Raw genomic sequence first — 72,089 nt, 5'->3', positions numbered from 1 at the left:
ACATTACCACAAATAGAAGGTAAATTCAGGTGCAACAAGAATATTAGCATATTCTTCTCCAAAAAAAAAGTACCCATCGTTGTTCATGTAAGCACCAAAGGCTAATTCGGTAGATCACATTCGATAAACGAAAGAACGAATTTATATCTTTGAATTAGATTTCTCATTATGATGATCGTTCAAATTTCACAGGGTTGATATCAATTTCACCACCTGTGACTCTGGACTCGATAGCCAAGTGTGCTAAGAAATATATCCTCTGAAATATCGTGTACGTTCACTACTGGAATACTGAATTAAATATGTTTTCTTAATAATTTGTTTTCACCAGTCCCTTAATGTCAATTTAAAGATTTTAGTCAAACTATCAGACATATTTGACGGTTGTAGCCATGATTTAAAGTTTGATGGGACCAATGAGTAACACTATGAAGATATGTGTTTCTTTGATAAATGATGACCTGGCTCTTGTTTTAAGAATAAAATCACAATAAACCTATAGACGAGCTGCAAGAAAGATAAGGGATTCTAATTAAGAATCTGCCTAAAGATCTATAAACTATATTCTGTTTATACTTTGAACAACACAATGATCTTATATTTTCGCTTTTCGACTCCAAACGTGCGATTCTACGTCAGAGTTAATGTTAATCTAACCATGATGCTGTCAGTGTAAGGATTCGGCCCACGACCGACAATGCAAGGGCTGTTTAGCCAGTTAATGTCATTTTAAACTTCCATCGCCGTCAGTCCCAATACTAGTACTTCAAATCTTTCAATCCTTTATAGATGGATTTTACATAAATAAAATGGTATATTATATAAAGAATAAATGAATGACGCTGTTGAAATTGATGTATGCCCATGTGTTCTTCTTTGTTACATTTGTTTGTTTTATAGTGATTCAGATTGTTGCACCATGGTGACTACTATACCCCTATTGGTGACATTTTTACCTATTGTATATGAAAAAAGATGGAGTACGATTGCCAATGAAACAACTCTCCATAAGAGACATAATGACAATCAAATTCAAAACTATAGGTCACCGTACGGCCTTCAACAATGAGGAAAGACCATACCGCAGAGTCAGCTATAAAAAGCCTATAGTCACAAATGTAAAACATTACAAAAGAGGAAACTAACGGCCTAATGTATGTTAAAAAAATGAACGAAAAACAAATATGTAACACACAAAGAAACAACAACCACTGAATTGCGGGTTCCTGACTTGTGACAGGTATATACATACAGAAAATGACGGGTTAAACATGTTAACGGAATCTCAACCTCAGACAGTAGTGTAATAGTACACCATAAGAACGAACTGTAAACATCAGTTGACAAAGGATGCCAATAGAAATACTTATAACCAAACACAGAGTTGGGTACATGCATATCTCAACAACAAAAAGACACTAAGTACTGATCTTAGAGTACTTGCAGTTACTAACATTAAGTTAAAAGCCACTAACTAATAAACATGAATGCATGCATCTAAGACTAAACTATCAATCAGTATAAATCGAATTTCCAATAGATTAAGTGTAAAGACGTATCATTACTTATACATGTCATATATGTCAACATGTTTAACGTTCTGTACTACACTTAGTATCAAAATTATATAATCAATATATAAAACGCTGCCTTCTGTCGTAATAGATGCTGAATTCTGTTTAAAAGATATCAGATCTGATTCCGAAGTTTTCCTGATATTTCTGTATAAACATACCGGACTGACGTCGATTTTCAATGAGTTGTTGCAACAAATTAGGAAATATCTAATGTTTTATCACTTATTTCGATAATTAAGGATTATCGATACATTTTGTTATAATCGGGCGTTTTATAGTAGTACACTGGTCTTTTATCATGGATTGCTTTTATTTGATTCAGATATGCATCAATGAAGTTTTTGTGCATCATCAGTCAGGGGCATTACTTAAACAAGTAATTTTTAAAAGTTACTTATATAAGTAGTTTTTGTTTTTGAAAATAAAAACATTACTTAATAGATTTATTTTAAATTTTAATAAAACATAGACTAAATGTAGTTTTGATGAGTTTTTACATAATTTCATATCATAAAGTTAAGAATTTATTATATTTGAGAGGATTAAAGAGATGAAGGGTTACTTTAAAAATTATGACAAACATATTACTCGAATAAGTTATTTGATACATTTTTAATAAAATTAGTATTAAAACTTATTTAAGGAACATGTGTACTTGGTTTGGGTTACAAATTATAAATAACTTCAAGTCTTAATCAATTCACAAGTATCTATCTATTTATATCAGTCTACCTTCAAGATTTTGGAGGAAAATGAGAATTTAATTGTCCCAAGATACCAATATTTGACCAAGAAGCGTCGGTATGAAAGATAAGTGCGTCAGAAAGTTAATTAGTGTTTCAGAAGGATTAGATTTAATATGTCAGGAGAAAAATAACCAGATAACTGTGAAAAATTGTTAAACCTAGTAAAATCTGTATTATTGGACACCTATAAAATTATATTAAGAAAAGTTACTTATATAAGTAATATTTAAAATAGCCTCGTTTTCAACATTACTTGAATAGGTAATTTTAATTGTTACTTGTTTAAGTAATGCCCCTGACTGATCATTTCTTAAGTGCATGACGTAATCAGGAATGCTTCGGAATTCGGAGGGGATTTCGTTTTATTAAATAAGAAAACGTATTTGATCATCATTAGATAAACAGATGTTTTAATAGTTACTTTTGAATTTTTGGATTTAACCAATGAAGTTGACTTATTAACGTTAAGGTCATCGCCGGGGCTCGGACTTTAAAATTATTATTTCACTATCTCTTTAGGTTAAATACGGCAATTCACTGGTGCCAATGTCAGAATCTATATATTGTACTTTACAGAGTAAATCCTATCTATTTACTATAATAGTATTTTTTGAAAGAGCAATATAAACTACATTGTAGTAAAATATTAAAAAATACATTACATTTTTTGTTTTTGCTTTCTTTTTACACATAATTTCATTTTTTTTTTAAATATTATATTATTATATAAATAGCATCAAACCGTAAACATTTTATAAAGATGATTGGTTTGAGTAAGCAGCATTTGAACACTCTAATAGTTTTAATTACACATTTTTGTTTGCAGGATTAATCCTTAATTAGTTGCTCAACTCTTAAAATATGAGGTTATTAACCAACAAAGGAATAATTATTTGCAACTGTTATATAGTAGTTTTAACAGTTGTTTTAGTCAAGAAATGCAGTGAAAAGGGAAAGAAGCTGATATTCATCCAAGAAAGAAGACATCTAACCTTTTAAATTTCAAAGATGTTTGGTAAATATTTTTTTTTTAGTGTGATTGCATATTTTCTAAAAGTATTATTTTCGAAACTCACATCTTTGATAATAGCTTCTTATCAAGAAACTTAAAAGCATATGAATGAAATATTGACATAACTATTCAGGTGAACTCATATCATGACTTTGATGTGCCGCTTATGTACAAGATAATAAGAAATCTAAACTTACTGCCAAGTCCAACCATAGGCGATGACGTTGAACGAATAAGGCGAATTAGGAATGAGATAGTTCACAGAGGAAACATGAATGTCCAAGACTCTGAATAAGCCAAATATTTTACTACATTTAAAAGTATTGCCAACAGGCTTGAGTCATACTTTTCGAAGCCAGATATATAATTCGTGTCAAACAGAGATCACTGAAACTTGTTGTCTTGACACAGATACATAACAACGATATCTCAGACGATTAAACGATTAAGCTGAACACGAGACACAACTTACCATAAGCGTTGCCGAAGGCTACCGGTACCGATCAACGTTTAAACAGTATTTTGTCTTTTGATTGATTAATATACTACTTTGTAGTCGTATACATAAAGCTGGAAAACAATCGAGTACTATTACATGTATTATTCAAACACTTATTTCTCGAACCTTTAATACGTCGCTTTCATGGGTACTTGACTATTCGCGTTGCTTTATATAAAAAAAGAAGATGTGGTATGATTGCAAATGAGACAACTCTCCACTAGAGACCAAAATGACACAGAAATTAACAGCTATAGGTCACCGTACGGTCTTTAACAATGAGCAAAGTCCATACCGCATAGTCTGCTATAAAAGGCCCCGAAATGACAATGTAGTACAATTCAAACGAGAAAACTAAACGCCTTATTTATTTTGAAAAATGAACGAAAAACAAATATGTAACACATAAACAAGCGACAACCCCTGAATTACAGGCTCCTGACTTGGACAGGCACATACATAAATAATGTGGCGGAGTTAAACATGTTAGCGGGATACCAATCCTCACCCTAACCTGGGACAGTGGTATAACAGTACAACATAAGAACGAACAACTATAAAAATCAGTTGAAAAAGGCTTAACTCATCAGATGAACAAAAATACAAGTGGACGTGGCCGGTACGTGTACATCCAAACAACAAAGAGACACTGAACAGATATGAGAGTACTCGCAGTTAACTGACAGCTAGTTCAAAGTCATTAACAACTAATAAAAAAAATCATGCATCTAAGATTAATTTTGGGGTATTCATATGCCTGAGCTGACGCCATTTTGCTCTCTTTTTTCTGTGAATTTAGGGGTAGCCTCTGCATAAAATTTGCCCAGTATAATTTTTAATTCTTCGAAAGATACAGTAGCTAAGTCTATTTGACTCACCATGACTTCACTGCTCCATTCTGTAAAAAAAAAATGCAAAATAACATGTGATGATTGTCAAATTAAAATAATAACTTTATCTTGACTTCAAGATAAAGTTTATACATTTTTTTGTACATAGTTGAGGCCATTAGTTTTCTAGTTTGAATTGTAAAATATTTGTGTTTTCGAGGATTATTATACATGATTGCGGAATGGTACTTGTTCATTGTAGAAGGCCGTACAATGACCCCTAGTATTAGCTGTTAATGTCTGTGTCATTCTGTCTCTTGTGAAGTTGTCTCATTGACAATCATACCACATCTATTCATATTTTATATTATAAAGAAAGCACATGTAAATAAATTGTAAATGTATGTGGATTTACAGATTCAGATAGGTCAAAGTAGAGCATTCAATACAAAATTGAAAGGTTCCAGGTTAAATCCTGGTCTGAATATTTGTCACACATAAAATAAAATCATAACTTCATGTGTGACTATGTTGTTGAATTTGTGTTTGATAATTATACCATATTTACACCTTGCAAGATGTTAACTGTTTTTTCATTTTGTTAATTCTGCTTACGTTTAAGGCTATAATTTCTTCATCAGAGACTCTTTTTAACCTTTTTTGTGGTTTTGGATCTGGCTTTTGTACATCTTTTAAAACTGTTTCTGTACTAGATAATATTTCTGCTGGTATTTCTACGGAAGGCATTGGTGCACTTCTTCAAGTTCAATTTCATTTTCAAACAAGGCTTGCAAAAATAGAAATGGATCGCCGAGAATAAAAATATCGCATTTCTGTATATCCCATGATTACATTATGGCAGACAAAAAATTATTCACGTGAAAATTGCCGAATTCTGATTCACGCGAAAATTGCAGAAAATAGTTGTAATTTATTCCAAAACATGTCAGTAAAATTATGTACATACCAGAAATAATTTCTATTATTTTTTATTTACATTTACAGCATTAAAACTTGTTTGTTTACATTTTTTTAAATGCTGATGTCCCATTATGAAGTTTAACTTTTTAACCTCTTCATTGTTATTGTAAAGAAAAAAAAAAGAGTTCCGGTAATGTGGGTGTGTTTCCATAAAAGTAATGTCTATGGGCTGGTAGAAAAACAAAATCAACCAATTAAAATGCTTAAATCTTGTCAAATTTATTTATATAGATGGGACCGTTGTTTTTTTCTTCATTTGAATGGTTTTACACTAGTCATTTTTGGGGCCCTTTATAGCTTGCTGTTCGGTGTAAGCGAAGGCTCTGTGTTGAAGAATACACATTAACATACAACGCATTATTTTTACAAATTGTAACTTTGATGCAGAGTTGCATATTTATTTTTTATGACAAACGTATGTTTTGTGTATGCATATGTGATAATATGGAAGTTTTATGAGGAGTTATTTTATAAATGCAACAGGTTACAAGATTATTTGTAAGCCTATTTTGCCTTAAACATGTTAAGTTCCAAGTATTGCATTCAGTTTTGCTGCCACCAGCTATCTCATGGACAATATACTTGCCAATACCCTCATAACTAATAATTCTACGGGATGAGGGAGATACATATTGATCGTTTGCCTCAAGTTATATGTAATTGATTTTAGTAGTTATTTTAGCTCACTTGGCCCTTTTCTCATCACTTGGCGTCGTCGTCCGTCATCGTCGTCGTCGTCCGTCGTCGTCGTCGTCGTCGTCTTGCGTTATCGTCGTTAACTTTTACAAAAATCGTCTCTTCTGAAACTACTGGACTAAGTTTAACCAAACTTGATCACAATCATCATTGGGGTATCAAGTTTAAAAAATGTGTCCGATAACCCGGCCAACAAACAAAGACGGTCGCCATGGCTAAAAAAAAGAAAATAGGGATAACATGAAGATTTTGGCTCATATCTCTAAAATCAAAATATTTAGAGCAAATCTGAAATGAGGTAAAATTGTTTATTAGGTTAAGGCCAGTCTATAGTGAAAATTTGTGTATTTTATAAGAATGAAGAAGAAGAGAAATACCTAACAACCAATGATCCCACTTTCCGTGTTATCATAGATAATGTTTGCGAAGCGTGTGGGTTGAACATAGTAACTTCCAGAGTCAAAATCAAAGAAAAAGTTTGTTCCAAGAACGGTTTGTCTGGAACAAAATACTTGATGAGGAGGATAGAGATATAGACGAGATAATCATTATAATTCCACACGATAAATCAACGTTGTATCTAAACAGGCTTATAAAAGATTGGTCAAAAGAGAAATTAAGAAAAGTGTTTGTTGAAAGTAAGAAAACGAAGAGTGACAAATTTAGGGATGCATTACTAACAGATGTATTGCAGATATCAACAAATTAGGAAGCACAGAGATGATACCAATACATTCTTCATGATGTCATTACAATGCTATCAATGTAGGTGTAGTAAATTTATTAATGAAACATTTAGCTTGCATCAACAATCAAATGTTTAATGGTTCAACTCCGTTACTCTAAGCTTTATCTACTAATCAAAATATACAGGTATTGAAGATATTTCTTTACAGTTCTGCGAATTGTAACATTGGTCTCTATAACAGTGAGACAATAAGAAATAAGATGGAAATTGTGAAGGTTTCGACAATGGAGATTAAATTTCGAAGAAGAGATGACATTTTGGTTAAATTGGTTTACAGAGAACTGCTTACCTGTTGTTGATGAATATGTTAAACAAGAACCAGACAAAATACTCGAGATCATAGGGGGAGCTACACCATTGCACATGGCTTGTTTAAATGACATTCAATTCATTGAACTCTTATTGGACAGAAATTCCATCATCAACATGGGTAAAGATGATGGTGCGACACCTCTTTTGTTAGCTTGTCAGTTTGGTTTCGCTGATGCTGCAACATTACTTCTTGAACACGATGCCGACCGGGAAATTAGAAAAGATGGTGGGGAAAAAAGAAATAGACATGGCAAATCAAAACAATCATTTGGAGATAGTTTCTTTGTTAGGAAATCCTAGGTGGAAAATGAATATTGAACTTTTTTAATATCATATCTCCGGAATGCTGTCCTGGATTTACAAAAATGTATCTCCATCAGGAACGCTCAATCACAAACATCGAATAGAATTATAACCATCATGGACCAAAAAGGTTAAATAGGCAGAAAAAGAATTGAAAGATTGAAATAACTGCTTCGTATCAATTCACATTAGCTGTAACTGTTCACTTATAACAAAAGGGACAGGTGCTTCTTTAATCCTCGGTGGTTTGAAGGTATTATTCGTAAGCTACAATTTGTTTTGTATAGAGTTTTATATACTGTTATGTGTCTTTTTTATTGATTTGGTTTAGTAATGGTGTTGTCTATTCACTTTCGCTTTACGTTTTTTTTTAGCTCCTTGACATGTTTATATAAGAGGTATATTAAAGAACAGCTACTAGTATTCTTAACATAGTTCAGACCTACACTCTCTGTCGTATTACGTATACTGTATTATTATATATGTTTGTATTAAATGTGTATGTATATATATTCAAAATCAGTTTGACATCAGATTATTTTATTTCAATTACAATAAAACGCTGTTTGTATTTTAGTGTCATTATAATACATGTTTAGAATTAGATCATTATGACAAAATGATGTTGCCTGCAAGATTTTGCTTTCTGTTCTTTTTTAATATAAATTACATACCAATCGTATATTGTACTGTAACACAATTGTTCCAGCAAACATGTTAAACCTCTGAAGATGATTTAAGTAAAACATAGCAATATGTGAAGAAGAGATGATGCTTACTGGCTTAGATGGCTTCAGCTATAGTTTGCACAAATTATTGGATTAATTTCGTTCAAATCTCTTTTCGTTATTTAATTTACCTTCTTTTTGATTTAATTAAACCGCCACTAGTGAGATTATTCGGAAGTGCTCGCGTGGTATATTTGATGAACCCTTATTGTGCGGCTGATTGGGGCAGATATAGAGAAGAATTGCTCACTTGATGAGGAAAGCACGAAACTTACACAGCATATCTCGGTTGTATACACTTGATTTCAGCTATGGACCCACTCATGTGAACTAATTGGGGAAAGACCGAAGGCAGGGAGTTGGTTATGTATTTTTGATGTACTTGCGTTGCACTGGCTAAGGTCAAATTTTGTTTAGTTGATGTGTCTATTGCAGGAATTTTAACTTCTTTATTTCGCTTGTCTATTAATTCACTCACAACAGATGCCAATTATTGTTCAAATTGGGCAATTTTTTTCACCGATCGGCCGGACTATTACATCAATTAAGAAATAATAGATGCAAGCTATACTTTATGGTAGTTTTAATATGGGTAGGCATTATATTCGTGATTTGTTTTGTCCGAGAGATAGTGAGGGCTTAAATAACACGAATATAAAGCCTATCCATGTTAAAATTGCAATAAAGAATAGCTTGCATCAATTATTTTGATTCTTATTTCGACAATTAGGGTAATTTCTATGTCCGATGTGAATCAGTGTAGAGCGTTTGTGTAGGCTCTGCCATGAACCTCCCTTTTTTGTTTGTAAAAGACAAACGACTAGCTATGTTATTATTCAGAAAGAGGAGTTTTGAACAGCCAGCATTTGTATTTAGGTCAAATAATTAATGAATAAGTAACAACATGTGCATCATTTAAAAGATTGGAAGTATTTCAAGTGAAAAAAATATATTTAATGTATACCAATTTGATTATCTTCATTATTCTGCAGTAGTCAATAATCGCATGTGCAAACAAATTTTATCGGATTTAGATTTCATAAAGTGAAAGAAGCCCGTCACTAGGAGTTCAGCTAAATAAAATAACCAGATTTTAAAAAAATCTGAAAGCTCTGAAAATCAGAAATTATCTGTTATTCAAAATTTGTCGCAAAGAAAGTATATTTGAAACCTCTAATTATACTCTCATGCATTTAATTCGGATGCAATCAATTTGACCCAATTACTGCTTAGATATGAGTATTTCACCCTTCATTTATTCAATTTTTTTTTTTTAAATGTGCTTGGGGTAGGAGTATTAAATATATATCTCTTATAAGTTACTAAAACAATAACCCAAAAAAAACGAAAATCAATGAAATTTCAAAACGGAAAATCAAAAGCTAAAACACATCACACGAATGAAAAACAACTGTGATATTCAGAACTTGGTCCCGGCTTTTCCTTATGTAGAAGATTGTAAATACAACCTGGTTTTATACATAGCCAAACCTCTCACATGTGTGACAGTTGCATAGAAGTGATTTATAGCAGGTCATTGTTCAGTTGGATAATTAAAGATGTTCAGTATTTCAAATTCATAGTTTTCAGTTGCAATTTGTTTTGGTAGGGGTAAGGTCTCAATTTACCTAGTGTTGGTGTTTTTTTAAGAAAGTTTTAACAGTGTTCTATAAAATCAATACGAACAAAACTTGCTTCATACAGGTCACAGGCGACCAAATATATTTAGTTATTAAAATAAATACCAGAATGCATGAAAGATTCAATAAAAAAAATAAGATGATATTGTATGAGTTCCAATGAGATAACTACATATCCAAGTCACAATGTGAAAAAATAAACAATTATAGGTCAAAGTATAACCTTCAAAATGGAGCCTTGTCTCACACCGTACAGCAAGCTAAAAAGGGCCCCAACAATGTTGTCCAGGGAAAATACTGGTGCACTCGATTCCAATATTAATGGATAAGAATTGTCAGTTTTCCAATCGGAGGTCGGTATTTTTCTCTCGGCACTCCAGCTTCCCCCATCAATAAAAACTGGCCACCACAAAAGAGCATAAAAGGGGTGCTAAAAAGTTGCGTTAAACACAAAATCAAATCAAAATCAAATCAAGGAAATAAATGTATCATATAACAAATTTTGTAACTAGTTATGTAAATACATTTTCCTTGTTTTATTTTAACATGTTTAAGTAATGTATTTGAATAGGATCAAGGAAAAAGATCTCTTACACAAGGTAGTTTGTAAAATTTCATATGTTAAATATCTTATTTTGAAATTAAATCGTTTAGTGGAATGGCAAATAAAGACACCTTTTATATTACTCATTTTGTTGACGCAATTAGCATAAAAAATTGTAAATTAGACTAAAAATGAGTCAATCATAATTTTAAATGACTGTATACAAATTTTGTTTTGAACAACACATTTACTGATAAACGTAAAATGGAGATTTATATTATATTTCCTTCTTTTTCTATTCAAAGTGTGTCGTAAAGAGGGTCGTGAACGAACGGGACAAATTGAAAACAACACGTTTAATAATTGCAAGCGTCCAAAGCGCTTTTCTAGATTTACCTTCAGCAGGAACGCTCAAAGACAAACATTAAAAATAGAGGATGTATAAGTACCGAAACCGTTGAAGAGCGCTATAACAAAAATACCTTAAAAAGATAGTCAAATTCATCTAAAGTCAACTTTGCCTGAGGGAGTTGAAACCTTAATTTCAAAATTTATAAACGGACAATTTGGGAAATGGTAAATCATGTCAGTACCGAAGTACGGACTATTGAGCTGATGATACCCTCGGGGACTGATAGTCCATCAACACAGGTATCGACCCAGTGATGTGAAAAATCGAAAACAACACGTTTAATAATTGCATGCGTCTGAAGCGTTTTTCTTGATTTACCTTCATCAGGAACGCTCAAAGCTAAACATTAGAAATCCGAGGATGCATAAGTACCGAAACCGTTGAGGAGCTCTATGTCAAAAATACCTAAAATAAATAGCCAAATTTATCGAAAGTCAACTTTGACTCGACTCCAATATATAATGATTAGGATTGTCAGTTTCCCAATCGGAGATCTGTAGTTTTTCTTTCGGCACTCTGGCTTCCCCAATCAATAAAAACTGGCCGCCACGAAATAGCACAAAAGCGGTGCTAAAAAGTTGCGAAAAAACACACACACTCAAAATCAAAATCAAATTAAGGAAAATGAATCATGTGACGAATTGTTTAACTAGTTATGAAGATTCATTTTCCTTGTTTTATATTTACATGTTTAAGTTATGTAGTTGAAAAGGATCGAGGAAACACATCTCTTACACAAGGTAGTTTATAAAGTTTCATATGTTAAATTTCTTATCTTGAAATTACTTGTGTAGCCAAAATAGATAAATACTGATCTCATTACCAAAATGTACATACATAAAAATCGTTTAGTTGAATGGCAAATGGAAAGACAACTTTTATATCAATTATTGTAATGACGCAATTAGCATAGACAATTATAAATTAAACTAAAAATGAGTCAATCATAATTTCAAATTACTTTATACAACTTTTATTTTGACATAAACATAAAATGGAGATTTTGATTATTTCCTTCTTGTTCTATTCAAAGCGTGTCGTAAAGAGGGTCGTGTACGAACGGGAAACAAATGTATGCTTTCACACAATAAACAAAAATTATTTTTTCAACTTAGAGATTTTGAATGATATATTAGTATATATTTTTTATTATATGATCAGCTAGTTTGACAGTTAACCTTTCCCGCACTTTTTTGAAAGATTAAGAGCAGGATGATAAGATTAAAATAAGATTCAGTACATGAATATTGAAAATGCAAACAAATCACAAAGCATCTATAATTTGTAAATGATTCGATTGATTTATTGGTTCGTAATAAACGGTCATTATCTCTTGCATATATAGGAAGCAATAATATCAAAAATTAAGTATGCAAAGTAGGACGGAATATTTTGACTGCCCTAGGAACTGAGACTATGCGTGATAAGCATGATAAGAAAGAAATATTGTCTTTCACCAACCTACTTATGGACCTCTCAGTAAGTTGTTTCACGGATTCTTACAGGTGAAGAGAGAGTGACAATTTTGTACGGACTATACAGCGGAAAAAAAATTACAAAAAGAGAAGATTTATTACCTGTAGAATATCATTAGAAAAAAATCAGTCACAAAACTTCGTTTCCTGTTTGAAAATAATATAGACGAAATCTTGTAGATTCTTTAATAAAATGTGTTAATTCTGAGTAACCTCCCCTTGATACCCTCGGTTAAAATTGAGACATAACAAAATGGTCATCATTTGCGAAAATCTCTATAATTGTGAAATGAAATCACATAAATGTGTTCATTTTAATTGTAATTCTGATTTATGTTAATTGCATTTGTACAACAAAATGTGCTCATTTGATTAAAAATCTAGACCTATTGTTTACTGCCATTTTATAATCTAAGTTGGCGGATGATACCCATACAATCTTATATTATGCAAAAGCAGAACCCTCATGTTAACATATTTTGTTTTATAAAAAGAGAGCTTTCACGAGGTTAATAGATATAGGAAATTGTAGTATGAGTGCCAATGAGACAACTCTCCATCCAAAAAAAAAAACCGATTTATAAAAGTACACTATTATAGGTCAAATGAATCCTGCAGACGGACATGTACACCTTACATTATTCAATGTTCTACTAAAGTAAATTATTTCTTTTATATTTGGTACAGATGGGTGCAGTCCTAACCTGTACAGCAAGTTAACTTGATAACCAGTCAATTGGACTGTTCAAAGTTAACCTGTGAAAGGAATTAGGACTACTCTGACCAGCCCTAGGACCAAAATCTAGTTAATTTGAAAAGCAGACATGTCCTAGGACTGTTTTTTTGTCTGCCAAAAAGTAAACTTGGAAGCAGGTCCGCTATTGATATAAGTTAACTTCGAATCCGTCCTGCCATATGTTAACCATGTTAACATAAGTTAACTTCGAAACCAGTCCTGCCATAAGTTAACATAAGTTAACTTTGATTTGAAAATTCCGATCGAAAACAGACCTGTTCTCAAGTTAACTTATGACTGGTCTGTTCAACACTAAGTTATCTTGTTACCAGGACCGCCCTACGTCGATTTAAATTTTTTTTTTAATATCTTTGTTTCCTGGTATAAACATCGAAAAAATAAAGTAAAATTAATACTTCCTTGACATAAACACGATTAAATACATATATTTGTTAATAAAGTACGCATAAAACGTTGCTAGTTATACAAATTGATCCGTGATCTGCCTTTATATAAATTAAAAAACGACATTGGTTACTATGCTAACGGGCATTGAATATATATTCCAATACCTATCACATTCAACCATATTTCCACTTTATTGTGTAAATCTATATAGCCGCATAGTATATATCAGCAATATTTTAATGTCAGAATAGAATTTATAATACAAAATTATTTCTTTCATATTTGGTATCTGAGAACCAATTTCAACTTATATTGATCAAAACACAATAAACAATGATATCAACAGTAAAAGAACCATACTTAATAAACATGTTCATCATTATATGCACCTTTGTATTCGTGCAATTAAAATACTCCCAGCTTAACAATGCATCAAAACAAGATGCAAAAATTGATGAATACCAAGATATAAATCGTTAATTCTTTCAAATAACAATAAAAGATAGTGTATGGACTAAATAAAAGAATTGTTCTTAGATTCATTTACAATTTTATTGGTATAATTTTTTTAGTTTACCATGACAAATTTACATTGATCAATCAACCATCAAATTGTAATCAAGTTCAAATTAGCCCTTCTAGACAGACATGTACATCATACAACCTTTCAATAAACAGAACAACAAAATTAAACAACACAAAACGAACAAACAAATAACAAACCCAAAGACAAAAATCGACAACAATAAATGAAAACAAAATCAAATAACAATTTGAATACTGATTTTTACTAAAACCTATGTTGATTATTGAAGCAAGAATATGTGAGAAATAGAATGAACTTAATGATGTAGCGCTTGTCTGTCTTTTGGTTGCCCTCAAGTCGTCTATTGTCCTTTTTGTCGTTATGTTGATGTTTCTATGACACAAATAACCCTCTTCACATCGTATTCATGAAATTAAACTACTAACTGCGTAACAGTGCTTAAATGTACATGATGTTAGATGTACAATTTGACGAATGACAAGAAATAATTCCTCTTAAAAAACTATAAAAAATAATCATGATAGTATATAGACAAAATAAAAGAATGTTTTACTCTTCATTTTCACCATTATTGATTTTTCTTCATTGTTTTACATGACTGCAGATCGATTTAACACCTCTATTCAATTTTACTTAGAGAGAAATAAATTCTAGTATAACAAGTTTGTCTTGTTTGTACTTGCACACTTGGTAGAGTATGTCAAAAGTGTTAAAATCTGAAATCTTAAATGTATATTAAAAAAAAAAGAAAGATTGAATGAAACTTGTGTATGGAAAAACTTATGTCGAGATATATCTGAATTCTCTGCTTATGCTTTTTCTTTTAATTAAACTGCGTCACTTAAGCATTTGACTTTTTATTGTTTGACTCATGAATAGAAGAATTTTTTTCTTATGAAATACGTTTCTGATATAAATGGACACGCACTTATAACAAAACTGATATTTTACAAGTAACACGTTCTAAATACAACAACATTCTACGTTAAAAAGAGATAAGTTGAAAACATTTTCTTCCCTATGCCTTGTAAACAAGTGTTTTGTTTATTGTTATCTGTAACATCGCAACTCTTTTCAAATAGACAATACATGCAGTGTTCCTTTGTTTGTGTAAGGATTTTGTAACATGCAATGGAACACCATATTCTTTTATCGAGTTCAAAAAATAGAAATATTTTAACAGGATGTATTTGTCTCTTTAATAAATATTGTAGTTAGAAATCTTCTTTGCGTGGTTAAAAGTTAGAATAAGAGAAATACCTTAAACATAAAGAAATTGTAATACGTCAATACAGTATTTTATTTGGGATGGTTAGACAAATCAATTAGATCAGAAGGTAGGTTGTTTAAATATTAAGAAGGAATCTTGGGCTGGTAAACCTAGATAGTTCAATAACAAGGACATGTATTACATTATCATGATCCTTTTTTATTATATATTAAGTAGTTAATACAGATACACTGTACATGTTGTATGTGTAATACAATCTTAGTAAGAGTGATGTATCGCCATCCGTGAAGATATCGATATCAGCACGGTTGCAAAAGCTTTATCACACCTTTTAATCTGAAGGACGTCATGTTATCGATTGCATTCACTGTTGCAAAGGCTTCATAAAAGCCCTTATCTATATGACGTCATATCAAACCTATAATCTGTATGATGTCATCTCAAAACTCCTTATCTGTTTGATGTCATGTCACATACAAATCATCCACGGGAGGTATATGTATATAATAAAGTGTATGGGGTATGGCTTGTTTCTTAGGTCTTGCAGGCAATGTCAAAAAAATATATATATAAAGACATTCAAATTATTTCAAAACGCTTAACTTTTAAATCAATGGCAGATTTCAAAAATCATAAAATTCTGGTATTGAATAAACGGTTAAAAAATAAGAAACATAATAAAAGTGAGTTCAGTCTTTACGGTAAGCATCCTTTTCAAACAAAGCGAATTATTGTTTGTCCAAACTTCAAGAATGTAGTGCACATCAATCATTGACTTCACGTATTCTCATTTACCCACAGATTTAAATTATTCATTGATATTACCTGTTACACTTCGTGTTAGAAATTCGGCAATAGCACAGCATAAGCATGAAGGGAAATATTTTTATCGATGAAGAGGACGATAGCATACATCGATTGCGAGCCAAAAGATTTGATACATTAGATTATATAATTAACATCTGTTATGACAGAGTTTGATTAATAATGGTAATGGCTTAGAAAACAAAGATAAACATTTCTCTATCATCTGAATTATTATCTATGTGTTCCATGCCGTTGTGTTTATCAATATCAAAGCCACAATCAGTAAATTTTTTACAGCTTTTAAATCTATAAATTAATAAGAAGTTGGCAGAAAATATAGATATCGGTACCGAATGGATTATTTGTTTTCTACTTAACTATATGAATTTCTAATAAATGTATACAAAATGCACAGAGAGAATTTATTTCACTATTTATATATACAGTGGTTCAATACATCCCTTAAAAGTATCATCACATTTTAATAACAATGTTTTTTTATTTGAAATTAAATCATGTCATGAAATTATCAACTAGTTTCAGACAAGCGTAATTTATTTTGTAGTATAAACGAATTAAATATTCCATACCTAACAATGTTAAACTTTGCAAATTAAAATTAAACGTTCATCGTTCAAAAAGTTTGAAAGGTCACCAAATCAATTAATTTCTAAAAACTTTGAAAAGAAGAAACATTAAAAACTTGACATTAACAAAGTCACAGCTAATCATAAATATGACTAAAATTCCAAAGTATCAGATTCATTTTAGCGAACACATATCAGCCTTTCTGACTTGGAATATCACTAAATGTATTAACTGTTGATATTATGTTAAAATTATTTAATGCATACATGTCTCTAACCGTAGTTTCCCACTTTTGTTTGGTTTATTGTTCCCAATGCTTCTCAACTTTTGTTTAAATTTTTGACGTTCCGACTGTTTTGACTTGGCAATGGAGTTGTCTAAATGCTTTTTCGAACCGTATTTGACACAATTGTTTGAATCATCTTTAAAAATATATTCGATTCCATTTTCCATTATTTTGATTTTGTTGAAACCGATGATTTTTTAATTCAATTTAACCAAACGCACTGTTGGGTACCACATTAACAGATGGGGTTTCTTAGAGTGTACTATATCACGAACAAAACACGATATTTCCTTTAACGAGAATAAATGCAGTAACTGATATGTATTAACAATTATTTGGATAATTGATGTTTATATAAAGGATTAACTCAGTTTTATTCATATATTTTATAAGTGTTGGTGATTTAGCAATTTTTGAAGATCACATTTTATTACATTTGAAAAAATCAAAAACAGATCCTTTCAGACAAGGTGTCACTATACCCTTATACAAAAGTGGACACATTATTTGTCCTTGCTTTGCTATTAAAAATTATTTGTCTCTTCGAAAGAAAATGTCAAGTATTAGATCTGATGCCCTGTTTATCTCTGATGATGGCAATCCTTTAAGTAGACAATTTTTTATTAAACATGTCAAAATTATTTTAGACAATTTAGGTCTTGAAAGCAAAAATTATAATGGACATTCTTTCAGAATTGGAGCAGCAACAACAGCACAGGAAGTAAGATTAGAAGACCACTTGATTAAAACTTTAGGCAGGTGGTCATCAGATTGTTATACTAGGTATATTCATACCAGCCCTAAAGTAATTCAACAAGCTCAAAATCAGTTAGTTTCATCAATTTCCTTGTCTTAAACTATTGTACTGGCAATAAAAGGAGAATTCAACTTGGGGCTACAGCTGCTTCGCATCTGTATTTGGACTTTTCGATAAAATTGTATACTTTTATCATCAAATTTTATCTTATCCCCCAAGTTTTCTGTATATATTAATTTTCATTTATATGTTAAAAGGGGGATATCTCTTAATGTTTATTATGTGTATGCAGCTGTTAGTCCCCAGTTTTTCCAATGTAATTTCTATTTTCATATTATATATTAGTTTTAATAAATAGTTTTATTAGCACTGGATCTTTATTTAGTCTGAGGATAATTATATTCCACATTGAAAAACAACACATAGATAGAGTTACTTATCACAATATTGGATATCAAAGGAGATGCAAGGTATACATCAGTGAGATAGTCCTGTCTTGCAAACTTAGGACTTTTTAAGGTCAAATACAGTCTTCAACAATAATGTTATTTCCATCTCTGTCTACTTTAAGGATGAATATAAACACACTGTTAACACATTCAACGTGTTGATATTGATAGTTTTGGTGCGGAGATTATTTTGTTTTCATCAGCAAATTACTTGGTAAGCGTTTTATAAAATATAAGTTTTTTTTTTTCCTTTTATTATGTTTGTGTTATCATTCAGAACGTCCCTGTCGAACTGATGTATTGTCATCTGATTTGAAATTCGAAGTACATTTGTACATGAATATACATATTTTGTAACTAGTTCAGAAAGTCTGTTACTAGCGTAAAACATATTAATGATACCAGTACAATTTTTCATTATCAAATATGGATAAAGATTATGTATAAAGTATAAACCTGACAATAAGTTGGTGTGCTGGAACAGACATTATTTGAGATGTGTATTAGGAATACATTATACAAACTCGTCCATTACAAAAGAGGACCCAGATTCACAAATATTGAAGGTGTTTTCTTAATTAGTTGGATATTATAACTCGATATGTATATGTCTTGTAATTTTTCTTCTGACTCATTGATATTCGTAAAGGTCCCTTTCATTGTTACTTCCCCGGTTATATAGTATAATGGATAAACTAAAACAACCTTAGCAGATATATAAAAACAAAATTATACACCGATAAGTCGAAATCATCAGTGAACTAAACTGTACGAGGTTGCAGTGTTCGTACCAACAGTGAACTATATACTGTAAGAGTTGCGCTTTTGTGATATGAACTACACTACATTTTGATACTCGAGACCATGACATAAATATTTGAAAGATAAACTTTTCCTCAACATCTTAAGGGGCATAATTACCTTTCAGTACCTTCATATGAAACCATTCCCTGTAGAAAAATTAAGAAATAATAGTTATACAGAAAAATAACCTTACTTTAGATGATCATGGCTTTATTATCCATTACAATAGATATAAGTTTCACAACTCCCAAATTTAATTAGCACACATCTTAACAGCTGTATAGGTTTTTTTATCATCTTTTTTATGTCCAACATATATAAATATATGTACCCTTGTTTATGGGAGGGAAAGGATAAAGTTTCCTTTCTTTATATGGTAATGTTATATACATCTTCAACCATATATAAAGTTTATATGTATCTCTGCGGATGTATATCTAATATACAAACATTCACTATTGTATAGATAAGATAAATTTATTTTATTATAGTGTCACATATTGATTGACATAATAAAGTACACAATATACATATCATCAAATAAAACATTCAATCAATACCCAGCCATAAAATTGACTTATGAGACACTTTTAAAACTCTATGTTTACACTAAATTCTTATAAAAATCTGTATTAACACTAATTTACAAATACGTTATCTGTTAAGTAAAAACAAAATAAACTAGGCGATTAAAAAGTAATGAATAAAAATAAAGTAAAACAATGTTACTAGATCTATCACTGTTAATAATATTGCAATCCATTAATTAAAAATACTTCAGTATAAAGTTATAAATTAAAATTAAAGCAAAAATCAGGTAAAACCTTAATCTTGTTTTAACACTAGTTAAAAGTGAAAAGTTTTCGACGTAAAAAGAATTTATGCAGACTCTTACAAAAATATTGCTGTATTTCTTCGCAGTTCATAATATTAACAAATTGATCATTTAAACTCATACTGTTAAAATTTTCAATATATTTAACGCATTCAAGTAAAAAGTCATATCTCAAATCTGAATATAATGGACATGTCATTAGAAAATGTTTTTCTGTTTCTATTTCATCTAGTTCACAGTATCTACAAAGTCTATGTTCAAGCGAAGTAGGCGGCCTGGAGTAACGCCCAGTCTCCAGGGCTAGCGGCAACGAGCCAGCGCGAAACATTGTCATGCATCGTCTCTGATATTCTGGAATGTTTATTCTGGTATATGTTTCAACATTAACATTGTCTGTATAAAGTCGATAGGTACGAAGTTTGTTTCCGTTTACTTGGTTGCCTTTATCATTTAAAAGTTCATTTCGCCATTCTACATTGTCCAAGTTGATGAGTTTTTCATGGACCACTTGCATTGCATTGTTAACAGAAACGTCAATGTCCTGTACAACAATATTACTATCCACCCTGTCCACAATTTTATTCACCTCAAAGGTCCAACCTTTTCTTCTTCTGGATGACCATCTCTAAATCTTACTTAGGAGACGATTCTCATCAAGTCTATAAAGTTTACATAGTAAGCGTACACACGATTTTCTTAGTTTAGTCTTGGTCGAGGTCCAGCCCATATCTCCGCGCGTCGCTATATTCGAAGTGTGTTTTCCTACACCCAAGAAGAGTTTACATGCTTTATTCTGCACGGTCGAGATTTTGCTAAAGTTTTTATAGCCCCAAATTCCACTTCCGTAGAGGAGTATAGGCTCTACCATAGTTGAATAAAGTTTGCTAAATACACTGTGGGTCACACCACCGGCTGATATCACTTTTCCATTTACTGCTCCAAGAGCTCGACTAGGTGACTTTGCGAGCTCTTTTGCATTCTTTTGAAATGTTATATGCTCATCAAGCCACACACCTAGATATTTGTACGAGTCTGAGAACTGTATCGATTGACCACCACAAGAAAATGTACTTCGTGAGATTGTCATTGTAGAAGGTCTGAAATGAACAACTTTTGTCTTATCACCATTTATAGTTAACTTCCAATTTTCACACCATTCGGTAACCGTATCCATCATTCGCTGTAAACTAATTTCATCAGGAGCCAGCAACACTATGTCGTCTGCATATAATAAAACACTGAGCATAGAGTTGTCCATCTGTATACCACATTTTAGATCGTTGATTTTGCTGGCTAAATCGTTTATGAAAATAGAAAACAACGTGGGAGACAGTATACAGCCCTGTTTCACACCGCTAGAAACGTCAAACCACGGGGTATTGTCACTGTTGACCCGTACAGTACATTTTACATCTGTATAAAGAGATTGAACTGCACTTAAGAATTCACCACGGATGCCCAACGCTTGTAACTTATACCAGAGTAATATACGGTCTACTGTGTCGAAAGCCTTTTTCATGTCTATGACACTGCATGAAATGATACGTTTACAAAATTTATTCATAAATTAAATTTCTAGTTTTGAATTTAAGGTCTGATTTATGAAGAATTATTTTAGTAGTTTATGAAAATTTAATAATTTTTTTAAATTTCTTATTTTCTTAAGTTTAATTCCGATTTATGGGTTATTAAACTTGTTATTTATTTGAAAAATAATAGCAGTTTAAATTTGTTATTTAAAAGGTTTAAATCTAGTTTATCACCGTTAAATTTTTCGTTTAAATATACGTTTATTTTTTATCAAAACTACTAATATCAGACGATTTAACTGAAATTTAATTTAGATTAAATAACAAGTTTATACTGATCAATTTTTGTTCGGTAAATTTGAAATTTAATGCCAGTTTTGGTATACGTTTATTTTTTATCGAAACTACTAATATCAGACGATTTAACTGAAATTTAATTAAGATTAAATAACAAGTTTATACGGATCAATTTTTGTTCGGTAAATTTGAAATTTAATGCCAGTTTTGATAACGTGTTTTACATGGTTTTATCGGGGCCATTTATAGCTGACTATGCGGTATGGGCTTTGCTCATTGTTTAAGGCCGTACGGTGACCTATTAGTCCAGTCAAACTCAGATTTAACCTCAAACTAATTGCAACAGAAAATGTTTTAGTTCTTATCTATAACATTATGCCCTTTATATACACAGAAAAAAGTCCCATAAAATCTTACTTGAGGAAAACTCAAAATCAGCATTTTTAATTTCCTATGGAAATTAACATTGGAAGGGGAGATAATTCTTGCAAAAATGAGTCTTTTTTGTCAGTTTTTGGTTGTTTTTCTTCAAATTGATGTAAAATATGATACTTTGATGGTTTATAAGTTTGTATTTTACTAAATTATATAATCTTCTGTTCATGAAATGTACAAAACCGAAGTGTTATGGGTAGTTTTATTTTTTTCGTGCATTTTTCATTAAAGAAATTGCAAATTTGAAGCTTTGTAACCATTTTGAAAAAATAATGTGAAAATTTGGTATTGTTTATATCTGTATATTATATTTTTTCAGCAACTTACTTATCTAAAGAAACTTTAAACCACAAAAAGAAGAATACATTCTTAATTTCTTTTATTAAATTTGAGATTCTTTACCTTGACATGTTGAAAAATTCAATAAATGGTCAACTAATGAATTACGAAATCTAGATTATAGCTTGATAAAATATATGAAAACACCTTTAGAGGTGTTCGTTATACTCTTAAGACCGCTAAAAAATAAAAAATCAATACATTCTGATGAATAGAAGCGGTAAAGTTATAATTTGGTATCAATTTTTATTGATATTTCTGCCTTTTTTGCAAGAGTTATCTCCCTTTTCAATGCATATCTCCATAGGAATTTTAAATGGTGATTTTTTTTATTCTTCCTCAAGTTTGATTTTATGGGACTTTTTTCTGTGTATATTTGGGGTATAATGCTAAAGATTAAAACTTAAAAATCTTCTGTTGCAATTACTTTCGGGTTAAGGTCAAATTTATGCTAGATTGACTGGACTATATACTTGTTAATGTCTGTGTCATTTTGGTCTTTTATGGATAGTTGTCTCATTGGCAATCATACCACATCTTCTTTTTTATATTATGTTTCTTGTTTAATTTCAATGATGAAGTAATTCTTCTTCTTAAGGGTCAACAAGGCTTCACTACTGTCATATGAATACATGTTACATAGGCGGATCCAGGGGGCCCTACGGGGTCCGCCCCTCCCCCCCTTTCGTGGGGAAAATTTGGTTGATTATATAGGGAATCATTGAAGCATGACTGGAGCGCCCCCACCCCCCCCCCTTAGGAAAAGTTCTGGATCCGCTACTGTAGTTGTACAAAATAAATGGTGCGAAAACGTTATTAAGAAAACAAGACGACTTTACGATCGGGCTTATTATAATTGTTCAAAAGTAAGAAGAAGAAAAAAGAAACTTTCGTTGAAAAAATATTAACAACTTACGTAAATCAATATTTAAATCTTAAAAATCCCCAAACCTTTAGAGATTTTCAAGTAAGTAAAGCGCTAATAAGGTCTTCGTCAAATTTCCATGTACGTTCTAGTTATCCTTTATCCCAATAACAGAAAATAAAAAACACAACAAATAACAAGAGCTTGAATAATGGCTAAATTTCATTGATTGATTTTTATCGTCTTTTATAAGGAATAATTCAGTTATGAATAGTTTAAACAACATGTATTTATCGAAGTACATATGTACATATCAACAACACAAATAGAATATATTTTTAGAAACAAGCCGTTTTGATTATCCCCCTTATTATAAACTAAATATATTTTGACATTTTGACATTTTTCTTACATTTGATATTTATGATAATCATATGTATTCGAAATTTACTTCTATACAGTGCACTTTGTCAGATATTTCTTAAATATCGTATTACTTTTTTGATAATATTTATGATGGGATGTAACTCTTTTTGTCAACAATCATATCTGTTTCAGAGGAAAATATTTATTTTAAAAATAAGTTATCTCCCATTACATTGGAAAAGCGTAAAGATTAAGAATTTGTCTTTCTTTTTAATATATTCAACACAGTTTTACAGATGGATGGATAATTCTTTAAAAAAAATTAACCAAATGTGCCGCATACTAGTATAAAAGGGCACACTAAAAAAAACGAAAATTTTACAATATTCACGAAGTAAACGGGATTTTTTTCCCCAGTCGTCGTATTTTGCTAACGACTCTTTTGCAAATAATGATACCCGTTTGTACAACATAAATTGCTTTTCCGTAAGTGGAAGTTATGCGGACGCATTTCATTTGCGCGCATTTTGTGATTATTTTTTTTACGTTTGCGCAATTACATTGGCGCGCATTAGTTTTTCAGAAACACTATGACAAGTAAATTAAGATAATTCATTTTTAAAATGACTGTAGTTATATTGAACTTGAACATGTTCAAAAGTTGAATTTTATATTTTTCACAATTCTGTATTTTATTTGTTTCTGAAAGAAATCGAAATGATTTAAAAGCAGACCGCAATGAGGACCCCAAATTGGATGTATTTCAAATGGATATAGGAAGATGTTTTTCTACAACGGAGATCTATGAACGTGCACTGATACGCCTAGACTGGGAAAAGGATATCAAGGTTGGGGTAACCCACCTTTTTTATTCTGTGAACATTTTTTTTTTCTTTTTGTTTCTATCGTAAACACAATCTAACGTTTGGGGCAGGTTACACGTGCTTACCTTTTTCTCTTATGTCCTCTGAGACATTAAAAAAAAAGTGCAAAATGACGACCTGATTTATAAAAAAAAAGAAGGGAAACAATAAATGCAGGATCTTCTTTTGGAATCATACAGTGGATATAACTTCTGATCTCTCGTTAGAACTGTCAGAATAATCTGTCATAGAGCTGTTGTAAACTCTCCTAGAACAGTTCTACCTAGAACAGTTCTACCCCAAAACTGTTCTTAGTAGAACTGCCAGAACCAGTTTTAGATAGAACTGTATTGAACTGTTGTCTATAGGTAGAACTGTTAGATCTGTAAATTTACTCTCGCATTTTTTTTTGTTCTGCCCTATATATAAATATAACAAGAACAAAAAATTTGCGAAAGCAAATTTACAGATCTAACATTATTGGGTTGATGTTTAGACGAGTTGTATATACAGAATGTACACAGTCATGTATCACCAATAATCATCCAATAGATACATCTGTTGTAAAATTGTCACTGGTTCAGACGTACTTGTAAATATAATCATTTCTGTGACTGTATCTTACATTAATTTGTAGGATCCTTCATTATATATATAGATAATTTAGCTGATCTGTAAAAATAACATCTTCATGCCTTTTATAGCATGTACTGTAGTACGTGGTTGATTAAAACTGGCGAGGAAATGTAACACCCGGCCAGCGAAAGCTTCATTTTAATGAAGCCCATGTGTTCGTGTGATCTAGCGCGCCGGTTACAGTGCAGGCGATTTGGTGCCACGATATTTCAGTAGCATGGGTTCGCCGGGATTCGAACCCATGTAACTGACATTCGTGGCACCAAATCGCCTGCACTGTAGCCGTCCCGCTTGACAACACGACAACCTGGGTTTCACAATAATAAAGCTTTCAGCGGCCGTGTGTTAGCTTTCCTCGTCAGTTTTAATCTAGCGGCGTACTACAGTACATGGTATATATGAGGCATGGAGATGTTATTGTTACAGATCAGCTCAATTATCTATAGTAAAGGATCCAAAATAATGTACACAGCCATGTATCACCATCATTGCTGGTGATTTAATGGATAAATCTGTTGTAGAGTTGTCACTGACTCAGACGTACTTATATATCTGTAACAATAACATCTCTATGCCTTATATATCATGTACTGTAGTAGGCCGCTAGATTAAAACTGACGAGGATAGGTAACACACGGCCACCGAAAGCTTTATTATTGTGAAGCCCAGGTGGTCGTGCATGGTCTAGCGGGACGGCTGCAGTGCAGGTGATTTGGTGTCACGATATCTCAGTAGCATGGGTTCGAATCCCGGCGAGGGAAGAACTTTCGCAAATTTACAGATCTAACATTGTTAGGTTGATGTTTAGACGAGTTGTATATATGTATATATTTATATATATACCACTCGACCACCTTGGCTTCACAATATGTATATATTATTATTAATAAGACTTATTTACATTTAAGATAAAGAGTTCTTAATACTGTTCTATGTATAGAACTGACTAAATCAAATCTAGCCAATTTAGAATCGATTCTATGTGAAAGTTTGATATCAGAAGTTGATATGGAAAAAGAAATATATTAAAATATTTATAATTATACTTTAATTTATTTTATGTCAACTGCAAAGGGATTATGTTGTATTGCAATTTTAATTGTTTTGCACAGTAGCAAATATTACACACTTTTAAAAAGAGAATGACATAGGTTCAGATATTGTCAAGCATTAATGGGCAGGCTGGAAAAGAAGAAATTGATAAACACATTGTACTGTTAGAAAGGGGGATAGTCTTTTGGGGTGTAATTAATATTTTTCGTTTATCTTTTGATAAAATTGATTTTGACTAGGGCGTGCGCGACGTTGAAATGACACCAAAAGCTACAACATGTTATTTATCAAATGACATATTTACCTCAGTTTTTGTAGAAATGTAATTTGGAAATATGCCTTTATTGACTTACATAGAAAGACATATGTAATATATCTTTAGAAATGCCCCAAAAAAAGGAATTAAGGAGTCCAAATAAATGGTCAGCTGCGGAATGACACATTAATGTGTTGTTCAAACGGTTTATTCTTGAATGCCAAATCCTTTGATCTACCGACAATTTACCTGTAAAATTATGTTGGCGTTCAAGGAAGGGAGAGATCCGTTTGCGCCAAAAATGCGTCCTTTTGCGCCACAACTTTTTTGCTCCAATGCTACGTTTGCGCCACATGTTTTAAATTTACATGGTATCATTTGCGCCAAAAATAAAACATACGATTGTGCCAATTATAAGAAAAATTACTTCTCTACTCCTTTATTCGGACTTAGAACCGGCAGTTTACACGGCAAATGTTTCCTTTTCTGAAACATACTTTTCTCTAACTAGTGCTGCATGGGTACTTCCCATTTAATATATGTAGTAGCTTGTAACTTCACTTTATTGTCCAAAAACACAAACATTGAAGGATGAAATGCATAAAACAGTTCATAATAATTCCTAATAATAATAAATCCATACGCATGGTGGGAACAAAACACTGTGTCATCAACATATGTGGTTAAAACATAATCAGCAAAAGCTTCTATTTTCTTCTCTATTGGCATATCTTTATTAAATATTCAGCAAAGCAATAAGTTTTATTCTCTTTATATGTACATTGACTGTCTGATGCATTTTAAGTCAATTTTATTCAGATGCTCATCTTCATGGTGAAATATCTCCGAACATATGATACTTTTTAAGCCAAAAATATGAATAAATATATATTAATCGTTAATATTTATGATAGATATGTGTACAGGTAAATTGGCGCAAATGAGTTCCGAATATTGGCGCAATTGATACATTTGGAAAACAAAATTTGGCGCAAATGATACCCCTGAAAAACAGTAATTGGCGTAAAAGGACTGCTGCCTCAAGGAATAGGTGCAAGTAGTTATTACATCAAAAAGGAATGCTTATCAAAACAATCATACTAATTAAACAAATAGGTAAATACAGGTAGCTGAAACAAGTTCATGTTTTTCAAGTTTTTAAAATCATGTGTTGCTGTTACTGCATTTGTACTTAAATAAATATGGATTTGTTATCTTAAAATGAAACAAAGTCAACATGTGCATATTGTCATAAAATCCAGTTTGCTCAAATTCTCTTTGGACTTCAAAGTTTATTTTTCAACATTTATATAGTTGTGTGTGCTGTAATATTCTCCCATATTACTTGATGGAATTTCTTGAAATTTTGTATCTCATGTTAGTTAATTTACTATGTTTTATTTTCGTCAGTTTTTTCAGATATTTTTCTTGTTTTTAATATTTCTCCCTTTTTGTCGAGCCTGCAACTTTTGCCGCAAAAGCGATACATAGCCATCCTACATTCCGTCGTAGTTGGCTGCGGCCTCCACAAATATTCATTCTGTTGTAAAAGGTTTAAAAATGATAATAACTTTTTCAAACTGTCATTGATTTCTGCCAAACTTAGATAGAACCTTGTTTATGATCAAAAGCTAGTATCTAGTTCCGTAGAACCTTTTAGAATTTTCTATAGTAGGGTTTCATAGAATAACATTGTGAAGGTGATTCGTTATGGTCACAAATCATCAGAATTTTTGTTACCCTATTTTATGGATTTTCTTTAAACCTTGTAACGTTTCCAGCTTTGAAATTATCAAATTTACTTATAGATTAATTAATTCTGGTGATTTTTAAAGTTAAACAAATTGTTCAATTAAAATCTTCGTATAGTTTATATTAACTTATAAAATATTCAAAATGAAATGGAATTGAATAAATCTTTAAAATTCTTCTTTTTTTTAGAGAGATATCTGTATTCAACTAACATTTCTTTGATATATATAATAAGTCTTATGTAAATAAACACTTCCATTCCCAAATTATCTTTTTTTAATAGAAAGCAAGGAATTGTCAAAACGTTTTAATTTAATTTATTTATTTAAAATTCATAATGCATGTAATAATTTTAACCTTAAAATCTACCATTTTTCTTATCAAAAAGTAATAAAATGTAGCAATTTTATCAAGTTCACTAATTATGTTATACTTTTAAAAACATTTAAATAGTGCTAAAAACACCTATTGTTATTATATAAACATCTATTGAAATATTTGTGTTGGCATTCAAGGAATAGGTCACATATAAAATGTTGGCATTCGAGGAAGACACCGTTCAAACACTTGCAAAAAATGTTACAGTAGATTGCCTTTCAAATACAGGTTTCTTGTCAGCAAGTCTTCCTTTTGCACCTACATGTATTCCAGATTTTCTTGTTAAGGGTCAAGGGTGTCTATCAAAATTATAATCAGGAGAAATTGAATGCAACTTTGGACCTGAAACCTTTGCTAAAGACATCAAGGGAGAACTTTTTTCCCAAGAAAACAAAATATTCAAGAAGATGAATTACCGTAAGCCAAAAAGAAATTGTCACGCAGAACAATCCCAAGGACTCCGCAGTTTAAGTAAAATAAATGGTAGCTAAAATCTCAAAACTACTTTACTCCAAAGTATGTTTAAGTTCAATCAATATCTAAAATTTGAAGTAAATAAAAAATGAATCCATAGATCAAGGACAATATTTTTGTTTAGCCCTCCCCCTTTTCCCAAGATCTGTTAGTTTTTGTTTTCTATTAATTACAGCTGCGTATTACACTTGGAATTGATAGTGAAAGGGAATTGAAAGTTTGTTTGATCATTTAAACAAACTAGACAGGCAGGGCAATGCATACCCCGTGCCTACTTAATAGTTAATTTTTACGCAAGAAAATGATATATATATATATATATACGTCTGAGTCAGTGACAACTCTACAACAGATGTATCCATCGGATCGCCATCAATGATGGTGATACATGGCTGTGTACATAATGTATATACAACTCGTCTAAACATCAACCCAACAATGTTAGATCTGTAAATTTGCTTTCGCAAATTTTTGGTTCTTCCCTCGCCGGGATTCGAACCCATGCTACTGTGATATCGTGACACCAAATCGCCTGCACTGCAGCCGTCCCGCTAGACCACACGACCACCTGGGCTCTAAAAAAAAAGAGCTTTCGCTGGCCGTGTGTTACCTTTCCTCGTCAGTTTTAATCTAGCGGCGTACTACAGTACATAATATATAAGGCATGAAGATGTTATTGTTACAGATTAGCTAAATTATCTATAGTAAAGGATCCTACAAATTAATGTAATATACAGTCACAGAAAATAATTATATTTATAAGTACGTCTGAGTCAGTGACAACTCTACAACAGATGTATCCATCGGATCGCCATCAATGATGGTGATACATGGCTGTGTACATAATGTATATACAACTCGTCTAAACATCAACCCAACAATGTTAGATCTGTAAATTTGCTTTCGCAAATTTTTGGTTCTTCCCTCGCCGGGTATATATATACATATATATATATGGGTTAGGGTTAGTGTTAGGGTAAGCATTAACATCAGGAAATTATATTATGATATTTATTTATCAGACGTTATGTTTGAAAGTAGATTGAAAATTACCAGACGGAAATAAACACTCACAATTAGGTTGTATTTGGTACATGTGTAGGGGAGTACACTATATAGTACAAGACGACACTGTTCAAACTTCCCGGAGTTTAATGTATTTTCAAATCGTGATCTGAAGAAGGTTGTCGACATCGTCCGGGAAGACATGTAAAAACTATGTAGGAAGCTAGAGAACAAGATCAGAGGCCACTTAGATAACCGCACATAGTCTTTCTCATAAAAACGGACAAATACACTGTCATAGATGTAATTATGGTTACTGCATCATGTATATAGAAAAATTAACATGAAACCATATGATTGATTAATTTTCTCATAACTATCATGGACCTATATCCAACGGAGTCTTGTTAATGAAAGTCGGCCATCGTTTTTTTTCATAAAAAAACGGCCAAATCTTGCATTGTTTCGGAAATATAAATGATTATTTCTTTTGTCCGCTTGATCAATTACAAAACTAACAAGTTTCAATTGTGTCCTCTTTTATAATGATGGAAATTAATGCACTGTTTCTATACTTTGTAGTTTGGCTGACCTCCCTCCCTTTTCTTAATAGTTTTGTCTGCCGGTCTTTGATCTTTATTTTTTTTTTAAATTGAACCGTTATATTCCTAATAAGATCCAGTTATGGAAATATGAGAAAGACTTTAAACCCGATTAACCAGATACTGGTGGATATAATTCATAGAATTTGTCCGAGCACTTGTTATCACCCCACAAATTTGGTGGGGTTTGTGTTGCTTAGTCTTCAGTGTTCTATGTTGTGTTTTATGTACTGTTATCTGTCTGGTTGTGTTTTTTTTCTTATTTAACCACGGCGTTTTCAGTTTATTTTTGATGCATGAGTTTGAATGTCCCTCTGGTATTTTTTGAATAATTCTAAAGCTCCTGGTAGCTAAATAAACCACAGAAATTTACACACAATTTTACATTTTAAATTCGACAGCAAATGTTCACTGAAGTAAAAATCTGTTACTGTAACTTAACATTTAACAAAATGAGTTTGAATCTTCCTCTGGTATCGTTCGCCCCTATTTTATAAATATCGTGGAGTATTAATTTGTCTTGTTTATGAACTAACCTATATTAAATCTCAGACAGTTCGTCTGGTAAACACTTGTAATATTTATGATCTATTTTCTTTCATATGTCTACCAGCGAGATATCGTCAGCCTTCGTCTAATCACGATTTGTTAAAACATTGAACTCAAGAAGTTTGAACAGTTCTGTCCTCTAAGTAAAGATACAGTCATCAAATATGACACAATGTGACAGTGATCATTTACTTTTGGCAAATTATAATCAACTCTCAGATATAGTATATAAGAATATATATCATAATATAATTTCGTTTATTTGCAATAACGAATTTTGTTAAAATGATATCTTTATTGTTGTTTTGTTTGGTTATTCATATTTTTTTCTCATATTTTTATATATTTTTAGTTATTATCTTTTTGATATTTTGAGTATTTTTTGTTTTTGTTACTAAACATACTTTTATAATTCTGTATAGCTTACATATGTCATTCGACTTAAACTTTCGGTAAACTTTGATTAACAATTTCGATTTATTATTATTACATGAAGAAAGCAGTATAACATATTAATTGGTATTGATGAATCTTTTTATTTATAAAATAGACATTGTGGTTAAGCAGTTGATCAGTCCTTTCCAAAAACGTTTAAGTCTCTTAAAATGTCTTGTTCAACTGAAATAACCTCTACTCCTCTCCAAATTCTAACTACCGTTTTATTTGTATTAAACAAATAATTGGGCATTGCTTTTTTAGTTCATGAAATTTCAAAATTAGTTTTTGACGAGCATTCCTATTAGTTCCATTCTTGCTAAAAAAAAGTATATATGCAAACATTTATAAATAGAGCCCCGAGCCGTGAGAGTATCCTTTTTGTCCTTTTTCGTATATGCTGTGTTGTATTGATTGATTGATTGTTGGTTGCTTAACGTCCAGTGTTAATATTTCATGCATATTCAGGACGAGAACAAGTTCACAATAAATACAATAGGTAGGTCTTGTCACAAGAGAGGCCATCTGGGGTCTGGGAAATTTGCAATAGAAAATGAGGGTATAATGGATATGGACAGAAATTTTGCCTTGCAACAGGCCACCTACGGACCCTATACTGTGTTGTAAGAATAGTTTTTACAAAAGTTTCAAAACCAGATAGATAAGTTTTCAATTACAGACACGAAATTTGAAAAAAAAAAGTATTACAAAAAATACGGTACGTCTAAGTAAGTTCACAGATTACATTTCATCAATCAACAGAACTAATGCAACTGTACAATTTTTTTTATTTGGTGCAAGTATCACCCAATAAATGATAAATTAACCCTGTTTCACAGCTAGCTTAACCGCCTTCTTGATTGACAGTTGTAAACAATTCTGGTATATTGACATGAGCAACTTAATCAAACATAATGATTTTATGTGACATAATAGAAATCCAGCAGAATTTCTTAAAATACGAGCATGCATAGCATTTACAACATGTACAAGTTTCGCCTTAAAACCGGAATAGCTGATACACGCGCTTTGCCTAACCAAAATGGCCTTGATACATTTCTACCAAAAAATGAAATGCATCAATCAATAACAGGATGTATTTGTGTAGACTTGTAACAACATGCGATTGGTTAATACAGCCTATGGCGCTTATTTGAATATTCGTGTAACCATTCAAATACTACTTAAAAATATCAAAGTTCTCTAAGACCGTGGCATAGTCTGCATGATGACTCAGCATTACCAGGTAAGATTTCAAAGTATTCAGTAGTATGTAGTTTTTTCCTTTGTGCATGTTTTACATGTCTTTGAATAATGATGATAGTACCTAACCATTGTCATGGAACTTCTGTTTAATATGTCCTTTTAATTTATTCAAACCATTTTAGCTTCAATCCTTATGCAAATTTATTTACATGTTAAACTAATTCGAATTTAAGAAAACAAAATATGGCTTGCTAAAATACGTATATTAATGCAAACCCTACATTTTCAAATGATTTTGATTTCTTGGATACATTATTGATTTGATTATTGTAATTATTTCCAAACTTATAATGTTAGAAACTTTGAATGGAATAAATATTGCATATATACTTAAAACGAATTTTGATAGAATCATACATCTACACCACAATAACTTACTAGTAACTAATCATATGCTTGTGCATACAGTCTGAAAACTTGAAATCTTAAATCATTTGAAAATGTTTAAAATCTCCATGTTATATGGTTTCGAAAACAGTCCTCCTATCTTAATATATACGAAATAATATGTGGATGTTTGATTATACATTAAGTGTTTGAGAAAATTGCATGTTCTTTTCTTCAAAATTACTTTAACATGTTTAAATTAGTTTGAATATGCATTTAGTTTTCCTTTTCATATAACGTGTGTAAATGTAGATTCAATCATTGTACAAGAAAAAAAATATGAGATTGACACTATTGGAACAACAATAGATCCAAATTTAATTAAAAAACGTAAATCTATAATGATTTCAAGCGCATGCTTATTCACAAACATATTAATGTTTGGCTTAACAATAATAGCAAATTAATAACAAATTCGTGAAGGTTGTGTTTTGAAATAAAAATCAAATGAAGTGGTATGATGATAATTCAAATAATTGTATGAAAAGTATAATGCATTGAAATTGATAACAGTATATTTTTACAATTTTTGAACATTAATTTAATTCTACGACACAAACCTGTTTTAACATAGTGTTACATAAAATTACAATCATACAGAATTCTATGGAAAATTCAAAGCGGAAAGTCCCTAATCAAATGGCAAAATCAAAAGCTAAAACACGGCAAACAAATGGACATCGATTGTCAGATTCCTGACTTGGTACAGACATTTTTCTTATGTAGGAAATAGTTGAATGAATCTGGTTTTATAGCTAGATAAACCTCTCAAATGTTTGACAGTAACATAAAATTCGATTATATTGTCAACTATATGTGAATAAAATAAACAGACAAAAATATCAAAAGTTAAGTGTTGAGTTGACATGATCATCTGATTCTTGCTTATCATAACAATAGATATGTCAGTAATAATCATGCGAACGACTGGAATATAATTGAATTCACATAATATGTTTAACGTAATTTTATTATTTACAGATATATTTTGTTTTGTTGATTGTCATATTTCTATCAAGTAATACGTGCTATGCACAGTTCATATTAGAGGGCGACACACAAGCATTTTTCGAGGATGGAGGTAATTAAATGATAAATTTTTACATGGTTATGAACATCGAATATTACAGATTTGCATATCCATTACATATCAAAGTTGTAATAGTATGATGTTTTATACACACCTTTGATGATGATAACAGGTGGACGTCCGATCAAAGACTTCCTCACCTGTTTTATTGTCGGAATAAATATATTGTTTGTGATAAGAAGATTTTAATTGTAATCTAATACATTGGTTATGTGTGAATTTTTCTTCAAACAAACACACATGACTTCATTCATCTACACTAGCTATTTCTGATTGGATTTATTTTTGTTAAGTTTATTTAAAATATTACTCTCACTCATGATAAAACACCAAATGACGATTTTAATTTATTTTTACTAAATATATTTTTGGAGCTGGTGCTGGGACGGATATACTAGGTGGTACAGGGACTGATTTTTCCCTAGCTTCGGCTCTTTTACCACTGTTACTTCTTGGACCCTTACTATTGGCGGCAACAACACCCACTGCTACAGCAGCTCAGGCAGCTCAGGCAGCTCAGGCTGTACCTGTACCTGTAGCGCCAGCAACACCACAAACCATAACTGTTTTAGTCCCTGCTGCGACTAGTAAGTATAGTTTGACAATCCTATTATACATCGGCCAACAGCATAACAAATATGTTCAATGGAAAAACAGCTCGTAATCCAAATCTGAAAAATACAGCATTTTTCTAATAGAAGCCATGACATGAGTTCACAGTATTTTTTTGTATGCTGATGAGGACAAAGTTTTATAAAATCATCTGAAAGCTTATGGTTTTCTTTACCTTTAAAGTTCCATCCATCCGATCAACTGCACAAAATAAAAGATTTAATCAATAGCTGGTCAACAAATACATTTAAATGTAGAAACATCAACTGATGTGTATAATAAAAATGTCAATGCGTTTATTTCACACCAATTTGGTCTGTTGTGGAAACTTGTATCATTGACAATCAAACTACATTTCTTTGTCAAAAACAATGCATGTAGCTTCTGTATTTCCGATTCATTTAATCATTGTCATTAATTTGTAACGTTTCTGAAATTACGGTATTGCTTTATATTTTTTATTTTATAAATTATGTTTGTTGAAAAAATGTTAACTCATATGTTTTTTTTTCTCATTTAAATAGCGCAATGTGTTCCGGAAACTTGTCCAGCTGGATTCATTGTCTTACCAAACCAAGCAAGTAGTACAAGCTGTTATTCTGATAGTGGTGCTACTACTCAAACGTGGGATGCAGCTCTGGTGAGTGTGTTAATTATTCACTATTTGGAAGACGAGGTTGTTACTTCGAACACAATCAAGAACCAAAAAACGTTTAATATATTATATATTCTGTAGGCAGAATATAAGATTACAATACAGATATAGTTGAAGTTTTTATTAAACAAGTGACATTAGTAATTCTTAATACCTGACTAAAGTAATTTCCTACGTCATCATTACATAAGAAGTGTTATGAATGACTGTATTATCTGCTTGTATATACGACGAATGACAACTTTCAAACCCTTTTGTAAAATGTATGTGCAATGTTCTTGATCATGTCACTGAAGTTGTTCCTATATTTGACCTATAAAGTTCATTTGTTGAAAATCTGGTTAAATTACGGTAATCGAAAGAGATAATTTGTTTTATGTTTGAAGAGCATTTGTCGCTTTTTGTGATGTTGAACGCAGTCGAGATCAATTGGACATAATTTAATCTGTTCAACACAATTATAGTTTGATAATTGAGTATGATAGTAGAAACAAATACCTGAATGGTCTTTGACGTAATACTGGGACATAATTGGAGTCACGAGATGCATTATATGGGAGACATATGAAGATAAATAAGGAGTTTATAATGAAAAACAAAAACTGCTGAAACTTGAAAAGAATTGGCTGGGAATAAACATGATGAACGATAACTAGTTTTGACAATTCAAGAACACTTTTTTTTCAAATAACAACTATCTATGTATTCACATACAGATTTTGTGACATCAATGTACGAATATCATCTTACTAAATTTCAGGTGGATTGTACCAGGACACCGGGTGCCTACCTGTGGAGACCAAACACTGAACAAGAAGCCGCTGCTGTTAGAAATAAATATAGCATTGGTAAGTTGAGAATGTTATTGTATTTTCTATTAAAATAAAGTTATTCATGTATTCAGTCATCTCGAATTATGAAATAAATGTGATAACAAAGATAACAAAACATGCGATAGCAAATCTAATCCGTTAGCAAGATGTTTTAACTAATACATTAATCTGTATTACGATACAATTATCTCTTCCCGAAGACGTTCGAACACTAAAGACAGTTCACAGATTATGTAGCTGCTGGGGGAAGATGGGTGCATTATTTATTTTTTCTAAATAAAAGAACAAATGTGTAAGACAGTCATTTAAAGATCAAAATTAGTTCTGTATTTAATTGTTCAATTAGCGCAATGCAAATTTTGTAACACAAAAAGGTAAACATAGTCCCTCGACAGCGGCTCGATCTACTTTAACTGTCCCTTATCTAAACCCTAACGCAATCATTGTATAAGGTCATGTGTTGCGTTCAAAGCATTTTTCTGAATTGATCATTTTCTTAATGTTGAATTTGTGTCATCTAATTACATAGACAAATAAGGGGGATAGTTCCACTACAGCTAACTGTAACATTTCTAAACCATTAGGCAGTCATTTCATAAGGCAGTAGATTGTTATTGACGCAACCAAATAATACAGGAACATCTATTTTAACATCATTTCAACAGTTTTTATTATTTTTGCAGTAATATAGTATTTCAAATCATTGTATCACATGTTCCTCAAAACGTGGTGTACAGTACAAACAGTCTTCATTTAAACAAGAACTGACATTATAATAGAACTTGCAAAAGATAAGCCAACTAAATTAATTTAAATTGAGTTTAATATTGTTAAATGTTTGTATCTGTGTATCAGTGTAAGTCCTGGAATTATAGTACCCGAATCATAGTGTTTCCTTGTTTTCACGCTTACACAAACCACATCTTGCCGTAAACATTTCCGACGATGAACATATCGTACCTCATGGATTATTGATATGTGTGTCATTTCGTACAAAATTTCTCATATTGAAAAAATAAACCATAGTAAGTTCTTTAATTGGTTACATAAAATGCATATTCCTTTGCACACATTTTTCATTAATTGCTTTTTTCATGGAATAATATTAAATTCTTTGCATTTCACTACAAAACAGCTGTTAACAACTATAAAAGTTCAATTTATCACAGATCTTTGGAAATTTTGCTAACGCTATGATGCGTTTTTGAATTTTTGCCAGATATTCAGAATCCTCTGGTTTTATCCATGTAGTAAATTTACACCTACTCTTCTTTTCATAATTTTATTACTTATAGTTTAAAAGGTCATATTTGATTTTTTTTTTATAAAATACTTGTTATTTTTTCATTGTTTTTGAAAGAAAAAAAGTTGTCAATGTTAAATACATGAAAAATGTAGAGATAATCATTTCCCGCCAAATTTTCAATGGCTTATATACCACTTTCTACATGTAGCCTTGATAAATTCTCACTCAAAAAAGAAATAAGTTCTAATTAATTCCATAATGTAAAGATAACCTCTGATTATATTGACATTATGTCAGAAATCGTGAAAACTTAAATCTTTATTTCACGAGTGTATATAGTGCTGTCTATTATTTATGAACTACGAAGAACATATATGTTATAAATCTTCTGATTTTTCGATGAAACTCATTTAAATTTTCTTGTTTTTACAGCCGATAATGTATTTGTGTGGACCGGTGCAAATTTAAACGCGGATGGGACCTTCAGATTTGCCATAGAAAATGGTCTATTTGATTTTGCAAACCTCCCATTTGGAGTAGGTAAATTTACTTTTTTATGATAAAAGCAGCCGTTTATGTAATATGAACACACCATTCAGAAAAGCAATTTAGTTTTTACATCAATTTCTGTTGGTGTTATTAACCTTCGATTTTATTTTGACACAATTTATTCTTAAAGAGATGCAAAGTCATACTTTCGGAAAAATGGACATAAGTAGTTATGATTGATGTATGTAAATGCGACAACAAACACACACACAAGTATCATTCATATGACATCACATTGTATTGAACAATAGATACATATGCATGAAAAAGGTCGTTAACAATTTTATAGAATAACTAGGATTAGCCATCAACAATTTTTCATCCGGTCAACAAAAGGCTTAAAAATAAATATTGATTGATTGTTGTTTGCTTGGCGCATTAGCACAGAAAGGCTAAATCGCGGCGAGAACTAATTCGAATATTTTTACAATTTAAAGCATATTTTTAAAATAAGACAAAAAGACTTTCAATATACTAAAATTCTAGACTAAAGCAAATTGATTATTTACCAATAAAAATCAACAGTAAGATAACGTGATAAAAATTAAAAACGATTTAAATATAATAACATTTTTATATTCTATAATAAATTCCAATTTCTTTTAAAAATGTAACAATATTTGTAAATGGAACATTATTAAATAAATCATACATATTATTGACATTGAAATGCTTCTTACGAATATCAGCAAAGTCAATACAATTAATTAAAACATGTTTAATAGTGTACTTGCAGTTGCAAGGTACACATTGTGGTTTATCTTCATTTCTTACAAGATACTCGTGTGGTATTCTAGTATGACCAATACGACATCTAGAAATAACCCATTGATCTTTTCTGCACATAAAATTATTGAAAGGTTTACCTAAATTAGGTTTAATTTTATGTAATTTATTATCATCTTTTTTACTCCATTCATTTTTTCAATATATTAAAAACATATTCTCTAATATTAGATTTAAAATCAGTATATGGTATATCACAGTTAGATAAAGGGTCACCCAGGGCATTATTTGAAGAGGAATTTTTAAATTCCTCATTACATATAACATTTTGAGAATTGTTGGGTTTTAAATTTTAGTATTTTATATAGTTAGAAGAATGAAAGTGAATCAGAACATAAAATAAATTTGGACTTATCTGAAGAAGCAATAAATTTCAAAGCCAAAATTATTGCTTCTGCTTCAGCAGTAAAGATGGATGCACCAGATGGCAAACGGAGCGTTGTAAAAACGAATAAGAAATACTTTTGTTTTGAATTTGACATATCGATTTAGACTGACTTTGGTTGTCAGAGGCACCAGGATTATAATTTGATACCCCAGACGCAAATCAAATTGTCACTGGTATGAATTACCATTTAAAAAAATCATTAGATTGTTTTTACAAATCTGGAGATTGTTATCAGAGCAGACAATGGGGTTTATGCCACTTGAACACATATTGATGACTATTGAGGGCATAACCGGTATCTAGCTAGTTATATAAGGAATCTGAAATACAGTAGTTGTCGTCTGTTTATGTAGTTCATAAGTGTTTCTCGTTTTTATATGAATTAGATCGTCGGGTTTCCCGTTTGAATGGTTTTACACTAGTATTTTTTGGGGGCCATTTTTAGCTTGCTGTTAGGCGTGAGCCAAGCTTCGTGTTGTAGGTCGAACCAATAATGGTTTACTTTTATAAATTGTCACTTGGGTGGACAGTTGTCTCATTGCACTAATACCACATCTTCCTATATCTATTAAAAAAACACTGAAACTTTGAACAGGAGGTGTTTTTTTTCTTTTGAGGGAACATTACAATTTCAGTTTAGGGTATTCATAACATCATTTTGTTATGACTAGAATAAGTACGTTTCTGCCTAAAACAAGATGCTAAATTAGATAGAAGCTGAGCAATGTTTTCAATTTTATTTTCCAAATCATGTAAATATGGACTATTGAGTAGATTTACTAAAGGTATAAATAAAACGGTATACTATTCCATCTATTTTAAAAAACAAATATTCGAACACAAAGGTGCCTCTGGGATAATAGTTAAGAACAAGTTATTTGTGATAATATGAAATTAATATCGTATATATCTTCAACAAGACGAGGCAAAGTGTACGTTGAAGTTGGTTCATTAATTTAGTAGGACGGTTGAACAAGACTGTCTTTTATATTGGTTTGGCCCCTTTTGTGGTATTTAAGACGTAATGCGAAATAAATGGACGATTATTTATTTCAGGCGCGGCAGGCACACCTAATGCTGGAGTAGGTACTGACTGTGTGGGACTAAGGTTCACGCCCGGCCCGGGGATATGGAGTGACCAGTCGTGTACCCTTGCGCTCCGCTACATATGCGAGTATCCACGAGTAAGTATAATCATTCAATTACCAGTTGTGTGGAAATAATCTATTTACGTAAAAAAAAACATTAATATAGAACTACAATTAACACATCACGAAGATTTCTGTACATATCTCATGTAGGGCAATCACAAGACAAAGCAATAAAAGATACATGTCTTAAAAATAACACCGTGTTTTATTATGACTAGTATTCTAACACGTTTTGTGATAACTCTGTTTTAAATAATCCATTTACATTTAAAATAGTCAATGTCGAGTTTTGTATATTATTAACAGGTGTCTTACTGCTTTGGGTCACTCATTGTGAATCGTGTGCCAATTTGAAGAATATCTATCTGATCTTGTGTTGCTGTAGGATATCAGTTTCCTAAAAAAATATTGATAAGGAGTATTTTGATTTAAATCTAAGCTCTGTACTTCTGTCCAATATAATGTAAATTATTAATGTCAAGTCACAAAAGTTCATGGCAAGGTTTGCTTTACAGATATATGCTAATATAACTGATTATTTTATCCACAATGTGCATTAGATTAAATATAATAATTAGTGTCATAACATTTTAACAAATTAACATTTCGGTTAATCTTAATTATTAAATAAGGCAATTTAGGCAAATCGTCAGTTTGGACTCTCTTAAACTAACAATGGACCAGCAATTGTCTTTTTAAATTTGAAAGAATTTTGAAGCAATAAAACTGTTCAATTTAACTCTTTACCTAGGACAAATTTAAAAACGAAAACTTAAAGAGCAGAAAGTGAGATAAAAAATACTGAACTTTGAGGAAAATTTTAAATGGAAAGTCCCTAATCAAATGGTAAAATCAATATTTCAAACGCATAAAACGAATGGACAACAACTGCTTTTTCATTACTTTTCTGAAGTAGAAATGGTGGATTAAACCTTGTTTTATAGCTAGCTAAACCTAAAGCTTTTATCTTTTATCATATGATCATGTATTCTCATACAATTTTTTTCCTCAAATATTTTTTTTAAAGACATGTCAACTAATCATAATATGAATTTTGTTTATTGTTCAATACTTTTTTTTATTTCTCTGTTGATCATTAATGTAGTATATTAGATTTATTAGTTGAAAATTATGATCTCTGATACTTAAATTTGATGATATTGGACACTATCAAATTAAGGTTATATACAATTCCAATAATTAGCTCAAATGGAAGCATGTGTGTCTGACCTTCTTGTAATCGTTTGTTACCGCAAGTTACCTTATTTCAGCACGTGTATTCTGATGGACAGTAATATATATATAAGTGGCTGAATTGACGTTAATCTATTTAAAAGTATACAGAAAAATACCAGTTTTATGTGGTCACAAATTCAGCCGACAAGGGTGCCAGAGAAAAAAACTAGTAAATGTGCTTTATAATTAACAAATATTTTCTAATCTGTATATCTTTACATAAATAAGGCCGTTTAACTTAGTTTTTTCGTTTGAATTGTTTTGCATTGTCATTTCGGGGCCTTTTATAGCTGACTATGCGGTATGGGCTTTTCTTATTGTTGAAGACCGTATGGTGACGTATAGTTGTTAATTTCTGTGTCATTTTGATCTCTTGTGGAGAGTTGTCTCATTGGCAATCATACCACATCTTCTTTTTTTATATATACCTTGTGATCTTAATTTTGACTTAAATGTTAGTTATTTGTATGTGTCTCTTACTTTATAGTGTTGTATTTTTCAGAGAGTTTGTCCATAGAGAGTTTGCTGCAATCGTAGTACGTCCTGGAAACTTTATTGTTGCTGCGTGTAATAAAAACATTGAAGCAGATTTTAGTTTTCTTTAAAAAAAAAACCAGAAGGAATATATCAAGTTATCAAAGGTACCAGGATTATAATTTAGTACGCCAGACGCACGTTCCGTCTACATAAGACCAATCAGTGACGCTCATATCAAAATATTTATAAAGGTGTTATCATACACTTTTAGACGCAGAAAAGTTCGAGCAACGAGAAAACCCGACCTTTCCGAACCCTAACCACTCAAAAAGGCCAACATAAAAAAAAACTTTGCACAGTGCTAGTTGTGACGATAACACACATTTTTGGATATAGATCTTTCATTGTAATGTGTACTAGTGTTTGTCTGTTTGTCTTTGTAAGCCATGGCGTTGTCAGGTTTTTTTTCTACGCATTTGACGATCTGGTTTCTTTTGCTCCTCTTTTCTAGAAGATAGTCCCATACTTGCCGCCAAATTGAAAATAACCACCAATAGGCAATATGTCAGGTCCAATATAATGGTGAACCTAATTACTTTATAGTAACAGCATGAAATTTGCAAAGTGATAGTTATGACGCTAACAAAGGGGTATGGTTATGGAGCCATTACAAAAAATATCCCGTAAAGCCACCAAATTCAAAATGGCTACAAATAATTTCAAAAGAAGATAAACCCAATGTTGGTGTAGTTAATATCATTTATGTAACAACCAGAAACATTATACAGTGTTAGTAATGAGTTTTTTAAACACTTTTGAACATGAACAATTCAAATATGGCCACCACATTCAAAATTGCCACCAATAGTCAAGAGGCTAAGTTCAATATATTTGTCGATTGACCACTCTATAGTAAAAGCCTGAAACTTTGCATAGTGTTAGTTATATTGATAATGAACATCTTCTAAAATAAAGGTATCTTATTGAATCCATAAAAAGCATCTGTACCCCATTCATTGTTGTCTTTTGTCAGCTTGATTCAGTCTGGATCCAACATTCGGGATTGTTCTTATTTTCAGTCGAAATTAACAATAGAACAGCTGTTGATGTATAGTTGTACAAAGAAGAAGACCAGAAACCCATAGTTTGTTCTTATTTAGAAATTATGATCCACTGTTAGACTATAAAACAAGATCTAGTAGACACTTTCTCCAAGCATTGACTTCTTGTACTTGTTTTTTACGACAGAGTGATATTCATGTCTACTTCGATGGCCAAGAGTGCCTGTTGTCGTTATATCCAAGAAGGCATTGTATGCACTACCAATCTATCGCATAATGTTTTCACTTTGTCTGCTGTAGACACTTTGTCTGTTGTAGATAATTCAGTAGATCAAAAGATTCATTTCATGGAACCTGCATATTGTTTATCCAACATTTTTCATAGGATGTTCGAGGGTTTTCTTTTCAAATATTTGACCAATCTGAAACTAATTTGTAAAAATAATACTTTTAAACCGGAGAGTTGAGCAAATCACCCGTCAGCAGAAATGTGAATAATCGAACCGGATAGATCATAAGTGGAAGGCGATCTCACAATAAATAACTCTGCATTTGAAGTTGCATTAAAGGTGGAAGTGAAATAGCTTAAAGATGTTGCCGAAAATTCCAGCGGAAAGGCTGAAGTTGGAACAAATCTGGACCTACTATCATGCTTCATCGTTGCCGCTAGATGTGAATAAACTTTCAGCAATCTGCACTCCTTCCTGTATTTTACGAAGAGGTTAAACTATCAATGCTGCGATATTTATTGAATTCTAAAATTCGAATGCCCCACACCAACTTATTTAACTACCGTAAATTATGTATAAAATATAATTCTATAGAAAATCCCCTTCCCTTTTCACGAATATGTACTGCCGAATAAGACTATTTACCGGATTTTTAAAAATATAGACAACACGACGGGTGCCAAATTTGGAGCAGGATCTGCTTACCCTTCGGAGCACCTAATATCACACCCATTTTTTTATGAGGTTCGTGTTGCTTAGTCTTTAGTTTTCTATATTGTGTCTTGTAAACTATTATGTGTCTGTTAGTCTTTTGTTTTTTAGTTTTTTTTCAGTTTATTTTCAGTCAATGAATTTGGCTGTCCCTTTGGTATCATCGCCTCTCCTTTCACTGTAATGTTTATAGTAATTTCAATGACGTCCATATGCACATAGGACACAAGTTCCTTGAAGTTTAATACTCATATAACGGAGTTTCGTAGAGCTGTTAGAAAGCTAAATCCAGGTCAAACTCTTGATGATGGTTTTAAACAACCCTTTCTCACAGTATAAAACTAGAACCGGATCTATTGTGAGGAAAACTTTGTCATGATGTTCGGCGCCTATACATAGAAATGGCTACGTTCAAAGCCCGTTGTAGTTTAAAAGACGATAGTTGATTGCCAGTGTTTAAGTAAATGATCAGGTTAAATTACATAGTACAGCAGATTAGGCGTCTCATTTTACAAATACATCCAGAGCAAATAAAGTTATTTTATTTACAGCATGTAAACTTAACAATTTATTGTCAAACCCTATTATTTTATAATAAAGAGGAAAATCTAGAATGTAAAATGTGCTGGTTAGAAAGGCCAAACAATCTCCTTGTTTTGTAATCCTGCTATTTAAATTGACAGTATTGATATGTGTAAGTTATATACGTGAGACTAACGCCTTGTCGATCAAACAAAGTCAGTCTATGGTTGAATAAGGAGAAACAACCAAAGACAAAAATACTAAAAATCACTGTATTTTGCGAGTCATTCAAGAGATGGAAATATCGCTCAGTGAATTGGTACAATCTGTCTTAGAAAGTTCTGTCAAACTGTCTAGATAATTTGTCGTCTCGAACAGATGCTCAATCTGTAGGGTATTCTTTTATTTTGGTGACTCTGCACATTCTGAATATTGGACACGATGGACAAATAATAACAATTTGTTGGACATTGATAATAGCTTAACCCCGAGTTCAAGATGAATCAAATGTTCCTGGGAACTGGCGAGATTTTTGCGTGCAGAAAATAAGTTATTTTTTTCCCTGACAAAATAATACAAGCTGGTATAGTAACTGAAAAGAACAACCCCATTGCAAATACTGCAGAGCATAGCTACAGTGTATGCATTATTGATCTTATGTTCACATGAGAGGGCAGATACCAGAGTGTTGAATTTGCCTAAGATACTCCACAGACAAAATCACAACAAAATATTGATCAAAACACTTGATACAGATGTTGTATCGCCTGTGTCTTGTTTCAACAGACTGCAGATAGAACAATTGTTGAAAGGGTTTGTAACTAGTTTATTGAAATCAGAAGTATAACAATGCATTTATTTTAATATGAAGTCAAAAAATTCACCGGTTATGACAGACAGTATCGACTTTTTCTTGAAAGGATAAGATATCAGCTTGGGACAAATGGTCCGTATGGAATAACTAGCAGATTCATTTTGGCAAATTATTGATAATCCAAATGAAGTGGCAATATCATAAACAATTAAAAGTCGTAGAACGGTTAGTTACAGTCAGGATTATACTTCGTCAAAATTATGTCCCCATTACGCCAGTTCATTTTCACAATCGTAGGAATGGAAGCCATTGTAGGGATGACGCGCTGCCAATTTTGCTCTTGAAAACCGATAAATTTATCCACATAGCACCATTACGATCCTTATATGTCAGTTGTATTTTAAAAGACAAATGTATCTACTAGCTAATGAGCATCAGTTAATGATCTTGTATGCATTGATTCAACTTAAAACTATTAGTACGGCGGCTTTGTGAAAAATTGTGCGCAAGCTGCTACAAGCATGAAATTTGACATAGACCTTCCTCAACTATTACTCTTTTATTTTAGATAGGGAGGCATTTGAAAAAAATGTCGCACTTCTGGTAAAATCTAAAATGGCGGACTTCGTACTTAAATCAGCCCAATATCGAAGGCTACTATGTGAAAGGGTGTTATAATCATGCTACTATCATAATATTTGGTACACACCTTTGTTTTTTACTACTTTTGGATATTTATATAGATAAGATGTCTTCAAAAACCCTACTTCCGGTAAAATTTAATATGGCGGACATTGTACTAAAATAAGCTTATTTTTTAGGGAGGGTAATTGAAATATGTTTAAACATATTGTGCCTTTCATTACATTGTGCAGGAACCTTTCTTTGGTGCTTCTCATGGATAAGACATATTTCTTTAAAACCCTTACTTCCGGTAATATCCAAAATGGCGGACATAGAAATATCAATTTTTTATTCATATATTCAACTTTTTTCAAAATGTAAAGAAAATGTTGTTTTTTGTGCTGGTCATTAAATTTTTGGCTTTAAGTTAAACCACTTATTGTTTATGTTGTAAATGTTTAAATACAAAGTTAACACTTCTGGTAAAAAAAAAATTGGCGTAAATTTCAAAGATGAGTCCTCAATCAATATCTTCGATGTAGAGTTTTGGATAGATTGATTAAATTAGATACAATCAATAAAGTACTAAAACATTTTAAAAACTACTACTACTATTCGGCCAAAAACACATGTTTATTCACGATCACCACCACATGCACACAAGGCAGTCTACGGGAGACCCTATTTTTCCACATTAAAGGGCAATTACACTATTGTTTATACGCATCGCTCTCGGCGCCGCTATAGTGTCGTGGCCGTATTATGACGTCGCCGTTTTCGATTCCGGGTAGTGGTTGCTAATTTCTAAAATGGCGGCCCACTCGAAGGGACGTTTCACTAAAGCAGAAGAAAGCAAACCACGTTTTGATTTAAGTGCAACAATGAAAATACTACTTGAAATGGAAGGCCGTACGGTGACCTATAGTTGTTAATGTCTGTGTCATTTTGGTCTCTTGTGGACAGTTGTCTCATTGGCAATCATACCACATCTTCTTTTTTTATACAATCCCAATGTATGGCAACCAAAATAGCCGATAGTGGTCTTGATATGAATTACCGTCCGCTCAACTCATTTTTGTGTAAAAAAACAAGAATGTGTCCATAGTACACGGATGCCCCACTCGCACTTTCATTTTCTATGTTCAGTGGACCGTGAAATTGGGGTCAAAATTATAATTTGGAATTATAATTAGAAAGATCATATCATAGGGAACATGTGTACTAAGTTTCAAGTTGGTGTAACTTTAACTTCATCAAAAACTACCTTACCAAAAGCTTTAACCTGAACTTCGCACTATCATTTTCTATGTTCAGTGGACCATGAAATTGGGGTCAAAACTATAATTTGGCAATTAAATTAGAAAGATCATATCATGGGGAACATGTGTACTAAGTTTCAAGTTGGTGTAACTTTAACTTCATCAAAAACTACCTTGACCAAAAGCTTTAACCTGAACTTCGCACTATCATTTTCTATGTTCAGTGGACCATGAAATTGGGGTCAAAACTATAATTTGGCAATTAAATTAGAAAGATCATATCATGGGGAACATGTGTACTAAGTTTCAAGTTGATTGGACTTCAACTTCTTCAAAAACTACCTTGATCAAAAACTTTAACCTGAAGCGAACGGACGGACGGACGCACAGACGAACGGAGGCACAGACCAGAAAACATAATGCCCCTCTACTATCGTAGGTGGGGCATACAAACTGTTTTTACCCCTATGTTCTATTTTTAGCCATGGTGGCCATCTTGGTTGGTTGGCCGGGTCACCGGACACAATTTTAAAACTAGATACCCCAATGATGATTGTTGCCAAGTTTGGTTCAATTTGGCCCAGTAGTTTCAGAGGAGAAGATTTTTGTAAAAGATAACTAAGATTTACGGAACATGGTGAAAAATTGACTATAAAGGGCCATAACTCCTAAAGGGGTCAACTGACCATTTCGGTCATGTTGACTTATTTGTAAATCTTACTTTGCTGAACATTTTTGCTGTTTACAGTTTATCTCTATCTATAAAAGTATTCATGATAATAACCAAAAACAGCAAAGTTTCCTTAAACTTACCAATTCAGGGGCAGCAACCTAACAACGGGTTGTCCGATTCATCTGAAAATTTCAGGGCAGATAGATCTTGACCTGATACACAATTTTACACCATGTCAGATTTGCTCTAAATGCTTTGGTTTTTGAGTTATAAGCTAAAAACTGCATTTTACCCCTATGTTCTATTTTTAGCCATGGCGGCCATGTTTTTTGATGAAATGGGAATTAAAACACAAACTTTATTCTAGATACCCTAGGAATCAATCAGATGAAGTTTGGTTTGAATTGGTTCAGTAGTTTCAGAGGAGAAGATCTTTGAAATAGTTTACGACGACGACGGACGGACGACGACGACGGACGGACGACGACGACGGACGAACGAAGACGGACGACGACGACGGACGAACGACGACGGACGCCTAGTGATGGCAAAAGCTCACATTTCCTTTTGGAAAGGTGAGCTAAAAATGTCTACATTTAAGATTTGAGATATCTCCCTTTATCTGTGTATAATTTGTAAAATGCATCATTTTTGCATACAATAAAATGTGTTTATGTTTTTATATTACTGTGTTGCTTAAAATTTAAAGTATCACACTTAATCAATTATATCTTTTACAGCTAATTTCCTACTGCTTGTAAAGTAAAATTTTGGTTGTCTTGCTTGCTTTGTTTGTTACTAAAGCTTTGTTATTAAGATTGCCATCTCCAAACAACATATATAATCATAGCTGCATATATTATATTTAAAACTGATTGAGCGTTATTCCAATTACAACTGTACAATATACAAACAAAGCAAGCAAAGTCTTGCTCTACATGCATTAGGAAATTAGCTTTAAATGATTTCTATAGTGCATTCTACTTTTTTCATTTCTTTTGTATAGGACAGAGGGTCTCATAAAAACAAACTTGGGGCCCTTTATAGCTTGTTGTTCGGTGTGAGCTAAGGCTCCGTGTTGAAGGCCGTACTTTAACCTATAATGGTTTACTTTTTAAATTGTTATTGGTATGGAGAGTTGTCTCATTGGCACTCACACCACATCTTCCTATATCTATTAGATGTGTCATAGCAAATCTGTTTACACATAGATAAATAAAATGGTATACCCTGTATTTATCATACTTTTCAATAACATATTGTTAAATAAATGAAAGTCCACGTTCCTAAACTATTGAAAACAGTCGTTTTGTTTTGAAAATGATATATTGGTGTTAATTAGATACACTCTTTTGGGCTGATGCCCTTAAAGTGTATCTAATACTAACAAATGGGGTATCATATTATAAACCAAGAAGATGTGGTATGATTGCCAACTCTTTACAAAAGACCAAATGACATAGAACTTAACCACTGTAGGCCACTGTACAGACTTCTACAATGAGTAAAGACCATACCACTTGTTTACTCTTGCATATGTAAATTAAATAAATGGAGAATGAGTTCCATGGTACAGAGATGACAACCCACCTACATATTACATTATAAAGGGGCATAACTTTAGAATGATAACAATAATGTGTCCAAAGTACACGGATGCCCCATTCTAATTATCATTTTCCATGTTCAATGGACCGTGAAATTGGGTAAAAAAAATCTAATTCGGCCTTAAAAGTAAAAAGATCAACTAATAAAGTACATGTGTACTAAGTTTCAAGTTGATTGGACTTCAGCTTCATCAAAAACTACCTTGACCAAAAGCTTTAACCTGAAACTCATACTTTTAATTTCTATGTTCAGTGGACCATGAAAATGGTGTCAAAAGTCTAATTTTGTTTTAAAATAAGAAATATCATATCATAAGGAACATGTGTACTAAGTTTCAAGTTGATTTGACTTCAGCTTCATCAAAAACTACCTTGACCAAAACCTTTAACCTGAAGTGGGACGAACGGACGGACGGACGCACAGACGGACGCACGGACGAAAAGAGGCACAGACCAGAAAACATAATGCCCCTCTACTATCGTAGGTGGGGCATAAAAACCTTTAAGTTTACTGTAAAGTTTATATAATTTTAAATAAAATATTTATTGATCTCGCAGATTTCTTAGTTGTATGAAAACATATTGTATAACAAAAGAGATATGCAAACTTTTTGTCGATCAGTTCAATATAATCAACACGTAAATTGGCGAATATCAAATCCGTCCGGTCTTACTATAAAGTTTAAATTTTCATATAATATAACTATTAATCTGGCAGATTTCTTAGTGATATGAAAAAATATTGTAAATCAAAAGAGACATTAACACTTTGTGTCGATGTAAATCGTACATAAAGTGAAATCCGTCTGGTCATTTTTTTTTTGCTCAAAAATAATTTTTAAACTATTGTTGTTAGATTTTCATAAAAAATAGTTTTGTCAAATATTAAAATAATCTATCAAATAACAAGAAAGTTCCGGTGAATATCCTGTCACAATCCGGGCAATCGTCCTGTCATTAGTGTAACCCAGCTGTTGGCAGCGTATCGTCGCGATGCGGTTTGTGGGATTCAGCGTATATTTTCCGGAAAAAAATTACAATATAGTATTACCAAGAGAAACAGCATGTAAGCGTACAGCTTCCAGAACTTGTAGTTTTCTGTCCAGCATAGGGACGTAAACAAGAACAAGGAGTTTCTGTCGACTGTAAGTTTTCTCATATCACATGAAACGTCATGACTATATATTCTTCCATACTACATGTTTAAACAATTCATCAAAACTTAATTTCACATTTGTATTTATCCGGCTCAGCCGGTCGGATTATTCAAAGCAGGGTCAAAATTCATAAGTCAATATGTTCTAGTTCTGAATATGTATTTAACTTGCCACTGGCCGTTTATGTGTTTTAAATATTATTTATTTCACATGTGACGACAGAAATTATCCAAGTGTCATCCATCTTTCCTAAAACATTTCTTTGGTATCTTACGTCTCTCTTTCCCTCTTTTTTACTGTATCTTTTGTGGAGGTGGAGCACAAATACATGAACACGAGTGATTTGTAGAGTAGTCATATATTTGTTGAAATATCAAAAGCTATTAAGAATAACGCCAGTTAAAAATCACTGTAAGAAGTATTCAAAATTTTACATCGGTTGCTTGCTTTCGAAATCAATGAAAATTTAGCACCGTATTATAAAATAAATCATACCCAAACTTTCTTTAGTGCTTTGTAAAGGCTTACATTTAACTGTACGACCAGCATATTAAAACATACGTTATAGCAATATGGGAATTTCAAACACTATGTCTAGTTATTTTGGTCCTATTGATGATCACAACAACAAAAGTTCCACACTGTATATTTGGCTTTACAAGTCACCGACAAGAGAAATATTTAACACACAAATACATGTATTTATGTAGAGTAACATATCTTTCAGAGTGCTAAACTGTAACCATCACACCAGGGTCCGTTTTGTCAGAGAGTATTCAACTAATATAGAAAAATGTTTTTGTCACTGAAGTATTTGCAAAAATAAAGAAAAAGACGGGGAAAAACAAAACAAAAACTAGTAGTTCAGATGTAGGTGCGTGTTCAGATCTCTCAATGTGATCACTTGCCTTTCAAAAAACAGTGACATTTAGAGATTGTCGGAATCCGATCATGACTGAAAAGGACAACAATTTTTGTCGAGCCTTCGACTTTAGTCGAAAAAGGGAGACATAGCGATCCTACATTCTGTCGGCGTCGACGTCCACAAATATTCACTCTGTGGTTAAAAGTTTTTGAAATTTGAATAACTTTCTTAAACTATTCTGGATTTCTACCAAACTTGGACAGAAGCTTGTTTATGATCATAAGATAAGATGAGATAAGCTATTTTTATTCCAATTAAAGGGCCCATGAAGAGCAAAGCAATTTATTACAATGATTTTTATAATTGTTACAATAATGAAACAATAATGACACAAATCATAAACATGAATTTAACTATTTCTTAGATGTTAATCTACAACCAGATCAGAGCCATATAAATTAAAAAGGCATAACAATATATTGATCATAAGATAGTATCCAGAAGTAAATTTTGAAAAAAGAATATCCATTTTTTCCGTATTTTACTTATAAATAGACTTAGGTTTTCTGGAAGGATACAATACATACACTCTGTGATTAAAGTTTTTTGTAAATTTTAGTAACTTTCTTATACTATTCTGGATTTGTACCAAGCTTGGACTGAAGCTTGTTTATGATTAAAAGCTAGTATCTAGAAGGAAATTTTGTTAAAATTTTGTACCTGTTTATCCGTATTTTACTTATAAATGACCTTAGTTTTTCTTCCAGTTAATAATACATACGGTCTACAGTTAAAGTTTTAAAAACATTTATTAGATTCATAAACTAATGTTGTTCTACAGTTAAAATAGAGGTTGATTATATGGAATCATGGAACTTTTATAAAATCTAAAAGATTTGATCTGAAACATTACTAATTTAGGCTTTTTTAAAATCTAAAATATTGAATATTCCTTTTTTGTGTTACTTTGTCTATTTAAGTTTACTCTTAAGCTTCCTTGTAAGATATGTGTCTGATAATTAACTAACTTAAGTTTTTTAAGGGGGGTAAAAATTAATAGTTATTTAGACATTGCACCCGGGGTCTTTTGCCTCAGACTGCTTTGATACTGCTATCCTTTTGTGTAATAATGTTCTTCCACAATGGAGGTCATAGCATAGTTTTCTGCTTATTTTTTCTATCTCTGTTGAAATTTCTTCGTTGAGAATTGGAATATTTTCCCGTTCTTTGGTTGAGTCAATAATTACTTGTATTAATAGCTCTTTGTTTCCAGCGAAGTGTTCTTGCCAATTATTCTGGCCTATATTGCATATTATCGCTTGTTTCAGTGCAGGAAACACATTTTGACGTTTTTCATTTAATGATGGGCATCATAGTATGAAATGCTTTAAGTCTTCCTGTTCTATTTGACAAAGCAGGCATTTTTGATCATCACTATTTCCATTAAACCTTTGAGCATGTTCTTGTAATAGGTATGTTCCTGTCAGTAACCTAGCTTTAATATTCGCTTTTTTGACCTCGTATGTTACTGGAGGTAATGTTTTCCATACCAGATGGACTTCATGTATCTTAAGCATTTGGATGTTACAATGTTTCAGTGTAGATTTTTCTTCCATTTCTTTTTGTTAGAGATTTGTCCATTTCTCAGCAATGCTCCTGTTAGTATCTTTTTTCCACTGAATTTTTGAGGGCAGATGTTCTTTGAATTCTGCTATTGATGGCAGATTGTAGAAATTCAGGATTTCTTGTGCTCTTGAAAAGAAGCTGTCAGCGTTCCCTGCATTTATGGTCATCTGTCGTTCCATTACATTTTTCAGTTTTGTGTTTTCTGATGCTAATATGGAATACAAGAGACTCAACTGTCTTTTGTGTAAATCTGCCTCAATTGGAAGGGCTCCAATTAGCATGTGAACTGCTGCACTAGATGTCTTAATTGGCAATTATTGGAAGCATCTGAGAGTTTTGAGGTGGAATTGCTTCAACTCCGACATTTGGATGGCATTTAGTGATAGTACTTCTAATCCATATAGTAGTCTTGGGAGCACATAAGCTTGATATATCTTGTATGCTATTATAGGGTTTAGCCCTTCTTGTCCATGTAGTCCAACAGGAATTAGAGTATATAGTGTCCGTCTGGCTACACTGATATGTTCTTGAATATTTAGTTTTGTTTCGTTCTTACTTGCTCTGATGATGCCAAGATGGGTTGTCTGTTGGTCTTCTTTTATTGGTTTTTCTCCCAGAGTTATAGGATGTTGTTGTTTGGTTGGTTTTTATCCTCTCTGTTTTGATAAGTGTACTCTTTTCTGGATGAATATTGTAGCGATGCTGACAGGAAAATTTGTAGGCAATATTTAGCATTGCCTGGATTTTTGTTTCATCTGTCGTCATTAAAACAATGTCATGTCATAACTTTTATAAATGGGTTGATAAAACTCCACCTTGTCTTACTCCTTGCTTTATTGAAAATTGCTTGCTTAGATGGCTGTTCCACTTAATTTTTGATGACATATTGGTATATAAATCTTGAACCACTCTCCAGATTTCTGATGGTAGTTCATAGAATAGTTTTTCCATGAGAATCATGTGGTGGACCACATCAAATGCTTTCTGACTGTCAAGTGTAGCTAAGAACAGGTTCAGGTTTTGTTGCTTTGCATGGACTATGCCCTCTGAAACTATTAATGCTGCCATAATTGGAGATAGTCCTTGAGTGAATCCGAATTGTAGCTCGGATTGGTTATTGTTAAGATCTATCATTTTGTCAAGTAAGGCATATTCAAATACTTTCCCTAGGACTGATGTAAAAGTTATTCCCCTATAATTTGTTGGTAGGGTGGAGTCCTTTCCTTTTTTTGTGTACCGGTGTCAAAATTCCTGTTTTGAATCCTTTAGGTGTTTCTCCTGTAAGCATTATGTTATTAAATAGAGACATTACATTTTGGCTTATGCTTTTACCTGCATAGATGAAATGTTCTGCTGTGAGTGAGTATTTATCTGCTGTTTTTCCTGGGTTGAGCTTGCCTACAGCTTTTATTATTTCCTCCTCACTAAATGTTGTAATGTTACAGGTATCTATTTGATGTTTAATAATGTTGTTCATTAGCTCCAGCCTATGCTTCCTATCCTCTAGGTATTCTTCGTCATAGTGCTCCTCATTTGAAGGAACTGCTAGCTTTTCATAGTAATCTGCAAATATACGTGACTGTTCTTCTTGATTCATGATTTCTTCTTCATTTTCATTCTTTATCACTTTGGAGTTTGCATCTTTGGATTCATGTTTGTTTCTACTGATCAGTCTATGAAAGGCTTTTGAATCAGGTTTATTCATTAGTTTGTTATAAAAGTTTTGTTTATCCATATGATCTTCTTTTCTTATTTGTTTCCTTAGCTCTCTTTTGTGTTTTTTCATTTCTTGATATTCTGTATTTCCTTCATTCTTTGGTCTATCTTTTTGCTTCCATGCATAGAATGTTTTTTTGTTCTTTTCTATACATTCCTTTACTTTTGGTGAGGCTTTCCACTTTGGTCCTTTCAGGGCAACTATTTTCTTGACAACACTCATTTCAGTAGCTTCTTGTAAAATGTCTATGATATTAATTGCTTGTTGTTGTACATCAGTTTCGTTTTGCATTTCATTCTTCTTCCTTACTTGATTAACTTTTTGTTGGTAGTTTTCGATGTTTGTTTCTTCCCGTTTCAGAATAGTTTTCTTTTTGCTTGTTGTGCTGTTAATCTTAGTTTTTCCCTTAACAATCAGGTTGGTTTTTGCCTTTACTGGTACATGTGCTGAACTGTTAAGTTGATTTTGGTCCATAATTGTTGAATCCAAAAGATTATTGCCTCTGATATTTTCTAGGATGTAATCTATCTGCGAGGTTGAATTTCCATTATGGTGGTAAAACGTCGGTTTGTGAGCATTTCTAAGTGTATGCTTTAGCTGATGCTGACTGCAAAAGTTCTTTAGTAGTTTGTCATGGTTATTATTTTTACTTGGCATGAGTGTTCCATTCAAACCACCCATTATGACCACATTGTGTGTTTGCTCATATTTATCAATCATTGACGTAATGTTATCAAGATGTTCTCTGTACTCTTTGTCTGATCCTGTTGCCATTGTTGGCATATAGTTGTTAACTAGTATGATTTTAACTGTTTCAGATTGAATTTCAGTGACTATTATTCTTTCTTCTTTTTATAGCTTCCTGACCTTATGCGAGATTGATTGAGGCCATATGGTTATAACTCCCCCTTTCCCCCTTCTTCTTTGTATTTCCAAATTAATTTGATTATCATCAAAGCTCGAGATATGATAGTCACTGTCTGGCAGAATGTTTTTTAGTGCTACGGATTCATATCCGTGTAACCAATGTTCTTGTAGGCATAGGATTGAGTTTGTTTTTAAATGTTCTTTCAGATATACCTTGTTGCCTTTGATTCCCTCAATGTTCATTGAGACAATATCTAGCATTGTCTCAGTAGTATTTCGGTCTCCTGTCCTAGTTCTTGGATGTCTGGTGGTTCCTTTGGTTGGCCTTTTTCCCTAAAAAATGCTGTTGTTTTTGCTTTTCGTCTTCTGTTGTATGTTGAGGAAGGTTCATTGAAGGATGGTCAACATGTTGATTATTAGGAACTGTTATTTCATTGTTAGGAGTTGCAGTAATTGTTGGTGTTTCTTTTAGGTTTTGTTCTTAATTTAGCAGAGATTCTGGATTTGTAAGTTGATCAATTGCTTCGGCCATTTTAATTTCTATTTCGGCATGTCTTAGCGGACTTGAGCTAATTTCGGAGTTGGACTTCTCTTTTCTTTGCCCATTATCACTGTGTCTCCCCATTGATATTCTATTATGGTAGTAGTGATGACTATTTTGTTGATAGGGTGGTGGTGGAGCTCTCTGCATATCTTGTCGTAGTAGATCATTTTGGTGCACTGGGTTGGAGTGTTTTGGATCAGTTTGAATGACTTGGTCTCGTCTTGAATGAGATTGGAGGTGACTGTTTAAGTAAGATTGATTTTGTCCCTTAGTATAGGTATCATTTTGATGTCGACTTTTTTCAGAGTTAAACCCTATTGCCACATTTTGGTGATGTTGTTGTTCAGAGTTATACCCTCTTGGATCATTTTGGAGATGCCGATTTTGTTCGTAGTTATACCCTCTTTGGTCTTTTTGTTGTTATTGTAGATGTGGTCCAGAGTTAAATCCTTTCGGATGATTTTGGTGAGTTTGGCTTTGCCCTGAAATAAATGTATACCCTCTTGGATCATTTTGATGTTGTTTTTGGTTTTGTCCAAAGTTATACCCTTTTGGCTCTGTTTGATGTTGGATTTGTCCAGAGTTATACCCTCTTGGATCCATTTGATGTTGATTTTGTCTATAGATATACCTTCTTTGGTCATTTTGATGTAGGATTCGTCCATAGATATCCCCTCTTGGATCAGTTTGGTGTTGGATTTGTCCATAGTTATGCTCTCCTGGATCTGTTTGATGTCTAAAATGTCCAGAGTTATATTTTTGGTCATTTTGATGAAACAATTGCTCAGAGATATACCCTCTTGGATCAGTTTGATGTTGGCTGTGTCCATAGTTATACACTCTGGGATCAGTTTGATGTTGATTTTGTCTAGAGTTATACCCTTGTGGATCTGTTTGCTGTTGGTTTTGTTCAGAGTCATACCATCTTGGATCATTTTGCCCAGCGTTATACCATCTTGGGTCATTTTGACGAAATTGACTTGGCCTCAATTCTTGATATATTCTAGATTGTTCCATGGCATGATGATGTTGTAACTGGTTGTAATTATCATTATGTCTTTCTCCTCTATGTGAATGAGTGGGGTCTTTTTGAGACTGTATCATCATTTGGGTTGTGATGGATGTGTTAAGACACATGAATTGGACCATCTGACTTCCTAGCTGCTTTAGCCTCATTTCCATCATTTGACCCTGCATTTCTTGTCTTATCTGTTTTTCAAGCTCATCTCTCATTTGATCTATATTGCTTCTATTCGGATTACCTTGTTCTATATTTGGTTGCCTATTCATGTTATTAATGTTATCTGTTGGCTGTCCATTATTTTGCATGATCTCCATGTTTTTCTTAAGTAAATCTATTGTCTTGTCTTGATTCTTAATACGCTGTTCTAATGAGTTTATGTAGGCTATCTGTTCTAGTTCCAATTTTCGGTTTTTCCTGTTGCGTTATTTAACCGGTTGTTTCTGGTTCTGTTTATCTATATTTCTATTATTCTCATATGTATTTACACTAGCATTTTCTAATGGCTGTTTTACTGAGGTTTGCTCCTCTATTTGGTGCCGAGATGGTCTATTCATAATATCTGATTCTCCCTCAGGATTGTTACTATCCATTTGAGTATGTTTCTGTTCAAGGCTTGCTGTTCTCTTTTTTGTTTCTCTAATGATATTATTTCTGTCCTGTACAAGGCACTCTGAGTTTCCTCATCATTGTCTAGTTCTATAATTGGTAAATCCAGGTTGGTTGTTTGTCGAGTTTCATTGTTTTCACTCTTGTCTTCTATTACTATAGCATTTGTTGGTTGCTGTTGTAACTTTACAAATTTGGATGGTTGTTGATTAGAAGCTTGATGTTGATTGGATTCTCTGTCAGGTTTTGTGATTGTGCTCATAAAGAGAGCCTCGTCATTACATATATCACAGATGTATGGTATGTCTCGATCAATCTTACGTATCTCCATTTCTGTGAGCTTTATACAGGTGTAGTGGAACCATTCATTACATTCGTCACAGGCTATTGTGTTATTTTCTGATTCTTCTCTGCATATTGGGCATTTGTAGCTATTCTCATTTTATAATACTGAATTACCATACATGTAAGTGGCGGTACACAGGCAATTGTTTCTGTCAATGTGGGGTTTACTATCAAACCCCTCATTGACAGAAACAAGTACCTGTAAGTCCGTACCTAACTTACTAGCCTAAAGATATATTGGGAGAATCCTTACAGCATGTACAGTCTTTGAGATATAAACATGATAGATATAGAGTAACTGTCCTGTTTTTTATGTCTTCCTAGAAGTATTGTATAATTTTGACAATACATGACGTGTACAGTCTTCATGATGAACTGTTAACTCTACAGGCCCGGAGCTCAATTTTTGAAATTTTTTAGTTAGAATCTGTTGGCCTGTAGATGTGATTTTTACAGGCCCGAGAACAATTTTAAAAGCCTTGGCTGCCACTCAGCGTGGAGACTGCATGTACGTGTATCGTAGAAATTGTATGATAATTTGATGACATGTGCTAATCATACACTACAGCACTGCTGAGCAGTATTTAATTGTATAACCTTATCCATATAAAATTTTAGTAATTAGACATTTGTTTACACATATACATGAGTACTTTAAAATGTATGCTATAAACTACTAATTAGTAATGCATGAATAATGCTGTTCTCAGTCCCAATGCATCCTTACTAGTCATTACACATGGTACAATGTTAATGCCCCTTTCGCTAAGCCATTGGTGGCATTCAATGTAACAGTTACCTCTGGCTGTCTGTATGTAAGTTTCTGTTCATCACGAAATTGATTTCAGTTTATATATAAATATTAATAAACATTAATATGGCTTTTGAATGTTAGTATATACATATGATATATATAATGTATATAATTATATACATGTACAGTGATTATTATCACCAAAAAAACCCGAGATAATTTTAAAATTTTGATTGTGTCACTCTTATCAATATAGTAAAAAATGCATCATGTTCATTTAAATGTGCAAATATTTTTATCTTTTTAATAATATTTCTATAACTCTTATAATTATTTGCCACAGACAAATTTAAAACTTAAAACTATTCAACAGTGCTCATTCCACAAAAGAAAACAAGTTCAAAATTGGGTGGTTAGACAAGATTTTTCCACAGCGATGGATGTGCATATACATTGGTGACGGGTTACGTTAGAGAGAAAAGAAATTGGATGTTCTGCTGCAGTGCATATGACTGCAAGATATATTTTAAGTTTTCGGGAACTCTAGTTTAAAGGTGGAACTGCAACATGGCAAAGGGTTAGTGTATTATTTTATTTTATCAAAATGTTAAATGTTCGAAATGTTTAAATTTTTATTGTTAATTTTTTTTCTGTGGAAATTTAAATCTCAGGAATCTTTCTGTGACTTTGGATGAATAATTCCATGTTTTAGTATGTACCAGAAGCCCAATTCACGCATTAGTTAACAGGGATTTAAAATATCCACAATTAAAATCACATGTACATGTATATTCTAGATAATTTAAACAAAATGTTCAGCTAACTTTGTTATTAGTTTAGATTTATATCAAATCGGATGAGAATCCAGGATTTTTAAAGGGAGAGGGGTCTAGCAAGTCAACATTTTGGGTAAAACTATATAAAAAAAAAATCTGCCTCTGAAATTTTAAACTTTTTTACGCTGTATATTCATGTAGCTGTACAGTGAAGCCTATGGGACTACAATCTAAGTAGACATCTGAATCACCGAAAATCAACCTATATTTTCATGTATAATTTGATAATTAAATTTTAACACATTTTTACATTTTTTTTAATTTGTTCTTGACAATTTTTTGTTCATTTGAAAATATAGGGACAACATTGTTGGTGTAGGTGGGTTCGATTCCCACCCTAGGCAATCATTTATATTGACTGGTACAAAGCGGGCAGTTTAGCTTAGTGGCCCCACACTGACTCTGTTGTTCATATGTCACTTAAAAAAATCAGGCGGCCTCGTTCAGGTTTTGCCATCTTTATTTTTCTTTTCGAAAATCATACACAACAAAACCATTGAATAATTGTGAAAATTATACCACAGATAACTATGGTAATACTTTAACTGTTTTTGGCATAATTAGCCTTGGCTGCCATCCAAGATCCAAAAAAATTTAAATTGATGAATTGTATATATCAGATTTGGATTCTTTTGGTTACAAAACATTTTGGATGGTAGGTGGCGGCCAAATCTTTAGTCCTAAAGGTTTAAGGCTTTCAGGTTTGAACATTGTCCAAAATCATCACATTTTGACAAATTTGAAACATAAAATGTACTATTATGAAAAGAACTGATTTATTGAGTGTTAAGACTTTTGAAATAGACCCATTTACGAACCAAAATTGTGAACTTTTATGGTTTTATGGTAAAGTAACTGCTTATATTTTAGGCCATTTTGGGCAATAAGTGAACCTTGTCCTTTGAATCAGTGGTTTCACAATAACCATAATACTAAGTATCTGTTAGAAGATAGATCTTTCACAGTACATTGTTAAGCTTAAAGATAAATATATACCAACAATGACCAATATTTATGATGGAATGACATTATACATGTATACTGTTTTATGTTGTTTTAAAATGTACATACAAAAATGAAAATTAAAACCAAACTGTTGTCATTATTCATAAAAAAAGAAACGAAAAGGGAGGTATGATTGGTAATCAGACACCAGCTCTAGACAAAATGATGAAAAAGAAATAAAGCTTACCAAACAACATTTTTCCAATCAGAAAAAAAACCTATACATAAATCAGTTAGACATAGCCATGAAATGACAAATGTTAAACAATATACAAGAAAACTAATGGCCACACCAACAAACAAACTGAAAATCAAGATATACACCAAAAAAGTACAAGCCCTGATTTATAGGCTTCTTACTAAGGACTGACACATTCACATGGTAGTTGTGTTCTATATGTATTGTGCAAAATATTCTCACTGCTAAAACCAGTGGTATCCAAAGTATTAAATCCAGAACAAAATAAAAAAAAGACTAACAGTTGAAAAACTATCCAGATGTTGTGAAATTCAATTAACAAAAATACCATCATTAGCGAAAGGCTATCTACATATAATACATTGTAATATTTACAATGAACAATTTAATAGTTAGAATTTACAATGTACATGTATAGCTGCTGATTTAAAAAAAAATATAATGAATAAATGATTGACTGTACTTACAATGAAACCAAGATAACTCAGTGAAGCTATTTTTGAACATTTAAAATGTTTTTGTTGACTGCAACAAAAATCTAGAATAAGGGATAGTAACCTTGCTGTGTGAACATCCATTTAATTTACAATTGATCCAAATCTAAATGTTTCAGAAAACCTAGATACTACATGTACAAACATTGTTAATAAATGACATTTGTAGAGCAGGATCTGCTTACCCATCCGGAGCAACTGAGATCACCCCCAAGTGATAAAGTTTTGGTGGGGTTCGTGTTGCTCAGTCTTTAGTTTTCTATGTTGTTTCTATTGTGCTTTCATTTGTCTGCATGTCTTATTCAGTTATATTCATGGAATTGTAAGTTTATTTTCGATTTATGAGTTTGCTGTTCATCTGGTATCTTCAGTCCCAATATTACAATTTATTTGTTTTAATATGATTGTCTTGAACCTGTTTTTCATAGTTCAGTGAGTGACTATATAGCTACTCGAAGAATTGTTTGCTTTGTTGATTCTCTATTACAAGTTATACGCTAATAATTTTTGTATTTGTGCAACTATATGGTCATAATGCCAATCTAATAGTTCTCATTTGACCACGTACAGTTTCCTAGTTCAAGTCAGTATCTCAGATATGATAGCAAATTATATTATTTGTACTATATAGTAAGGTTAACGTTTCTGTCTGGCAGGTATTATATAAACACCTGTCATTTATCAATAATTCAACATAACTTGAGGTCCTCTGATGTTCAGTACTTCAGTACTTTGATTTTATATTGATATGACATCCGTCTCAACATTTACATCAAAAGCAATAAATAAAGTTACATAAAACAAAGCACTAAATAAGTAACGTTATCAGTAGCGCAATCAAAATGTGAAAAAGGATAGTTGCACTTTGAAATTCCTGGTACTGTACTTAGTTTATAGTAAAATATCATAAGTCATGCATATCCAACTATAGCAGTCATCATGTGACTTTGACGACGTCACACATCACCCGTATCAAGCCCAAATAAAATGCACAGGAGCTTTCAGGAATCGATAAAATACATTACTTTAAGTTCATGATAAAAAAAGTGTGGAAATATATAGTAATTCCTAATATATTTAGAAATATATTTATGTCTTTTGGAAAAGTTTAATCTTTGGTCTTCTCCCTTCCAAATGCTTTTAAAAATTTGTCTTGTTGCCTCGATAAGCTCACATTGTTTAATGGTTGGATGCAGCAGTAAGCTTTATACTTTATAAAAACATTTAAATAATTTGCAAATAATATTACTGCTTAAAATGATATGCAACATGCGCATATGTGTCAGTGCTTTGAAAATAATGTTGCTTTAGATGTATTGTAATATACATGAATACATGCAGTGGTAATCCTATTAAACGAACACAATTCTACTACATCCGATGCATATACTGATGTTGTATATCTCTTCAGTGATGCTCGAGCCCAATGTTTTTTAAATCGTAAACATAAACTAAACATTAAAATGATAAGTATAGTTTAAAAGGACGTTTTGCCAAACCTAGCCAAGTAATAAGATCTATGCATGATAGAATATATTACCTTTAATGATTTTTCTACGATTGAATACTATTTCTATTTAGGTTTTGTCATAAACATTAAAACACGTGTTGTATGTTTGTTCTCCTCGAAACAGTTGTAAAAATATTTAAAATTTGTTTCGATTACTTTTCATGCAACTTTGTACTTTGATAAAATAGGTCATTGCATAGATCTGTAAGTGTTGGTACTGACTGACTGTCACAAATTTAGACGAACATTGGCAGTAGAATTTCATTAGAATTTTCTATTAGTTTGGAAATACCAGTAAATGCAAAACTTACAGATCGATTTTCTGTGTTGTTTATGGGAGTAGACTATTTTGCATTGTATTCATCTGATGAGTCAAGTTGTTTTTACTGATATTTATAGTTTGTTCTTTTGTGTTAAGCTGCTGCACTGCCGCCCAGATGAAAGCAAGGAGCGGGTTGGGAGCCCGCTAAAATTTTAAACACCGCGATATTATGTATATACCTGTCCTAAGTCCAAAGTATGCAGTAGCTGTACTGTGTTACTGTATATCATATTTTTTGTGCTTTTTCTTCTGAACGTGTATCAATTTGACAATTTGTTGTAAAAGTTTATATCAAATTTCAACAAATATGTTGTCAATAAGAAACTTCAGCCTATTGCTCATTTGTTTATCTGTGAAGCATGTATTATCTTTTTGCTCACTATTTACCAAATATGCCGTATGATATCCCAAAGTAATAAATGTATAGCGTATGCTAGCATTTTTATGTTGAAAAGCATTGTGGTGTATTTTCTTTAGACGATTTTTCAATTTCACATGGAGAATATTGGTACACAGGGTTAAAAATTTAAAAGTTTTGAGAGAACTTATTTCACAATAAGGTCAGCAAGTTAGTTCTACAAACTTGTTCCACATGTACTAAAGATAGAAATAGATAAAGAAAAAATCAAACTATAAAGGAATAGAAATATATAACTTAATATGTGAATCTCAGAGCTATCTGTATGGGAACAAAACAACAACATTACAAAATGGCGAAAATAAATTGCCTCAAAATATAATGTTATAGGTTAAACGCGAGAAATACAATCTGCGAAAATACTTTTTAACGGTATTTCAATAGTTTTCATAATGTCTGTTCATTTTGATCGTTACTCTTCCATCATACACGGCAGGACAAATTAACTGAACTGACCTTTTATAATAATTATGTTAACCATGACACAATTAACCAAACCATGACAACGAATTTGCAGTAAACTTTAACATTGTGAAAATGAAGCTACTTAAGTACGGTGGCGTCGTGAAAAATTGTGCACATCCTGCTTCAAGCATATATTTGGCACAAAGCTTCCTGTAGTAGAACTCTTTAACTTCCGATAAGGAGGCATTACCCAAAAGAACCATTTCCGGTAAAATTCAAAACGTCGGACATTATACTTAAACATGTTAAATCAGCCCAATATTGAAGGCTGGTATGTGAAAAGGTGTTCTAATCATTCATCTGTCAGTATATACGTCACAAACCTTTTTTTCGTGCTACTTATGATTATATGTCTTTGAAAACCTTACTTCCGGTAAAATCCAGGATGGTGGACACTGTACTAAAATAAACGTATTACTTTTCTTGTTTGCGTCTCATAGACACAATTTATAGAACGTGTTTCTTTAAACCCCTTCTTCCGTTAATTTCAAATATGGCGGACATAGAAATATCAATTGTTTAATGTTTATTTAAATGTAAAAAAAGAGGTTTTTTTTTTGTGCCGGCCATTTAACTTTTGGCTCTTAGTTAATATATTTAATGCAATAATTCACTACAGTAACTATGTTTCTAGTACTTTAAAGGGATAATTCGCGATTTTTCACTTTTCATCTTATTATGTTCATATTACCATAAAAAACATATTCACCAAGTATTATTTTGATATGAAAACTAATAAAGAAGAAAATTGGAAATTATTAATTTTATTTCTTGAAACTTCCTGAATTATGTGACGTAGTTTAAGTCTTTTTGCATGCCGTAAGTGAAATTAATCTCATTTAACTTGATGATGATATTGTTTCTGTACTTGTATATGCAGATGACATTGTATTTATGTGTGATAATGAAAAAAATTTACAAAAAATATTAGACATTTTAAGTCAATGGTGTAACACTAATGGTCTTGTTGTAAATTTAAGCAAGTCAAAAATTGTTCATTTTAGACCCCAGTCAGTACAAAGAACAAAGTTTCAATTTATGTTTAATGATAATAGCATAGATGTTGTAGAAAAATATACATATCTGGGACTAGTGTTAAATGAATATTTGAATTATATAGATATGGCAAAAGCTGTTGCTAAGTCTGCCAGTAGGGCATTAGGTTTGTTAATTGCCAAAAGTAAAGCTAATGGTGGTTTTGAGTTTTCAATTTTTACAAAACTTTTTGATACACTGGTTATGTCAGTTATTGAATATGGTGCCTCAATATGGGGAGCTAGGGAATTTACATGTATTAATGCAATAAAAAATAGAGCCATAAGATTTTTTTATAGGTGTTGGAAAATATACCCCAAATTGATCATTAGATGGAGATACGGGCTGGATGCCATGTATAATTAAACAATGGTCATGCATTTTTAGAAATTGGTCAAGATTTTTGAAAATGAATGATACCAGACTTAATAAAAAAGTGTTTTTATGGGCAAATCGAATATGTAATAGTAAAATTAAAAACTGGAATTTTAGAGTTCATAGTAAATTTAGAGAACTTAATATTGAAAATTTTTGTAATATAAACTGTACGTACTTTTAGTAAAAATGATATTAAGAATATTGAAAGTAATGTTTTTGATATGTACAAGAGAAAATGGTGTATTGATTTAAACACAAATAAGCGCAGTAAACTGCGTACATATAGATTATTTAAACAAGAATATTATAAAGAACATTATTTAAGTGTTCATATGCCCGGGAAATATAAAAGCGCCTTTGCTAATTTTCGATGTGGTGTGGCGCCAATAAGAATTGAAACAGGCAGATATGAAGGGGTTTTAAGTGAAAATAGATTTTGTTTTAATGATTCATGTATGCAACAGAAACTCATTGAAGATGAGAAACATGTTTTACTCAAATGCCCTTTATATTCACATGCAAGACAAGAGGTTTTTACTAGAGCAGTTTCTATGTTTGCTTACCTATTTATTATTATATTATGATTACAAAATGCGTCTGTATTCTTCAATAAACAATTTACGTACCATGATATATTTTGAAGCCGCCGGGCTGTTGACATATCTATTTTTTCACTTCCATCTTCTACATCGGATGTAGAACTGTCGGACTCTTCATCATCAGTGACATCAAGTTCATGCGATTCAGTACCCGTAATCCTCTGAATTACGGGTTCAAACATGTACGGTTGTACAGACAACGCTAAGTTAACTTCAGGAATGTCTTCTTGTTCACGTTCATCGTCTGTGAATCGATAATCCATAGTAAAAAATAGTTTTGTAATCGTTTCCACGTGTTTGTTTATATTCCGAATGGATGGACACAGATGACGTCACAAGGATTCCAAAACAAAGGGAGATAATCATGTTGAACTTTTCCCGATCAACAAAAAGTTACCAGTTTTATTAGTAATACGAGGACACATAAATCACTTCCAATATTTTTTTTAGTATTTATTTCAATCAATTGATTGATATATAAAACAAACAAAAATTTTAAAAACCTTTGCATTTCACCTTTAATATTGATTTTTTAGACTTAAATGATGATGAAAAATTTATATTTTTATTTACAAATGAAAATTTGTGCTTTTATTCTGCCAAAATCTGCCATGATATTTTAATTCAAAGGAAGAATGTTTTATATAGATAAAAAATGTTTTGTATTTCTATCGAGCTGTCCTTTTTTATGTAAAAGTCTCTCATAACTCTTTTGAGAGTGGCTCTTGAATGTTTTTAAGATTGTTTTGTACTTTTAATTAAAACATGTTGTATACATTGTATTCATGTTTGTATTGTACATGTAGAGAGGTGAGACTATAATAAAATATTTGATTTGATTTGATTTGATTTGATTTGTAAAAAAAGAAAGAATTAAAATTAAAAACCAATTGTTCAGAGAACAATTGAAGATCTTTCCACCAGTTAATATCTATTTTGATATTGAAATATTAAAAATCAGTCTAAAATGTCAGTTCATATGGCTTTATGATGTATAGATATGAATTTAAGCAAAGATCAAAATCTAGAACGTCATATTGACCTATGACCTTGACCTCAATTTTCAAGGTCACAAACTGAGGAGCTCAAATCAAAAGACCCTAGATCTCTAATATGTATGGTTAATAAGTTATATAACTTTACACATAATTCTAGATATGATAGGGGCTAAAACTCCCATTCATTGTTTACGCACCCTTTCAACTAAAATTATTTAGTTACCACATGTCGCAACTAACAATTTATACAAAATAATTTGTCGATATCTTATAAGGTTAATGAAAATGAGTGAAAATAAGACAAATTCAAAAATTAGAATATGAGACCTTGACCTTTGACCTTGACCTAATTTTCATTTTTTTGGACCAAGGACCTCAAATCAAAAGATCCTAGGTCTGTATCACTTATGGTGTTCCAGTTTAAAATACATTTCAAAATTTCAAATACAAAAAGGGAAATAACTCTCATATGGTGCGTTCATATTGCTTCGGTCGAAATTGGACAAATCATGCGAAGGACATAACGAGCAATTTTATAAAATAAATTTGTCGTAATCTTTCACGGTTGCAAAGGAGTTGTGATCACATGGAAAACAGTGTTTGGGGAGATAACTCCTACAAAGAAAAGTATTCGGTTACGCAGGGTAAATTTCAAAAGCGCATAAACTGTTCGATATCATATACCAAATATCTAAGCGACATATTGCGAAACAAATGTTTATCGCAAGAACAAAATTTGGCGGAAGAAAAAAAAAAATTAGAAGAAAAACAATAGGTCTTTCCACAGAAAAGTGGAAAGACCTAATTAATTAACGGGAATAATAAGGTCGCACAATAACTGGATAGCTGTTGTATATTTTTATATTTTGCATAAGATGACTTTTAAATGAATTATGACTTCTGATTACTTTTCTAACGATAAAATACTGAATTATTTTAATTGAATAAATGTATTATAAATAAAAATAGCCTTCTAAACACGAGTGTATGAACTAAAAATTGTACTATTTTAAATTAGAATCGGCAACTTTAAATATTTCAAACAGATCATTAACAATTGCAATTATATGAATTAGTCCATCCAAAGCGATCTTTATTAACCTATTTAGGAATAAGTGTTCTCATCAAAATACTTTAAATCTCACAACGCATGAATACTTCAGCTATATGAAAAAAAGATGTTTTAAAAAATTTAGGAAATTAAAGGATCTTCTTGGAATGGAATCGAAAAGATATTCTTTTCAAGTGTGAAAAACATCAACAAAATGTATGCATAATCGGGAATGTCCTTATTGAAAAAAGTCTACGTTGTGATCGCTATTTGATCAACGATGTTTAACAAAAACCAGAACGAATTTTAAGTCTGTTTTAACTGGCAATAATACCCCTAAAGCGGACAAGCAGTTTATTCTTTAAATTGCTGTCATTGAATATCAAGAAAGAAAATAAATCCTGAAATTGATTTGAAACTTTGATACTCTATAGTTTTCCCTGGAAAATATTCACATCCCTTGGAAATCATTGTGTACGCCCAGTTGCGTATGTATTACATGCATGTCGGAACAATTGTGATGATGACGAATTTCTTCCTTTATTCGAGAACAATCTAATTGATACATAAATCTGTGATTTTACTATGTCCATAACTTCGATGAGCCAAAGCAAGTTATATATCGACCTGTATTTAAATCAAATTGGCTCTCTTCTTCTTCTTCTTTTTGGTATAAAATAGTCTATTACATACTGTTGGCATACGTGGACTAGTCTATTTACAATACTTTTACTCCAATTTACACAAAATGTATGTTTCTTTCTTATGTTCAATGCATACATGTATATATTTCAATTTGAGCTATAGTTCCGTAACTTATTATCCAGGCGTATAAACGAATGGTCGACAAGTGCATATTTTTTTTAAATCAATATTTCTGGTATGTTCCAATCTGTCCTTCACTATTGACAACGAGTATATATTACATTTTACCAAATTCACCCTTGGAAAAAATATGTATAAAGATTTTTATTTCATCAAATCTTTGTTTTTTTTTGTATTATTTATATTTTTATAAATAATATTCTTTACACCAGAAATGTTATTTATAAACAAGCGTATGCGTTTAGTAATGACTAGTATATTATACCACTTTCCTACACACAAGACAGAGATGTATATTTATACACCTAATAGTTCAAAATTGAAAGTTATAAGTTATCGGCCGTGTACACTGATCAATACCCTTAGAAGTGAAAGATGCATGAACTTACAAGCCCGACAGGAAATCGCTTGAATACCTGCACGTGTCACCTCACACCCCTCACAATACCTTTGGGAGTAATACCTTTAGCCATGCGGGTGATCAGTTGAGAGAAGATCCGAATTTATTTGAATAAAGTTTATTACATAAAAGAATTATGAACAAATTCGATTTTAGAAAACAATTCAATTTTCACGGAATACTTACTTATGATTTGAACTTTGACTTTTTAACTATTTCCAATATTAACAGTTTAAAAATAACAGGCCATGGTTATTTTTAAAAAATAAGAAAATTTTCCGTATCAAGTTCGTTAACTAGTCGGATAAAACAACCGTACGATTGACAAGATATCGACACGCAATTACGACTACATCAGGTTACTGTAGTTTTGGTCATTAGACATATCGTGGTTTCAAATCGGACAAGATGACAAAATGGCCGAACGCAGTGACTTGATACTCTAAATTTTGAATCGATGGTGATCTCTTATCTAGCAGAATAAAACTTTAATATCTATGAATTTGAGCGTTTCTATACAGAATGGACATAATATCAAGTTTTGATTTTTTTGCGAAGTTTCCCTTTAAGACAAAGTTTGCATTTCCGATAAAAAAACCCACTAGAACGTAAATTTCAGAGATAAGTTCTCAATCTGTATCTTCGATGTATAGAAGAGTTTTGGATAGATTTATTAAAAAAGATAATGTCACTAAAGTACTAAAACATCTTTTGAATTACTTATATATTGCCGTAAATGCATGTCAAGAACTGCTCAAAAGGGTTCTCATTTATCATCTTTTTCCATTTACTTTCCATAAGCGCCTGGACAAGGTACCAAAGAAACCAATGCCAAGCTCGTTCCCCATACGCAACCGTCTTGGTATATTGCACATCAGGGAACTAGACCGAGTCGGCAGAAAAAGCCTCAATTTGTCTTGTCTTTTGCGCAAACTGTTGTTTGCTTGCTTTCTTAAACCAAATCTGACGGTTTTGTTTTGTTTATCGTGCACCAAAACCATGTATCGTCTTTCAATGACATAATCAAATCAATGTTCGCTTTTCAATATTCATTGTAATTGCTAAAGTGACATCTTCATGTGCCATCCATGTCTTCCAACACAACCTTTTTCCTTTTCCAGCAAACGAAGATACCGTATCACAACCGTTAAAGACATGGAACAGAGGAAATGTGTGTGATCGCTCGATGTCTAGTACATTTAAAATGTAATGGATGCGTATATGCCTAACGCTTTTCTATTCTTAAATGCTAATCTTCAAAGTTAACTGGATATTAAAAAAATACGAATCGATCACACAATAAGCAGAAATGAATAATTTATTCAGTGACCACTGTCCGTATTATTGACATAATAGTGTAAGAAACAAAATTAATAAACTACTTTCTGCTTTCGTTATATGATATATTCAATATACACACTATATTTACAACCAACAAAGGGTGCAATAATTTAATATTTTTCATGTTGAAAATTTCAAAAACAATACGATACACGTATCTTGGGTTATGCTGTAAAAGAACGAAAGTTAGAAAATCGTGAACCCGTTAACCTACGACAAAAACATGACATATATGAAGATTTTCCTATAATTTGCAAACAAATTTAGTCGTGAATTATTTTAAACTTACTATAAGGGAGCGCAGTCAACGAATTTGATTGATTTTGGTAAATAAATAACACATAGCTATATGTAATTGTTATCCCATGATGAAGCGGTGTGTCAGTGTAAGGTAATCCCCGATGGCCGGAGGCCAGAGGATGATCTTACACTAACACACTAAGTCCGAATGGAATAACTATTTTACATCCAACCTGTTATAGATTAGATGAAAAAACATTTGCTATTCATAACATCTGAAATATCGCCCAGCTCTTGTTTACCAACTCGTCCCACTTAAGAAAAAGGGTAAAAATACCATAGAATAAAGTTCTGCCAACTCGCCCCACTTAAGAAAAATAGAAAAACCACACTGAATTTAGTCGTGACAACTTACCCCACGTATCAGAGAAAGTCGTCACTTAGATCGTACATGCAGTACAAGAGTGGGGCGAGTTGGTGAAAAAGTGGGGCGATTTGGTGTTGGG

At 32.0% G+C, this 72,089-nt stretch overlaps 2 protein-coding genes across 2 annotated transcripts; one reads left to right on the top strand and one right to left on the bottom strand.

Annotated features, from left to right (window-relative positions):
• Positions 1–33,013: 33,013 nt before the first annotated feature.
• Positions 33,014–42,573, top strand: LOC139526501 (uncharacterized). Its single transcript, XM_071321653.1, has 8 exons — positions 33,014–33,031; positions 34,420–34,519; positions 34,903–35,115; positions 35,665–35,780; positions 36,556–36,643; positions 38,307–38,414; positions 40,654–40,781; positions 42,487–42,573. The coding sequence occupies exons 1-8, from the start codon at positions 33,014–33,016 to the stop codon at positions 42,499–42,501; spliced, it is 786 nt and encodes a 261-aa protein (XP_071177754.1). The 3' UTR covers positions 42,502–42,573.
• Positions 42,574–54,399: 11,826 nt separating this feature from the next.
• LOC139526500 (uncharacterized) lies at positions 54,400–54,744 on the bottom strand. Its single transcript, XM_071321652.1, has one exon. The coding sequence runs from the start codon at positions 54,742–54,744 to the stop codon at positions 54,400–54,402; it is 345 nt and encodes a 114-aa protein (XP_071177753.1).
• Positions 54,745–72,089: the final 17,345 nt, after the last annotated feature.

Source organism: Mytilus edulis, chromosome 6 (genome assembly GCF_963676685.1).
Source record: "Mytilus edulis chromosome 6, xbMytEdul2.2, whole genome shotgun sequence".
In the NCBI taxonomy this organism is placed as follows: Eukaryota; Metazoa; Mollusca; class Bivalvia; order Mytilida; family Mytilidae; genus Mytilus; species Mytilus edulis.
Note: the sequence above shows the minus strand (reverse complement) of the source record. Positions and strands in the feature narration are given on the sequence as shown.

Bases quoted from the DNA above. Each gene is read 5' to 3' on its own strand.
- LOC139526501 (XM_071321653.1), top strand. The intron at 34,520-34,902 runs GTAATTAAATGA...ATATTTTTGGAG, and splicing joins AGCATTTTTCGAGGATGGAG to CTGGTGCTGGGACGGATATA. The intron at 36,644-38,306 runs GTAAGTTGAGAA...TTGTTTTTACAG, and splicing joins TAGAAATAAATATAGCATTG to CCGATAATGTATTTGTGTGG.
- LOC139526500 (XM_071321652.1), bottom strand. From the start codon at position 54,744: ATGATAGATCTTAACAATAACCAATCCGAGCTACAATTCGGATTCACT.